General features: G+C 43.0%; 2 protein-coding genes across 6 annotated transcripts in view; both read left to right on the forward strand.

Moving 5' to 3' along the window:
* Nucleotides 1-16518: 16518 nt before the first annotated feature.
* On the forward strand, nt 16519-57273 carry TMC3 (transmembrane channel like 3). The gene is made up of 22 exons (XM_032175575.2): nt 16519-17154; nt 18402-18548; nt 22852-22927; nt 27616-27697; nt 30466-30572; nt 31445-31543; nt 31650-31792; nt 33255-33402; nt 34084-34127; nt 37994-38141; nt 40155-40264; nt 43266-43344; nt 44692-44937; nt 45659-45787; nt 46364-46431; nt 48212-48340; nt 50205-50315; nt 50929-51054; nt 51785-51863; nt 53058-53100; nt 54723-54978; nt 56430-57273. The coding sequence occupies exons 1-22, from the start codon at nt 17066-17068 to the stop codon at nt 57271-57273; spliced, it is 3303 nt and encodes a 1100-aa protein (XP_032031466.1). The 5' UTR covers nt 16519-17065.
* Nucleotides 57274-65826: 8553 nt separating this feature from the next.
* Nucleotides 65827-72089, forward strand: part of STARD5 (StAR related lipid transfer domain containing 5) — a 32090-nt gene continuing 25827 nt past the window's right edge. For all 5 annotated transcript variants that reach the window (XR_009209546.1, XR_009209547.1, XR_009209545.1 and 2 more), the window contains exons 1-5: nt 65827-65990; nt 66662-66711; nt 67065-67197; nt 70138-70255; nt 71089-71182. Coding sequence is in view for 1 of the 5 variants with exons in the window: in XM_032175586.2 (XP_032031477.1) it covers nt 65892-65990; nt 66662-66711; nt 67065-67197; nt 70138-70255; nt 71089-71182 (494 nt within the window). In the remaining 4 variants the exon portion in view is untranslated. The remainder of the gene's footprint in view (nt 65991-66661; nt 66712-67064; nt 67198-70137; nt 70256-71088; nt 71183-72089) is intronic.

A 72089-nucleotide genomic window follows, 5' to 3' on the forward strand; every position in this document is an offset into this window, starting at 1 on the left:
GAAAGAAAATCAGATCAGGGTATTAGGTGTGCTCACTGCTACTAAGGTGGTATTGCATCTAGGCCTTCCAGATGACAGAGCAAATATATGTGTGTATACTAATATAGACCCACACACATATATAATATCTTTAAATATGATATATAGATATGCATTATATTATATACGTGCCTCTGTGTATGTATATCGACTTTAAGCTAAACAGGAGTTCATACTGATGTCCCCAACTCTAATCCATTACCCACAGATTATTCCAGCCACCTCGCCTTGCTTGTCTGTAACCTCCCACTCCAACAGTGAGAAACCTGTTTCCCACTATCTATCATCCATTTACTTAATTGTTCAGTTCCAATATACACATACAGCGATTTCAGAATTGTTAACCCATACCCCCATGGGAAACAACTTTATCAATTAAAGGGTTTGGGGTTTTTTGCCTTTGGTCTTATAAAATCTACCCAATTCCAAAGTTACTTATGGCAGCACCTTTCTAGTTTCTTCGCTGAGGTTTTTTTCCATACATTTGTAAACATTGAAAAGCATACATGCAAATGCTTTTTTAGAAAATTTTGCACATATTAAGGCTTACTACTCGTGCTGAAAAGTTCTAGAGTTTTTGACAAATGCATATTCTTATATATCCACTGTTATAGTATTATACAGAATAGTTTCACTGCCCCCAAGAAACCCCAAAAAACAAAAAACCTATTCTCTATCTATTCAACCCTCCCTGGTAACCATTGATCTATTTGCCAACTCTTTGTTTTTGTCTTTTTTATAATGTCATATGGAATCATACAGTATGTAGCTTTTTTTTTTTTTTTTTTTTTTGAGACGAAGTCTCACTCTGTCCCCCAGGCTGGAGTGCAGTGGCGCCATCTCGGCTCACTGCAACCTCCGCCTCCTGGGTTTAAGCGATTCTCTCTGCCTCAGCCTCCCAAGTAGCTGGGATTACAGGCACCCACCACCACACCCAGCTAATTTTTGTATTTTTGGTAGAGATGGGGTTTCGCCATGTTGGCCAGGCTGGTCTCGAACTCCTGACCTCAAGTGACCCACCCGCCTCAGCCTCCCAAAGTGCTGCGATTACAGGCATGAGCCACCACGCCTGGCCCAGTATGTAGCTGTTTAAGACTGGCTTCTTTCACTTATGAGTGGAGATTTGGAATAAAAGCCTCTAAGATTTTTTTCTACCCAAAAGACTCTCTAAGCCTATTGGGATGTGGACAGGAAGCTAGGGTAGAAAAGAAGGGAGTTCCTGCTGAAGACATGAGACCACTTCCAGATGTCTGCATTCAGACAGGATGGTATTGATAATCAATGAAGGGGTGTTCATATATTTTAATAAGATCAAGGAAACTCAAGCTCTTCTAACTTCCTCATCCCAATGAGACTTTGGATCTGTGTCTTCTCTGTGTCCAATCCAAATGTATATACCCCATTACCTACAGCCACCTCTGTGGCAACTCTCTCCCTTGTGTCCTGCAGGTGAGGTTGGAAGGTAAGTTGATAGACTGTCACAGCTGCGGTTTAGGGCCTGAGTGACTGGAGGAGGGTGGAAGTTCCCGCCTGTCCCCACAGGCCATTGCAGCTTTCTGTCTTGAATGGTCTACCTGTGCCCCTCAACAGCATACTACTGTAGTTTCAGAACAGTAACTTATCTTTCAAGACCCAAACTAAGCAATACTCCTTCTCTCTCCTCTTCTACCCCTCCCTAGCTCTAAGCATTCACCCATCACAGCAGTCACCTCACTCTGTTTCAATTCTTGCTCTGTCTGTCATTCTACCAAGCATCAAATTGCTTTAAGGAGAAGATCATGTATTTTTTTTAATTCCATTCCCTAAGGAAGTGCATAGGGTCAGGCACAAACCAGACAGCCAGTAAATGCTTGATGGCCGAATAAATGAAAGAGTGTGCGAACTCATTCCTTACCAATTGGGAATATTCACACAAGCTCCCTGTTCCAGCCATGTCAGTTTTTCTCAGAATAGGCCAAGTTCGAGAATTCTAACTTGGTCTTGATTTTAGGATGAATTGGAGAACACAGAGTAGAAAGGCTCTGGGCAGTAGAGGAGGAATACAAATGTTAAAAATGAGGATGACAAAAGATTTGTGCAGAAAGCTGAGGGAAGGGAGAAAGAACGGAAGTGGGTCACACAGCTTGAAAATCAAATGAATCCTAGATTTTAGCAAACAAAACCTTGTTAATTTTTTTTTCTCCTGCATCTCTGCTGCCTGCATCTCTATTTTATGGCCATTTGGAGATCATTTGAAGTCTATCCCATAATTGTTTTCTTGCTAAGCTTCCTTTATGCAGAACAAAATGATAATGCAGTTAGCATGCTTTCAAAAGTCCCGGAGGAAATTAATTTGTTTACAGGATTGCATATCATATGGTTAAACCAACAAAGAGGAACAGACAGTCCTCTTTCTCAGCTGAGCTAAGCCACTGCTGTGTGAGGTCAATAGGCAGGGAATGTATGCAGGGTCCCAGTGAGCTCCAAGAGGGGCCATCTAGACCCAGGTCACGGTTCTCAAACCATCCCCACTGCGGAGCCATTCTCAGTTACGGCAGCTCAGCTCTCTGCTCCTGGATTTTGTTATTCTTTTGTGGGGCTGATGTGTGCAGCATAGACTGCCACTTTTTTGCAGTTCATCCCTGCTGCCTGCCCCTGTGGGTTCTTCAGAAACACAGCCCTCATGATCCTCCTCACACCATTTTGCGACCACCCAAGTGGTTTTGCTGGCACTTGGATATTATTCCTGCACTCTGAGCTTTACACTGGAAGTGAACCAGGACAACGCTCAAGCAGATGGCACCTAAGGGTTAAAAATAGATACACAGAATTGAAACAAAATAAACTTAAGTCAACAACCGGCCCTAGCATCTAGGGGTGCACCATAATGTAAAATTTCCAAGTGTCAGCATTTAATTGCACTTTTTTGTTCTGTATCATATATGCCAAGTCTGGATTATCACAGCTTCCAAATTAGTAGGGCAGAAATTTAATAAGACCCTATCATAACCAGTGACAGTTTGTCTTCCTTTTTTAATCTCATGAAAGATACCACTTAACAAATTTCATCCTTCCTGCAGTTGGGCTGGGAGCACATGTTCAATTACACAGTGAGGGTGCATTCACCAATCAGCCAGCTTCCCATGAGCTCTGGGAATTAAACCCTGCATCTCTGGGCCTTGGCAGGCTGCTTCTCCCATCCATGGGCAACTACAGTAAATTCAGACACCCCGAGTTAAATTCTATATATGTACTTGGCTACTGTTTGGGCTTGTTTCTTAGACAGGAGAGGGCATTTTTAAAGTTTTATTTGCATTTGGAGCTGGATTAAAGAGCACACATAGTGTGTATGTTATGTCGTTAATCAGTATATTGGCAAAATATTTTGTTTGCAGTTCTCTACATGAATCAGGTCAGTTTGCAAAAAATAATTCATCTCAAAGAATTCTCACCAAACTTTAATGCTGATTTTAAAATAATGTCAAGAATGATGATAATAATGGGTATCACATATTTCATAAGAAATTACTTAAACCATCTGGCCATGGTTTCATGGTGGGGTTTAAATGACGCTACTATTATAGACACAAGAATAAACATCCCTCTCAGTTTTTAGGTTCCTACTACGCCCTATGCACTGTGCTAGGCCTTTCCTATACAATTTTGCTAATCTTTATGACAACGTTGCAAAGTTATTTCTGTTTTACAAATAAGGAAATAATGACTCAGGGACAGTCAGTAAAAGCTCCCTAGCTTTCACCGTGAAAGTACTCTAGCTAGCAAGCAGTAGAACTGACATTTAATGCCTGGAGTATTTGACCCTCAAGCCTCTTAAGAATCTAATTTATCAACCAAAATAATCTACATGGGGTGATGCAATGTGTTTATGTGTGCAGCATAGTGTTCACTGCATCTCTCCAGGAAGATTCTTTTGGTTGATAAATTAGATTCTTAGGAGACACAGAACAAATGATAGGCTCAATTTTCATTTATTCACCCAAATAGAGTAAGTTATGTTTTTTTTAAAGAAATAATATGTAAACTGTCTTTTGTTTGTTTGTTTTTTACTTTCATGTAAAAGTACAGTACTGAACAGATAGACTAGCAAGGTGTAAATATGTATGTATTTAATACCCGGTGGGGATAAATGCTATAAAGAAGAATAAAGCGTGATAGGCAGCCAGTGAGGGCTGGTGGTTTGCTCTGGTATGTAGGGTGGCCAAAAATACCCTCTGATAGGGCAACATTTGAGAAGAGACTTGAAGGAGGAAAGGGAGCAGGTAACTGAGCATGCAGGGAAAAAGCATTCCAACCAGGGCAAAAGAAGCATGTAAAGACCCCAAGGCCACAGGCCTGGAGTATTTGGGCACGGCAGGGAGTCCAGTGTGGCCAGAGCAGGGTAGGCAAGACAGTCAAATTACAGGAGGAGAGCTCCAGGGTGCAGCACAGGGTCCCTCTTGTTGGGCGATGTAGCTCTGGGTAAGGATGTGGATTTTACTCTGACTGAGAAAAGGAGCCACTGGAGGTTTCTAGAAGAGAAGGCACCTGATTTGACTTACATTTTTTACAGAAAAAATTCTCTGGCTGCTGTGAGGAGAATGGGATGTAGCTGGGAGGGAAATAGTCTTTGGAAGTCATCAAAAGAAACAGGACAATGATGAGGAGGCCGCTACGACAATCCAGGCAATGGTGGCTTGGACTGGGCAGTAGTCACAGAGGCAGATGGAACACAAAGGCTCTGATGATTGCATTATTTTAGATAAAAGGTTGTATTTCATTAGCATTCTTGTTACTTCACTTTGATGTTGGAAATTTAGGTGGCCCAATGTTTGAAATAAACCTATCACAATCTAACATTTTGAACACTTATTACATCAAACACTATTCTGAGCCTTTTACAGGTATTTATTTTCGTTCTCACAGAAACATTTCAAAAAGTCCCAGTTTTTCTACCTATGGGTTGGACAGCCTTGGAGAGTCGTATCTCTTGAGGCCTCTGACCCGTCTTTTGTAGAATAGGGGATTGAGCCAGGTGACCAGAGCCTTTCTAGTGCTACAATTCTATGACTCTGTGCCTTTTTACAGAATGGAGTCTCATTTTCTCGGAGGCCATCTGTGGAGTTTCTATTTTAGATCATTTCAAAACCAATCACATTCTTATCCCCCTTCTCTCACAGGCCCCCAACAGCCGGGTTCATACAGTCCCACACTTCTGCCGGTGTCCCATATACAATGCCTTCTCCTCAGTACCTGGAGCACAAAAAGGAATTTAACCCCAGGGTATCAATCAAACTTGTTTATCTTGGCATTATATCTAAGGACTAGAAGGTGGACCATGCCCAACAGCTGGCTTCACACAGTCCCACACCTCTTCCAGTGTCCCATATACAATGCCTTCTCCTCAGTACCTGGAGCATAAAAAGGAATTTGACCCCAGGGTATCAATCAAACTTGTTTATCTTGGCATTATATCTAAGGACTAGAAGGTGGACCATGCCTTGTCTGTCACTGCTGTTTAGAACAGGCTTGCAGAGAAGGGGCTGAGACTTACTAGCCCCACCTCCCTTCAGGCCTGCAGAAATGAACAGTATAAGCTTTCACAAGAATACGGTTTGCGGCCAGGCGCGGTGGCTCACGCTTGTAATCCCAGCACTTTGGGAGTCCGAGGCGGGCGGATCACGAGGTCAGGAGATCGAGACCACGGTGAAATGCCGTCTCTACTAAAAATACAAAAAAATTAGCCAGGCGTGGTGGCGGGTGCCTGTAGTCCCAGCTACTCGGAGAGGCTGAGGCAGAATGGCATGAACCCGGGAGGTGGAGCTTGCAGTGAGCCGAGATTGCGCCACTGCACTCCAGCCTGGGTGACAGAGCGAGACTCCGTCTCAAAAAAAAAAAAAGAATATGGTTTGCTGGAGACGACTTAGTTAAAAAACAGAAGTTAATCATTTTCTGAAAGACAGTTGGAAAGTTGATCACTAGGTGCAAGGGTTGATTGGAATCTTAGGAAGCAAACCCACAGAGACATCAGGAAGGATGCAACATCTCTGGTAAGCTCAGAACAAGGCATGCACTTACAGGTTACCTATTATTAACCTCATTTTGGACGTAAAGTGGCTGGATTAATTTCCTGTGGCTGCTGTAACAAATCACTATAAATGTAGTAGTTTAAAATGACAGAAATTTATTTTCTGGAAGTTTCGAAGGCCAGAAGTCTGAAGTCTGATAGTATCAGTAGGCCCAAATAAAGGTGTTGGCGGGGTACTCCCTCTGTAGGTTCTATAGAAAAAGACATTCCTTGCCTCTTTCAGCTTCTGGTGAGAGCAGGCACTCCTTGGCTTGTGGCTGCATCCCTGCAGTCTTCAACGCCAGCATCTTCAGGTCTCTCTCTGCTCCATCTTCACATCACTTTCTCCTCTGTATGCAGTAAAATCTCCTCCTTCATCCCTCTTATAAGGTACATGTGATTACCTGTAGTACCTACCCAGATAATCTAGGATAATCTCCCTATCTCAGAATACTTAATCACATCTGCAAAGACCTCCCTCCCTTTTTGCTATATCAGGAAATGTGCACAGGTTTCAGGGGTTAAGATGTGGATAGATTTTGGGGGGTCATTTTTCTGCCTATCTTAATGACACATAATATTCTCTGAATTTAAACATTAGCATGCTAATGTTCAACTCTCATTAGTAAATGCTAATAAGATCTACTCAAGTGCATCACACCATAAATACTGACTCTCCAGGTCAGACCCATTTTCTCTAAATAGTAAGCCTGAACAAGCCTGCTTGGGATTCAGGGAAACTGCCTAGAGTTTTTCCAAAACCCATAGACCTTGTCTGGTGAAAATGTTGTAGCATGTGATTTAATGCTGTAACACAGCACAGCACAGGTACTTAGTAAGCATTTATGTAATGAATGAGTGAAAGAATAAACTCAGAGGCCCTCACAAGCAGAGAGCGGAAGGGGAAAGAAAGTGGTGTGGATATGGGAATTCCACCCACCAGAAATGGAGAATATTATATTTATTATTTTTAAATGATTAGGGGCAAATCTGCACCAATTCTAGAAACTAGAAAAAAAAAAATAAAGCCTGAACTTACTAAATGCTTTGTATTAGTCTGTTCTCATGCTGCTGATAAAGACATACCCAAGACTGGGTAATTTATAAAGAAAAAGGGCAGGGCGCAGTGGCTCACCCCTGAAATCATAGCACTTTGGGAGGCCGAGGCAGGCAGATCACCTGAGATCGGAGTTTGAGACCAGCCTGCCCAACATGGCCAAACCCTGCCCGTACTAAAAATACAAAAAATTATCTGGGTGTGGTGGCAGGTACCTGTAATCCCAGCTACTTGAGAGGCTGAAGCAGAAGAATAGCTTGAACCTGGGAGGCGGAGGTTGCAGTGAGCCAAGATCGCACCACTGCACTCCAGCCTGGGCGACAAAAGCCAAACTCCATCAAAAAAAAAAAAGAGAAAAAGAAAAGAAAGAGAAAAAGAAAAGAAAAAAAAAGAGGTTTAATGGACTGACAGTTCCACGTGACTGGGTAGGCCTCACAATCATGGTGGAAGGCAAAAGGCACATTTTACTTGGCGGCAGACGAGAGAATGAGAGCCAAGTGAAATGAGTTTCCCCTTATAAAACCATCAGATCTCATGAGACTTATTCACTACTACAAGAACAGTATGGGGAAAACTGCCCCCAGGATTCCATTATCTCCCAAAAGCTCCCTCCTACAACATGTGGGAATTATGGGAGCTACAATTCAAGATGAGATTTGGATGGGGACACAGCCAAACCATATCATGCTTCAAGAAGTTTCCAGGAGACTTGATAAAATGTAAGGAGATTAAAGAAAGTTCCCTAAGTCAGAACCCTCATCTACAGGGAATTTGTAGCCCATTTAATAGGAAGTATCTAGAGCCCTACCAACACTACTATTTCAGAGGTGCATGGGCTAGACATGAAGATGGGTTGTGGGAGAGATAGGGACTGTTTCTTGTTCCACGCCTTTTCTTGCTATAGCTTAAAAACATTTAAATGATAAACAAAATGTGGAATATGCCTATAGTGAGATATTATTCAGCCTTAAAAAAGAAGGAATTTCTGACACATGCCATAACATGCATGGACCTCGAAGACATTATGCTGAGTGAAATCAGCCAGTCACAAAAACAAATACTGTATGACTCCACCCTCATAGGTACCTAGAGTAATCAGCTTCCTAGAGACAGAAAGAAGAATGGCAGCTGTCAGGGGCTGGTGGGGCAGGGGAAAATGAAGGCTTGTTGTTTAGTGGGTATGCCGGGCTTCCGTTTAGGAAGATTGAATAAAGTCCTGAATACGAATACTGGTGATGATTGCCAAACAATGTGCATGTTCTTAATGCCACTGAACCGGACACTTAAAAACGGTAACATGTAAGTTTATGTTATGCATATTTTGCCACAATAAAGAAAAAAATCAGAATTAAATTAGAGGAGATGTGAAGGATCAAAACAAGAGTGGCCATTCTAAACAAGAAGTCTCCAGGCTTGGGTGTTTTTCACTGATTCTGATTCTCTCTGCTGTGGTGAGATCCTGTCCCTGTTGTGGAAAAGTTCTTGAGAGGGACACTAAGCCACATCGAAGACCTGAGGAAGAGGCCATGCTGAACAAAGGAATACAAGAAGTGGCCGGGCACAGTCACTCATGCCTGTAATCCCAGCACTTTGGGAGGCCGAGATGGGCACATCACTTAAGGCCAGGAGTTTGAGACCAGTCTGGCCGACATGGTGAAAATCCGGCTCTACTAAAAATACAAAATTAGCCAGGTGTTATGGTGCACACCTGTAATCCCAGCTACTCTGGAGGCTGAGGTGGGAGAATTGCTTGAACCCGGGAGGAGGTGTTTGCAGTGAGCCAAGATCGCACCACTGCACTCCAGCCTGGGCGACAGAGCAAGACTTTGTGTCAAAATAAACAAAAAACAAACACACAAACAACACACCAAAAACAAAGGAATACAAGAAGAGAACTGCCCTCCTGTATAAGAAGGAAGGAGTAAACAAAAGAAACACCACATTCTTCTTTTTGGAGTGCTCCCAGCCTCACCTTTTTCTCCACTCCCTCAGCCTACAAAGTCATCACACAGCAGCCTCCACCAGTAAGCATATGAAAGGTGAAGTCCCATAGCATTCCTGGGAACAGCGAAGGAAGCCGGAGAACACTCACCCACAGGATGGGGGTGCAAACACAGAAATTCTGCAGCATAAAAAAGGAAATGAATGCAGGATGCCAGAGGTAAAGGAAAACGCAGATTTTAGAAAGGAACTTTCTACAGAAAGCAAAATGTAAATTTTAGACGTTTGCTTCTCTCACTCAGTGAAATAAAATGAAATCATTGTCTCTGAAATAAGGGATGCAAATTAAAAGAATAAGAAGAGATAGTGACTTTATAAAGGAAACCAGCAGAGTTTAAAAAAATGTAAGTGGAGATTGACATGGTAAAATGAAAACCTGGATTAGCATAATCCCAAGAAATATGGCAACAGTAATCTAAGCCCCTCAGTAGCTTTAAATAAAAGGCTAAGGTCAAGGGCTATAAAAATAAGAGAACACTAAATAACACTGGAGAAAAGGAAGTATGTCATTATATAAGACATTTCAATGAGCTTCTCTAAGATGCAATTCAGACAGAACAAACTATCAACCTGCAGTAGGTCATCAATGATTTAATCACAATCCACACTTTACCATTTACGCTTTCTGTTCAGGAAGTCAAACCGTCCTGGCAGAGCAGTATAACCATCTACTAATTCAAGAGATAAAATTCGCAGGCAACAGTAGCCATGAAGAGCTTTTTCAGTCAGGGTTCAATTGGAGAAACAGAACCAATATATAGAATTTATAACAGGGATTAGGATCTGCACAGTGGTGAGACTGGTTGTGAAATCTCTGTAAAGGTAGTATCTGATACTGGGCTGAATTTGTTCTATGTCGCCTGGACTGGGAGTTAGGAAGGAGAGTTGGGTGTGAAATTGAGGAAACAGAGGACAAAAGGTATTTTCCCATTTCCCCTCAAAAGGATGAAATAGAGCCCACCTCTCTTTCTCACCACCTCCGATCCAAAAGATGCAGAAGACCTACTGGAAAAGTTGGTGGCTTTCACCATGGAGCTGTACACACATCTGGCCCAGGGCTCAGAGGAGCTGAAGGAAGAGATCCAGTGGGAGCTGAGGTCGTGCGAGGCTCAGGATACGGCCCCACCCGCAAGGCAAGGCTAGCAGATAACAGACCTGTGTGAGCTGCCACAGCGTCTGGTGCCGTTTACCCACCTCAGAGCACACAACATGGCAGCTCCTTCTCTTCCACCTTCCAAGACTTAGACACACAAGTCTCTTTGTGACCAGCACCACACAGAGAATGGAATACTGGAAAACACATTTCCAGCTTAGCTATGTTTGCTCAGTAAAAAGCACCCCCAGGAGACACGAAGACTGTTTATTTGCAATCTCTTTTACCACTCCACAGCCATAACATTCATTTATGTCTTCTCCAGGAGATTCAATGCAATGTTTCACTATGAAATAGCAAAAGGGTGGTTGGGGTTCTTTCTGATATACAGGGTTCAACCCCATCAGGGAAGCTCACCTCAACAAAGAAGCACTCAACCTACTCCCTCATGTTTGCAGTGGAAACCCCCAAATCCCCTCATTCCTCAAAGGCTGCCAGAGGTATCAATAGAAGGGAAGCCAGACGGCCACAGCCACACCCTAGAAGCTGCTGGAATGAAAGTGAGGCTAGAAACGAGGTGATGCAGAATGTTGGCAAAAGGAAGAAAAAATAAATAAAAAATTTACTTTCACCTGCTGTTTCTCTGAGTTCAGCTGTTCCTTCATCAGGCTTTTAAATCTCTAAACAAGCAATATAAAACTATGAGTAATATAAAATTATGAGTAATATAAAATCCCAGATGATTTGTAAAGACCATCATGGCATTTATATATACGATGAGATTTAAGGTGGAAATATAATTTATACATGAAGACTATTTGTGGGTATACACATGCCAAAACAGAACTCTCCTTCTTCAAAATCATCAAACGTAGAGGCAGAAATGTGGTGTTAATTAGACCTATGAAAATATTATTTAAAAAGAAGGTAAAGTACTAAAAGTGAAAAACGAGGGCAGGAGTAGTTTAATTTTTAAAAGGCCTTGCTTTGGGGAATTAAATTGGTTTGCACGTTAAGGAAAAGAATTTTGAAAGATCTTTATAAAACAAGAAATGAAAAGATACGTCAAAAATACATGTTAATTAATTTGATTGTGGTAATCTTTACAAAACATATACATATGTCAAATCATCACATTGTATACCTCAATCCCTATTTGACCATTAATTATTTTAAAATGAAAATATAAGATGAAAAGAGATGTGAGGAAAAGATGAATATAATTTTCTAAAAGAAGGGGTTTTAAAATATCACATCGAGACCAAAGCAAAACATGAAAAACTTCATATTTTGGTGGTAGATCAACATATCGTAAATACTGTTTTGTCTGGAATCTGCTCTGTTCTGTTGTCTCAGCTGATCCCAGATGCTATTTGGCTTCCATCTGCTGATGGAGACATAGCATTTCTGTAAGGACGTGAAGAAATGCTGGGAGCTCATCCCTCCTGAGACGTTGGCTGTGCTTTCTAATATTCCCCAAATACTTGGGAAAATACAAACAGTCTAAAAATCGTTCAAGAAAACTCTCAGCCAATTACTAAATAGTTGTTTGACAAGGAATTCAGCTGCTTTCTTTTACCCCCGTTTTTTAGAAACTTCAATTTTTTTCTGTCTCCTAGGACAGATTATGTGTTTAGATACACTCATAGATGAAAAGGAATCTCATTCCTTGAGGAAGCTTAACAGCTGATGGGACAGGGCAGCGTTACAATTATATCCCAACAACAACCTATCTGATGATTTGTTCCTCTTTTTAAAGGATTCTATTATGGTGATGAGAATCTATCTTCACTTAATGCAAGGGGCAATGTAGCAAAGGACACCACTTCCCATCCCCACCAATCCATCTATGAATCTCGGACTACTTTGTAAAGGTGTAACAGAGTTACAGAGTATCACAGGACCCCAAGGGAAATCTCAGAGGGTCTGCACAGTTTCAAACTTATTTGCCACCAATGATTTCATGTGGAATCCAAAAATAAAAATAAAAACTGTTCTCATGCCTCAACAAATTCAGCTGTTACTCAGATAATTGAAAACAATCTCTTCTTGAGAATCTTCCCTGAAAAATATTCTCCAAACCCAAAACATATTTCTAAACTTCAAGCAAAAGCTTTTGGGGTTGCTAAAACAACGTAACAGAGGTGTAAATATGTCCCAGAAATGGGAAAGGTTGTCTTGCAAAATCCAGAGCTGAAAATTTGATAACTCAGAAAAGAGGCCTTGGCTTTGCTGATGGAACACGCTGGACTCACATATAAATTTTAGGATGCGCCCAGGGATATTAATTTCTCAGAATAGAATTCACTTAGCAGGAAAACAACTCTTTAATTGATGACGTAGGAAATAAATGTTTTTGTCCCTGTAAGCTAAGCCTTCGGATCATTTCTGATGAAACCTTCTGGGATTTATAACTAAATTTTATTGTTGTTTTGTTTTGTTTTTAGAACTGAACAAGATTCATATGTTATACAATTAGGCCTTCACTTGCTATCTCGATCTCCCTCACTACCTTCTTTCTCTCACCCCATAGATCCTGTAAGCAGTGGGTCTAGGAAATAATAATTTTAGCCCATATTGACACTATTTGGAACCTTTTTGATTTTTGGATTTTTTTGTCATTTTATCTACATACAAATTCTGGCTTAACTTAAATGTATCCAGGGCATCTAAAACCTTTAATCAAATTGTCAGAGGAAGTCAATGCATGTGGAGTAATTAATCTCCTTGCATTCAGAAAGCAACATCCTCTCTATGTTCTCTTTCTGCCTGGCCCTTCAGCACCCAGAGGAGCAGCAGTCTAGAGAGGAAATGGGGAAGGGCATCCAAGTCCATCCCGCTGGAGAATGAGAGGCTGCAATCACAGCCTCGCCTCGAACACACTGCCCAAAATAATGCTGAGGAGTACTCAGAGGGAGTTTGTAAAAATCAGACCATGGAAACCTTAAACAGACCATAGAAAAAAGTGAACTTTTGATTAAAAACTCATTTTACCAATAATAATAAAAGCACATTAAGTCAATATAAATGTAAAGGCAGCAACATTCATTTGACAACACTGAATTTTCTTAAATAATATTCTTTTTGATCTAGTAATTTCACTCCTGAAAAACTAACTCTATAGAAATGATGCGAAAAGCAGAACATATCGATGGCCAAAAAAAAAAGGTGGGCGGAGGCTGGGCTCACGCCTGTAATCCCAGCACTTTGGGAGGCCGAGGTGGGTGGATCACCTGAGGTCAGGAGTTCGAGACCAGCCTGGCCAACATGGTGAAAACCCGTCTGTACTAAAACAATTAGCCGAGTGTGGTGGTGCACACCTGTAATCCCAGCGACTTGGGAGGCTGAGGCAGGATAATCACTTGAACCTGGGAGCCAGAGTTTGCAGTGAGCCAAAATGGTGCCACTGCACTCCAGCCTGGGTGACAGAGTGAGACTCTGTCTCAAAAACAAAAAAACAAAAGCAAAAACAAAAAAAAGGTACTAGGGAGAACAAAATGGATGTTTGAGAAATGGGGCAGAATTAAATGCTTCACATCCTAGACAGAATATATCACCACTCAATAGCCTATTGGTAAAATACGCCCACAGAAAATTTTTTAAAAACATGGAAATTGCTTTAAATACAAAAATCAATGGAAAAAGTAAGAGGAATACACATATACAGTACAGCCACAAAATATATAAATATAAAGAAAAATATGCACTTCTAAAAAGCTGAAAAGATTAATAGTTAATATCATTGAGCAATATTGTTCTAGGTGGTTTTTGCTATTTCTGATTTTCCTATTGTTTCCATTTTGTTTGATGATTATACATTAACTTCATAATAAAAATGTTTAGAAATCAACATTTCCTTAAAATTAGGCAAAAAACAAGGACAATTGATTCATATCAAAAGTTGCAATTCCTATTTAATTATCTCAGTTAATTTATGATTTAGATACTAAAAATAGAGTTAAATATCTTTTATTCAACCTATCTTCATTTAGTTTCAATAAATTACTTAATTTTATTTATTTTTATTTATCTATCTTTTTGAGATGGAGTCTCGCTCTGTTGCCAGGCTGGAGTGCTGTGGCACAATCTCAGCTCACTGCAACCTCCGACTCCCTGGTTCAAGTGATTCTCCTGCCTCAGCTTCCTGAGTAGCTGGGATTACAGGCACGCACCACCACGCCTGGGTAATTTTTGTATTTTTAGTAGAGATGGAGTTTCACCATGTTGGGCAGGATGGTCTCGATCTCTTGATCTTGTGATCCGCCCACCTCGGCCTCCCAAAGTGCTGGGATTACAGGTGTGAGCCACCGCGCCCGGCCAATAAATTACTTAATTATTAAAATTAATTTAAACTTAATGCTGTTGGAACTTGAAATTATTCTTAGCCTTGAGAAGAATGTGGCTTTGCAGCCTGAGTCATGTGGCATACAGCTGCAACTTCTGCCTTTTCTTCCGTGTAAATAATTAGAAAAGCCAAATGGCATCAGAGATGAGACCCCCCCACCCAGATCACTACCCCTTCTCACAGAGTAATTAAGTCATCTTCCTTAGAATGCAGCAATCTATAACCATAGGCACTGGTCTCATATAGAAAATCTAATCCGGCTAAAATTTCTGTCTCTGCCTATATAAGTAAAACTTTAACTTCTCCACTTTGGAATGCTGATCCCATTTATTTGGACTAGATGGTTCCTGGGTGGCTACCCTCAAGTTCTGTGTTCAAATAAACTCTATTCTTAATCTCTGAATTAATTTTCTGAATCTCATTATTTAAGGTTGACACTTGTCTCACCTATAGTGCCAGAGAGAATTACCTGAATGAATATGAAATTTTAAGAAGATGGATTTTGCTCTAATTTGTTTTAATAAATCCCTGTGTACTGCAAAATTTGCTACTACCTTTCCTTACCTCTCCTTGCAATATACATGTATATATAACATCAAAAGGAAACAAAAACGCTCAAAATACTTGAGTGAGATTAATATAAAATATTTTAAATTTTTGAGTAAATATTTCAAAATAAGGCAGGGGGGCTTTAGAAAAAGTAGGATGAAAAAAATCTTTGAAATGTTCAGGAATGATTGAGATAAGTAAAGATCTCTGAAAGAATGCAAAAAATCCCAGTGGGGCTAGCAGTAATTCTATTGTATAAGCCATTTGTCCATTTGATAAACACACATTTTATCTAATGTTACCAGAAAGAGCATCAGGCCAAATGGCCTCAAACAAATTGGCAGACAGATGACCTGGTCCCAGAGGCTCCGGATCCATCTCTGACCCAAGGCCAGCTCTGGCACTCAGCCTTCTACTTTGTTCCCATGTTTTCAGTCCTAGGTCTGAACACTTGCCTGATGGTCCCTGAACCCTTGGGCTAGGGCTCTTGCTTACATTTGCCAGTTCAGTGTGTGGTAAGAGCTTTCCAATTATTTGCTAATGAATTAGTGGAGGATTGAGTGGACAAATGAATGAAGTTTCTCTCAGAAGCCCCACATCTGAAAACTAGCTGGTGGATTTTCTTTCTGCTCTGTTGTCTGGTGTCCACTTCAGTTATTTATTCACCCATTTATTGAGTCTTTAGTGTGCAGTAGGTAATGTTCAATAGAAAGAGTCATGTCTATTCCAGTCCTGCACCTTCCCATTCTGTTACTACAAAGGTGCAATTAACCTCACTGCAGTCAAACCATTTCTTGTGTTAAGTAGCAAATAGAGGTTTACACTGTGAAACTGGGCAAGTCTTGGACTTAGGAATGAGGTTCTTGGCAGAGAATCCCAATGCATGGCTAACAGTGAGAGTCTGCAGGTGACAAAGGAACCAGGCTCCATTCTGCTGATGGCTGGGGAAGGGGAGGAGAAGCTGCTGACCTTTGCTGAAGGACTAGGATGACTACTCATCCCATTTTACAGCAGGCAACCTATTTTCAGAATATCAAGGTGAGAGTCTAATCTCTATCAAAGTCTTCCTTTCTTACCAAATGCTATAGGAAGTCTCTTTATTTCTTTTAGCCTCAGTCTCAGAGTCATCGTGCTGATTAATGTGACCATGTATGGTAAAGGTAAAATGTAATAAGACGTTAATTTGATTATTATTAATATCATGCTGAAAGTACTTGGGGTTGATGTGTCATTATTTCTGCAATCTACTTTCAAATGGTGTGTGGTGGGGGAAGGATACAGACAGAAATAAAGCAATTGTGGCAAAATGTGGCAATTGGTAAATGTAGGTTAAGAGTGTACAGATATTCCTGGTACTGTTCCATCAGCATTTCTAAGGATTCGACTTTTTTCAAAATAGAAACTAAGTTGAGAAAAAACTGAACAAGAAAAAATAAAATGTGATGGCTGTGCCTCTCCTCAACTCCACTGTATGAACACAAGCGAGGTCCTTACTGTCTCTAAGCCTCTTCGATGAGAGTAAAAAACTAGGGAAATTAAGCCTTGCCTTTTGTACTCCCTCAGTGTTTTGTGAACACCAGCCATGGTCACAGATGTAGTGTTTTGCAAACCATCCAGGACTGTCAGGGCATAAGGGGTTAACAGATGTGATCATTTGTACAGCACCAAGCGATCTGTAGATCACCGGGCCAAACCCTTGGCTGTCTAGACTCCAGCCAATCTGTGCGCCTCAGCCACCTTAACATTAAATATGCATGACTGGCCTCCTGGATTCTTCCCTGCTCAGAGCACCAGCTGCAAACACACAGTCTTGTTCCTAAGAACTAGCAGGCAGAGCAAACTCCGCTGCTTCCGTTCAGAAACCTCGGAACAGACCTTTGCCTGCCAACTTCCCAGCTCTCTGTCCAGCTTCTGATCGTTAGCAGTGGGTTGGCTCCTATGAAAACCTCGAAGGCATCCCAGCGCTATAGAGGCATCCGGAGAAATGCCAGCCAGTGCTACCTCTACCAGGAATCTCTGCTGCTCAGGTGAGCTGGCCCCCATTCATCAGCTGGGCAGAGGAGTCAGGTGTATGAGGAAGGAATGCATGGGTCACCAGAGCCAGGGACAAAGTCCCTGTCCTGCTCAGTTGTCCTTCAGAATGAACTCAGAAACTCACTTCTCCAGGTTGTGGTACAACTAGGATGGCAACCTCAGCAATGGGCATGGAGGGAAATGATTCTTCTGGCTGCTTTTTGACCAGGAGGTCAGAATCCAAAAGCTTGCATCCCAACCTGGCTTTATAGCTGGCCAAACCCACAGATATGTTTCCCTGTTTTCTCTATGTTCACTCAATCAGCAACATCGAGAGAGCAGATAATATGTCTATCATGATAAATAAAGTGTTCATTGGAAAAGCCTTCAGGTTAGTTAGAAGTGGATGAGAGTGCTATTCGAATTTGTTAAATATTTATAAAGGTCTAGTACAGCTGCCATTTAATTTGGTGAAATTGAAAAAAATTCTCTAAATGAGTAAAAACAACACGAATTAGAGAATAACAAAGGAAATCTTTTATTTCTAAAAGTCATAGATGAATACTCTTAACTCCTCTCAAAAAGTTGCATTAGGATAAGCATATTAAGTGTAACTGGGAGTAAATGTTACTACATGTTGGAAAATTGTTCCTCTTGAGAGCATCTACTTCCCTGAAATATCTCGCCCATGTAAATTTGCTTAGCTAATCTTTCGCTCGTAGAAATTGCTTTGCCTGGCTCTGCCTCGGTTATCTCAGGCTGAAAATGAATTGATGTGAAAGGGTGAAGAGGGATTTCTGAGTGGCAGAAGTTTTGATTTATGTTACCTTCAAGTAACATAAGGAGTCCTGCCTCTAAAATTAGCTGATTATTTCAATGAGCCTGAAAAAGAAATTATTTTGCCTACCCAAATTGCTGCTACTCAGGAATCCAAGAGTACCTAAGTACCCTCTTGTCTCATCTTGTGTTTTCTGATATCATGCACCCTGAGAAATCATTATCTTCTAATGACCCAGTGGAAGTAATTGAATCCAATAAATGTGTTTCAACAGGCTACTGACACTGCCAAATTATCTGTCTCTGAGGGTCCCTCCCTTTACACAAACACACACACACACAAACACACATGCACAAACACATACACATTTCATACAGATGACCCTAGGGCAGTGAGATGCTGAACTTGTGCCCAGGGCAAGATGATCTTTGCTGGAAGCAATTCTTCTAATCAGATTTCCTCCTTAATGCCCTGATCATTCAGCAACTTGGATGACAGCTTTAGTGCTGATGAAACAGGGGACAGCAATGATCCAGAACAAATCTTCCAGAATATACAGTTCCAGAAAGATCTCATGGCAAACATTCGCTGCAGACCCTGGACTATGGGACAGAAGCTGAGGGCATTGAGGTAAGGGCCTCAATGGCCATTATTTATCGTTACAAGCATGCTTTCTGATAAACCACCTTGCCTTGCCCATGGCAACGAGGATAAAGACTCATGTGAGAGTGGCTCAGTCACTCTTGACCTGAATTAGCAAAGTCACAAAGATATCTGAGAGGTCTAGCTGGTCCAGAAGCCAGTTCCTCTGTGTCTGTGTGTGTGTGTGTGTGTGTGTGTGTGTGTGTGTGTGTGTGTGTGTGTGTGTGTGTGTGTGTGTGTGTGTGTGTGTGTGTGTGTGTGTGTGTGACAGAGAAAGAGAGACAGACACAGAGAAAGAGAGTATAAAGAGTTGTGTGTCTGTGTTGGGTGTGTATGTGTTGGTGGAGAGTCTTTTATCTTCTACCTCCTTTCTAAACACTAGATTTTAATATTCTCTCCAAGCTTATCTCACTTACTAGAGACAGAGCAGTAAGCCAATATGAAAAGAGATACTCATTTTAGCTGCTTGGCTATTACCACCCTCTGGGTAAAAAAAAATTGAAAAAAAAGGCTTTATAGGAAGCCAGATTATTATGATACTTAGAGTCATATTAAATAGTCTGTCTATATAATAAAGTGCTAAAGATTTAAAAACAGATTCCCTGATTCAAATCTACCTTTACCAATTTCTATCTATGTGACATTAATTTTCTTATTTCTCTGAATACCAGTTCTTTTCTTTTTTAAAGTTGAAGCGATGGTTAGGAATAGCCCTTAACTTCCTGCAGCACGTTTCCAAAAATGTCAACCACTAAGCTCTCCGGGTATTGTTAAAAACTCAGAATCCCTGATTGCTCTCAGACCTACTGAATCAAACCAAGGGAGAGCTCGGGTCCTTGTATTTTTAACATGCATTCAGGTTGATACTTTTGCATATTCAAGTTTGAGATCCACTAATAGCAGTTTGTTGAAGGATCAAATGGGATGAACCCTGTGAGTGCTTAGCATTGTATCTGGTATTTAACAGTCACTCACTAAGAGTGAGTAAGGAATAGTGATTCTGATACCTGGGGTCACAGCAAAGGGAGTTAGCAGAGTTGCCTTCATGGCCTGTACCATTGAGCTACTGTGACCTGTGCTGTGGAGCTTCCTGGCAAAGCAGACACTATGCCTGATCATCAGGCACCTGCTGTGTGGACAGAACCACTGTCCTATCTTGATCTTCACTTCCCTTTTCTAGATGCCAAGCAGACATCTCTTTACCTCCACATCAACCATGTATTAGGCTTGCATTTCTTTCCCATCAAATCATTTCTTCCTTAGATTTGCATTCCAGGTGATGTTCTTCCAGTCTGACCAGCCTCTTCTGCAGGTGACTGTGAAAGATAGCTAAAGTCATCCATAGTTTTGATACTCAAAATGTTCCAAGTAATTATCCTTCATGGGCCTTTCATGTCTGTTACTAGCTGCTGTTGTTTCCATTTATTTGAGTAAGGATGGCATTATGTCCTTTTTTCAGACAAGAAGACTGATACTCAGAGATGCTAAGAGACTAACCCAAGCTACACAGTTTCTGAGTGCTAGAATTAAGCTTTAAATCAAGGATTTCTGATTCCAAGTCCAGTGTTCTCTTGTATTGAAACACAGGAATTTAACCAAAGTAATCATTGGAGCAATTACTCTTTAAAAAAAAAAAAGACATAGGTTCTTGGCTGGGTGCGGTGGCTCATGCCTGTAATCCCAGAACTTCGGGAGCCCAAGGCGGGCGGATCACAAGGTCAGGAGATCGAGACCCGCCTGGTCAATATGGTGAAACCCTGTCTCTACTAAAAATACAAAAATTAGTCGGGCATGGTGGCGGGCACCTGTAGTCCCAGCTACTCAGGAGGCTGAGGCAGGAGAATTGCTTGAAGCTGGGAGGAAGAAGTTGCAGTGAGCCGAGATTATGCCACTGCACTCCAGCCTGGGTGACAGACTCTGTCTCAAAAAAAAAAAAAAAAAAAAAGAAATAGGTTCTATTAGAATTTTGCTAAATCGTTCCGAAATGATGATGATCAATTGTTATCTGAATAATAGGTGGTTAAGTCTCTTTAACTTTGAGGGGACAGCAGAGCAAATGGTAACTTTTCTGTCAAGCCACTTCAGAAACCAAAGAATAAGCCAGGCCTTCTGCCATGTTGCTTGGCCCACGTAACACATCCAGAACCCCAAGATGGCTGACACCGGCCATGTGTTCAGCCAGCGGCCAGGGTCTCAGAGTGCAGCTGGCCCTCTGAGCACCTCCATCTGTCATCCCCTTGCCACACATATCTCCTCTCCATCACCTTGAGAAACTACTGGACCGACACTTCCCTCATTGGACTTGCTGAGGTTCATCACAGTGCTTCTATGGAAGGTGCAAAAAGCATGGAACCCTGACTGCTTGGGAATCAAGAGAGCGTAGCAGGATGCCGATGAAAGCAGAGTGAGCTAACCCTGAGTCTGGAGCAAGAGCCACCTGTCTAAGAGGATATAGGACATGCTTGATTCCCCTGTAGGAAGCAAGTGGTCAGTTCCTATAAAATCAGCATAGGTCTATGACTGGGCCTTGGTTTGGGCCACCCCTCCCTGCTACCTCCACACCCAATCACCCCTCTGCCATAGCTTTTGTCACACCCACTCTTTCTCAGTCATTGTCTTTAAAGGTCTCTGTCATCCCTATTAGGTAGTGATCTCTTCCAGGGCACAGACTCTGTTTTTGTTGTTGTTTGTTATGAAACAGGGTGTCACTCTCACCCAGGCTGGAGTGCAGTGGCTGGATCACAGCTCACCACAGCCTCAAACTCCTGGGCTCAAGTGATCTTCCCACCAGGGCCTTCCAAGTAGCTGGGACTGCAGGCATGTGCCACCACACCCAGCTAATTTTTTTTTTTAAATATTTTTGTAGAGATGGGATCTCACTGTGTTGCCCAGGATGGTCTTGAACTCCTGGGCTCAAGTAATCCTCCCACCTCAGCTTCCCAAAGTGCTGAGATTACAGGTGTGAGCCACCCCACCTGGTGGAAACTCTGTTTTAGGCAACTCTGTATTCCACTATGCTCGACCCAAAATAGGTGTGCATAAAATGTTTAAATATTTTCAGAAAAAAATAAAAAATAAATAAGGATATAAAATGAATTGTTATTTGACTTCGATAGGCTTTTACTTTTTAAATACTTGCAGCAGACAGTTCTGTTAAGATGGCCCCAACATGGTAGGCATGGTATGAGGTAGGATATCAACCTTGCTCCTGACCTACATTTTGGTTCTGGCCAGAATGAAGTCAATGCATTGGCTGGGCTATTAAGATGGAGATGTTGCAATGGTAGGAAGAGAGATCCAAAACCAGGAACTCTGGTTAGGTAATGTTTTGGAGAGATCATCCTGTCTGTGGATAAAGGAGTTGGCTTGTACCTTGTGTTTTCCAAGGAAGTACTCAGACCAGTGGGTGTTATTGGGGGTTGCTGTGATGCACAGACCAGAGCACCCTCCCAAGTAAACCTGTCAAACTAGCAAAGTGGCTAATTCAGAAAAACTAAGTTTTTCAACGCTGAACATAATCAAGCAGAGGGCGTCCAACCATCAGATAATGAGCATCTCTGCATGGGGTCGTATATGATTAGGTTACCTTGAAGGTGACATTCATCTCTCTAAGAGTCTTTGGCTTCAGTCTGTCCATGGCACTAACATTTATTTTCTAATCCTGTTGTTCATGTAAGGTGTGAATTTAACTGTCTATCCCAATGAATTTAGTCCATTTTCAGGACTGAACATTTAGGCAGAGATATCAGGTTAATCCAAAAGTGATCAATCAGTGTGTTAGAAGTTTGATTGGGGTGAATCAGATTGTTCATGTCTATGTAGACATGACTTTCTTGCTCCCATTCATCAGACACCAACCTTTACTTGAGGCAGATTCTCTGAAGCCAGGTCTGATTTGCACTTTCAAACAATTGACTGCAAGAGGAAAATTGCTAAGTGGAGAGGTCGAGATGCACATGTCTGCCACCAGGATTTCCAAAGCTCAGAATTCCCAGCCAAGCACCAGAATCAGGGAAGGCCTTTAAGAAATTCAGTTGTAGCTAATTTTGGTATAAATTCATCATTTTGGATTATGCATGCATTTAAATATTAAAGAAAAAAATTTTAAGGCATTTCTGATTACCAAAAATTAGACCATGAAGTATTTGTGCAACTCCATTCTCTCACAGCATCTTGTGCTTATCATTTTTCAGGACAAGATGGCAACCTATTCATGTTGCATTTTTACACATTTTGCAGAAATTGTAAGTGTGATAAAATTGTGTTCACCATCATGTCTTTTTTCTCTTAGACGAGCGAAGGACATTGTGCTGAAGTTTGAAGGGAGGCTGACCAGGACCCGAGGCTACCAAGCAGCAGGTGCAGAGGTAAAGAACACACATGTGGCTGGGCGCAGTGGCTCACACCTGTAATCCCAGCACTTTGGGAGGCTGAGGGGGGTGGATCATGAGGTCAGGGGATCGAGACCATCCTGGCTAACACAGTGAAACCCCGTCTCTACTAAAAATACAAAAATTAGCCGGGCTTGTTGGCAGGCGCCTGTAGTCCCAGCTACTCGGGAGGCTGACGCAGGAGAATGGCGTGAACCCGGGAGGCGAAGCTTGCAGTGAGCCGAGATCACGCCACTGCACTCCAGCCTGGGCGACAGAGTGAGACTCTGTCTCAAAAAACAAACAAACAAAAAAAAACCACACACATGAGCACTGTGGTCTCCAGAGCCAGGAGGTTGTGTTTGCCATCACACTTGCCATCATGCACAGGTTGCGAGTGCCAGTCTATAATACAGCTGTAGATCAGGATGATAGAGTTGAAAAGTATGAATTTCCCGACTTGAATTTTAGTCCTAGATGCCTTCCCTTCCCAATTGTGTGAAACTGGGTAAGCCTAATTCATCAGGAGAAAGGATGGGAAAAGTGATCTAGCACCTTTCCTGAGTTAATCCCACCCATATTGGTAGGTTTGATTCACTGTGTGCCTGTATACAGCCGTATTTCTTACAATGAGAAAGTTGCAGGTATACGCCAATGCTCATTTTATAATACAAAATGTTAAGGTTTTTGTTTGTTATTTTTCCCATTCAGTTACTTAAAGGAAAAGTATACATTAAAATTATCTGCTTATAAAGTCATTTCATAAATGTGTAGAAACAAAGAAAAATAACTTCCCCTTCTCTACCCCCTACTTCCCAATATAATATCATTTTAGAAATTTCACATCAGTCATTGCATAAATATATTATTTTATACCACAATTGTAGTGTATATACATTTTTGTCTTGCCTCTTTTTTCACATAACACCATTATATTATTTTTTTCCATGTTGCTATATAGTTTTTATATTTAATGGTTTTCAATGACTGTGTGGTATTCCATCAGATAAATGTATATTAATTTAATTAGTCATTTGGCCGCTAGTGGATATTTAAATTGCTTCTAATTTTTCATTATTATTAATAGCCCTACGAAGAACATCTTTGCACACATAGATTTTTCTATCTTTTTGAATTTTTTTCTTAGGGTGAATGCCAGAATTGCAATTACTATAGAAAAGACTGTGGTCCATTTATTGGCTTTTGATAAATATTTAAAGATTATTTTCTAAAAGCCTTGATGATTTATATCGCCATTATTAGTCTCATAATACCTGCACCAATGTTGATTATTATACTGTTTGTTTGTTATCTTAAGAGACGATAACTGACAGATACACTCTTTTTAGATTCTCTGAAACAAAAATATTCTTAAGACAGCTTAAATTAAAGCTGGTCATACATTTTACATGTCTGAAAAATTATAAAATATCAAAGAATCCCTAAGGACACATCTTGGCATTCTTTCTTCTTACTCTTCACAAAAATCTTCTTTAAAATTCTAATCTGTTTTTATGACCAAATCACCCATGACTCCTTATTCCTGCCACACTATGATGGAGTTTATGAAATAAATTATCTTTTTGTAGACATATGAACTACCAAGCTCTTTTGTTTTCTCTAAATAAGCTGAAATGCTACAGGAAATAAAGTATTTCACCTGAATTCAAATGACCTATAATATATATATAACAATGAAAAGCTATTGAGACTTTTAGCAATAGTAAACTCAGTATGTATTAAAGGTATAACTTGATAATGGGCTGAATTATTAGAAGCAGAGTTTTTACACCGAGTAAGGTAATCCAAATTTTTATCTCGCTCCTCTCTTCTCCATCCTGCTCTGTAAAACGCTCAGCTCGTGCTAACCCACAGTTTGTACTGGCTATTCTCCCCTTTTAGAAAGCTACTCTTCCCATTTACTTTTCATTTTCCTTTTCATTCAAGTCTCAGCTTAAGTATGACCTCCTCAGCTAGACCTTCCCTGATCTTGTTTAAAGGGCCTTCTCCCCCAGTCCTAATAGACTGTGTCCCATTGTGGCATGGACTTGCTTGTGGCTTCCTTGTCTCTACCTGAATGCAAACTCTACACCAGCTGACATCTTGCATGTCGTGTTCACTATCTGCATTCACAGGAAAACACAACCTAGGTGCTTAATACATACTATGAATAAATATACTTCTCATGAACTGTCATACATATTGTTAGATCTGTATGATACATACATGTATAATGATACATGTATACATACATATGTATGTATGATGATATGTGCATGTATCACATATCTAACAACAAGTATGATAGTTCATGTTGACATGTTGATAGGTCAACACAATCTAGGTGCTTATCACATACTATGAATAAATATACTTTTCATGAACTATCATATATGTTGTTAAATATCTTCTGGGTGGACATGTAAGTCTTTCCAAAGAAAGAACTTATTCTTAGTTACCAAAGCTCAATAACCCAAACCCACAATTAGGATCTATTTCTTCCAAGTTTAGTTTTTCTTTGTTTTGATTTTCCTTTGTTCTTAAATTTTGAATTATTCCTGTTTCAAGGCTTTTGCTGTGAAGATTTGGTATAAATCATCAGAGAAACATGAAACTATTCCCCCATGCCTTACTGAACATGTCACCAACAAATCACCTTTTTCAATCACATTTTCCTTTAAGAAGTTCCTTTAGGCCAACTTGCATAGACTCTCATTCCCACAATGAGCATCTTGGGCCATTCAGTCCAGTGCTCTCTAACCTGAGTCCAAGGGCCCTGGCTCCTCAAGCACTGCTGATGGGGTGGTGGGGGAGAATTTTTACCCCCACCTATAAGATTTGCCCTGCCTTAGCCTGTTGCATGTATGAAAATTCTGATACAACTTTAAATTTAAAAAGCACTCTGAATGCCACTAATCGAATCTTACTTCTTATACAGATGGAGAAATGGAATCCAAGGAAATAAAATAACTTCCCCAGGGAAACGTAGTGAGATAGATGTGAAATTAGAGCTAGAACTCAGGTCTCTGGCTTTCCGCCTTGTGCTTCTTAGACTTCAGGGCTTTAAAACAGGCCAGAGACTCAATGCTTTCCAACACCAAACCCTTGCCAAAGGATGATGGTGTACCCCTTCCTCTGGATACTAGGGGAATAAATGATCAGAGAGCCTCCATCTCCCTCTCTATGCTCTAGGAGACAAGCCAGGTGAACAAAATTAAGGTAATGTAAGGTAGGATATGATAAACATTATGAGAGAGACCAAAAATTATTGCTAGGGGAGTTTACGAATAGGAGAATTTCTTTTCTGGCTACAGAGATTCTGTGTTCATGGGAGTGGCTGTATTTGAGTTGGCTCTCAAATCATGAACAGAAGATGAACAACTTCTGATGAACTTCTGATAAAATTCAGATTTTCATTTACAAGCAGCCATTCTGGCCTCAGCAGACACGTCCAGAATGGCATTATCATACATGTCTATACCGGGACCATGTGTGGTCTTATAGTTCAGAATGTCATAATTACATTTGTAATCCCTCTTTCTGCAATGATATCATTTGCTTCCAGCACAAACCCAGATTGTTTGTGTGTTAAAATGCACAACCTGCCAACTTTGTTGGAAGCAGAACTAGTGTCAGGACATGTCTTGCTTTATTCGCTTTTGAGAAATGTTTTTTAAACTTTTGGCAAATGCATCTTAAAAACATAAGACAAAAATTTTTTTTTTTTTTGAGACGGAATCTCACTCTGTTCCCCAGGCTGCAGTGCAGTGGCACGATCTCGGCTCACTGCAACCTCTGCCTCCCGGGTTCAAGCGATTCTTCTGCCTCAGTCTCCTGAGTAGCTGAGTCTACAGGCGCACGCCACCACACCTGACTAATTTTTGTATTTTTAGTAGAGACTGGGTTTCACTTTATTGGCCAGGCTGGTCTCGAACTCCTGACCTCGTGATCTGCCTGTCTTGGCCTCCCAAAGTGTTGGGATTACAGGCGTGAGCCACCGCGCCCGGCCAAAAATACAAGACAAATTTTTAGACCTTATCCCCGACAGCTCTATCCAGGAAAGAGGCTGTAGCAGAAGGCGAGTCACACATTAGGGTGGGGATCATTTTCAGGGGAGGCTCTAGACTCTTGGTCCTTAAACAGGGATGCGCTTGTAATCACCTGGGGAGTTTGTTAGGCATCTGGATTCCTGGGGTGCACTCTCAGAACCCCCTTAGGTTTATGACAGGATCAAGTGGATTTATTTAGATATCATTCCTCGAGTAATTTGTACTGTGTCTTGTGGTTTTAAGATGTAATTGCCAAAAATTAAAAAAAAATTTTTTTCTCAAAGAGCAAGAGATATCCCTCATCAGGAATGGGATGGCTAATGCAAACTACAACCCTATAGAATATGCACTTCAATACAGGTACCACGGCTCGGGTGGTGTTTGTATTGAGGTGCATGTTCTATGGGGATGCAGCTTGGCATTATTCATCCAAAGCCGGTGTCCATTCACCTGCTTAGGAGCACAGAGAAGGGAGCTACTTTGGTTCTAGTGCAGCTTAAAGGACTATGAAGCCATAATCCATAATTAAAGGTACCAGAGGGAGTGTCTGGTATACTCCATTTAGGTGCCTAGTACTGCACAGCCATTGCCATCTTCATGAATGTGACCTCTCTAATCCTGACCCCTCTTGTCTAGCTCTGGCGGAAATTTGCTCGTCTTGCCTGTAACTTTGTGGTCATCTTCATTCCCTGGGAAATGAGGATAAAGAAAATTGAGAGTAAGTATTTACACTTGGAGAGTGGGGCAGGAATGCAATGCTAGTGGCCAGTCACAGCCTAAGGAGAGTCTGCTGTGTTCTGGTCCTTATGCTGTGCAGTTGAGGGCACTCTCATAGCAGAGTCACCAGGCTCCATATGGGACAACAGACCCAGAAGACAAGATACCTGTCCCCACCACCTACCAGAATGGGAACAGTCTCGACGTGGGCCTTTCCACATTCCGCTGCGGCTCTGCTGTTCTCTCCCAGTTCATTCCTTCAGTCAGATGTAATGCAAACCCCAAAAGGATCAAGTGAAAACCTATGAGGAAGAATAAGAGGGTAGCTCAAGGAATTGTAAAACACAAATACAAAAATCTGCATTTTCATAGAGATAATTGTGCCCATTTAGAAAATATATGCCAAAAAATAAATAAATCATGTCTTCGATCACACTGACACACACAATACCTGGAATAGACTTAACAATAAGTCCAAAATATCCTGTGGTAAAATTATACCACAGAATAGAAAAGTCTTGTTAAAACACATACAAAGATTTAATATTTGGAAGATGTTAATTTTCCAAAAATTAATTTACAAGTTTGATGCAATCAAATAAAAATCTTAATGTATTGTTTCTAAGTATTTAACAAAATGATCATAAAACTTATATGGAAGAAAAAATATCCAAGAGATTAATAAAAAATTATAAAGAAGAATGCAAATGAAGTTGCATGATCAAGATATTAAAGTATATCATAAAGCTACAACAATTGAAACAGCATAGCATAGTGTGGGAATTGACTGGCAAATCAAAGGAGTAAGCAAAAAATTCAGGAACAGATAGGAATACACTTAGACTTTTAGCATGCAATAATTATTGAAGTCAGTCTACTGCATAAATATCACTGGAACAATTGATTCAATTGTTTTAAAGAGTAAGTTTAATTCCTTCACTTAAAATTCTATTACATATTTGAATAGATAATAGATGGTATGATTGCAGAATGGAGACATATCTAATCATAAAAGTGAAGGAGGAAAAAGTACTGTTATATTTAATTACCTAAAAAAAGAAAATTTACATACATAAAAAATAAAGCTAAAAGATGACAAATTGGGAAAAACATATTGAATATTTAAATAGATTAAGCAATTTGATATGCTGGCAGAAATGTAAATTAGGACAGTATTTCTTTTTTAAAAAGCTTTAATATGTACCAAAAGTCTCCAAAATGTTGTCTACTTTGGTAATATGCTTCCATCTCCAAAAAAAAAAAAAAAAAAAAAAAAAAAAACAGAGAAAACCATAATAAACTAAACAAACAAGGCTGTAGTAGCTGCCATTAGTGCTGTACCCAGGTTGCCTTTCCTTGGCTAGTCTATCCCTTCCTCAGCTGCTGAGTATGGACTGCTTGTCACTCAGCTGCTCCCCTTCAGAGAATTGCCCCAGGACTACCTATTACCCCAATCCCTCACCTAGAGTCTAGAGGCAGTGGCCATTGACAGAGGGGCATTCAAGTCCGATCCCTTGCTCCAAGTGGGACCAACTCAGTGGTGCAATTCATGCTGCAGAGCTCCTGGTGGGATAGACTCAGCTAGGCTGCAGCTAAGATCGTGCCCTTCCCTGGCTCTTTCCCCTGACCTTCCCTGACTCCTTCACAACTACTCTATGGAGAGTGCTTCCTGAAGAAATCACCTGTAGCCAAATCCCTTTCGAAAGCTCTGCTTCTAGGAAACCTTACCGTAGACAGAAATTATTTATTATAGAACTATTCACCCTGGTGAACAGTTGGAAATGTCCTAAATGTCAGGTCGTGGGGAACAGTTTAAGTAAGTTATGGAAAATTTACTTAATGGAACAATAAAATTTATTTTATAGAACAGTATTTTTGGCAAGAGAAAATGCTTGTAATATATTGATAATTGAAGATGTATGCTGGAGAGAAATGCCAATCTTATACAAAAACATTATTTGTATAGAATAATTGTGGAGGGTTACACTAAAAGTTTAATAGAAACTAATTCTAATCGTGATTTTAATTTAGTGATCACAGAATAGGTAATTTTTCTTGTCCTTGTGATGTTTTGTGTTTTGCTACTCATTATGACAAACAAACTAGATTTGAAATAAACATTTAAGAGTTTTTTTTAATGACGTAAAACTACCTACTCCAGAATGCTGTCAAATTGTTGCCTACATCCTCATCTAAGTTCTTCTATGCTCTTGGATTTTCTCAATAGATATAAATTTGTTTCTACTATGCTTTTTATTTTAGAATAAGTTTAGATGTATAGAAAAGTTGGAAAGAGAGTTCCCGTGTACCCTTCACCCACTGTCCACTATTGTGAACATCTAGCAAATGGTGTTTTATCTTGAAATTAAGGCAAAAAGACCCTTAGCAAAATCCTTGAAATTCTCAAAATGATGCAAAATAGATAAGAAATATGCCAAATTCTTAAAAGATGCTGATACTTGTTAACATACATGAAATATTGTAAATTTGATAAGACCATTTTAGATAAATAAGTCATTAGGGAAGTGACTATCAAATAGCATTTTAGGCAAACTAGAGACTTTTCCTGCCTATAGAACTGATAGATATTCAGGGGCATCTTGATCTGTCTAAGTTAACACTTAGGAAGGCACACCCCGATTGGTACAATAATGGCATTCTTACTCTATATCCCGTGGATGTAAGAAAAATTATGGTGTTGTTTTTGTAGGATTTCTTGCACTATGAGGATTTTATTTAAACTGTTCTCATTATCTTCTCTTTCTTTAGGTCATTTTGGATCTGGCGTTGCCTCCTATTTCATATTCTTGAGATGGTTATTTGGAATTAATATTGTGCTCACCATTATGACAGGTGCTTTTATTGTCATTCCAGAGGTAAGATGTTTCAGGAAAGAAAAAAGTACCACTCATTGAAAAGAGGAGACATTACAGCAGTCGCATAAAATGGCTCCTCTGGTTATCATTGTGGGGAGGAAAATATATGTGTTTGTGTAAAGCAGGGCTTGGTAAACTTTTTCTGTAAAGGGCCACAGAATAAATACTTTAGGCTTCATGGGCTGTTTGGTGTCCATCACAATGACTCAAATCTGCCATGTAGCACAAAAGCACCCGCAGACAGTATATCAACCAGTGAATGTGGCTGTGTTTCAATAAAATTTTATTTATGAATACTGAAATTTGAATTTTATATAAATTATTTTGATTTTTTTCCCCAACCACTTAAAAATGCAAAACTGTTCTTAGCTCTTGGGCCATACAAAAAGGCCACGGGTTGGATTTGGCCAACCAGCCAGTTTGCCAGCCCAAAGTTGAAATAATACCCAGACCGTGTACATTATTCAGATGATGGGTACACTAAAGCCCAGACCTCACCATAGCATGATATATCCATGTAACAAAACCGCACTCTCGTGCCCCTTACATTTATATAAAGAAATAAAATCCATTTCTCAACTAAACTTCATTCTCAAAAAGTAAATGGGTCATTTCCCAACAGGGGCCTTAATAGTCCACCCATAGAAACCATGTCTAGCTCAGAGAGAGTACATCCAGGTGAGCTCTAATCAGGCAAAAAGAATATCTGGCCACCTGAGATTAATTTTTCATTAATGAAAATCAAGCAGAAATCCACCCCCGGAGATCTCTTACGTGTGGCATTTTCACAAGCACATGGAGATCAACCTCTCATTTTCTCCTGGTCCCCTCCCACCCAGAGGACCACATGACACGCTTTCCTCTCTCACCAGCTGATTGCAGGCCAGCCCTTTGGAAGCACAGCCAGGAAGACCATCCCCAAGGAGCAGGTTTCATCTGCCCAAGACCTGGACACCGTCTGGTCTCTGGGGGTGAGGTTGATGCTTGGCCACACTCTTGTCTTGAGGGAAGGGGTGAATGGGCCACAGTTCTGAGACCTGGGAACGGAAGGCAGAAATGACACTGTTTTCTTTGCAGGGCTACCTCCAGTACTCTGTCCTCTTCTACGGATATTACGGCAGGGAGAGGAAGATCGGGAGAGCTGGCTACCGGCTGCCCTTGGCGTATTTCCTAGTGGGGATGGCAGTGTTTGCTTACAGCTTCATCATTCTTTTAAAAAAGTATGACTGCTCGATTTCTCAAAATATATATCAAGTGTTATGATATGTGTAATGTCATCTAATCTTGTCAATAGCCCTGTAAAGTTAAGGCATAGCTGTATCCTTTTTACAGATGAGAAGAACGAAGGCTAAAAGAGGCATGGTCATTTTAACAAGTACTTATTGAACACTTACTGCTTTGTACTAGGTCCTATATTGGGCCTGGAAATACAAGAATCATATAGATTTACCAGTTCATGTAATTTTAGACAATGTGGTAGCTGCACTAATAGGGACATAAGCAATATGATCTAGGTGACCAGAGGTTGCAAAAAGCAAAACGTCCTCCTTTGGTTGTATGTTTGTTTGCCTGTGACCTAGCTACAAATTCTGCAAAGGCCAGGCTTGTCTGTGCTGTGATGCAGTTGGCACCTCTGGGTCATCGCTGGAGGAGGCAAAATGCAAAAGAAGCAATCTGGTGGGGGTTAGGAGCCCTGCACCACTCCCACAGTGAGACCTGCAGGAACTCACCTTCCTTCCCTGGGCCTCATCTGTAAAATGGGCAGGTTGGCTCAGAACATCACCAGGCCTTCTGTGTGGGAGCTAGAGAAATGCAGACTGATAGGGAGGCTCCAAACCCTGGGGAAAAGCTGGCCCCAGCCATGCTGGTTCATCTGCTGCTTCTGCTTGATTTGTGTAACCCCCCTCCATCACCCTACCCACTTGTGTCATGTTAGCAAAATGCAGATAGAAGCACTTGAGGTAAAAAAGACAATAAACAAATAAACAAAACTTGAGGAGGTGCATAATGACCTAGGGGCCTTCAGTGCCCCTGAAGCTTTCCAGCTTAGCTCCTGGTGGCTTCCAGGACTCACAAGGAAGACTCGGGCCCTTTACTAGACATACAATGTAAGAGACAGATTAGAGCAAACTTGGAAGCAAGAAATATGGATGGAAAGGAGAGCTTATTACAGGAGAAAGGCTCTAAAAAGTAGGGAGAGTTTCACCTAAGGAGGGTTCATGACTCCTGCCTTCAAATATCTAAAGAAATGTGGGAAAGAGGGACGCAGCACGTTATGTGGAGTCCCATGGGGTAGAGTTCCCATGGGAAGGAGCTCCAAGAAGACTGATACAAAGGAAACTTTTATTTCACAATCACAGCTGCAAAGAGATGAGAAAAGCTGGCTCCTGGGGCACACACGCCTGCAGTGACCTGCTGGGCACCACAGTGGTGGGAGTCCTTGTCAAATGAACTCATATAATAATGGGCAATTGCAGTTTTCACACTGTTCCAAAGTGTTGCTGAGGTCACACGCATGGGCAGAAATCCAGTCGGTGCTGTCATGTCCAAGCTGTGACCCAAGGAGCTGCATCCACCCAGAGGAGAGCAGCCTATGCTAATTCACACAAAGGCTCCGTGGGTGCTAGCTACAGCCCCCTATTCCTGAGACTCCTATAACCTGTTTGTGCTCCTCTTTTGCAGGATGGCTAAGAACTCCCGCACGAGCCTTGCCAGTGCTTCCAACGAAAACTACACCTTCTGCTGGCGGGTGTTCTGTGCCTGGGATTACCTCATTGGAAACCCAGAGGCTGCAGAGAGCAAAACAGCTGCCATAGTGAACAGCATCAGGGTGAGTGAATGAGCCTGTGCAGCCTGCGGGGGTGGGCAGCTCGGGGTCAGAGCTAGCCGCTGGCCCTCAGCTGGAAGCCAAAACCATCCTCCTCCCATTGATGTTCATTGTCTAGGGCAGTTGTTTCCAAAGCGAGGTGAACATGCTCCAGGAAATGTACCAAATGACTCAATGAAGGGAGGGAGAAACATTTTGAAACTCCTTTCTTTTTAAATTTTTCCATTTTATCCTTTTAAAATTTCAGTTTGTATATTTTAGATAATTTACATAATGGATTATTACCATGTTGCATGTATATAACCTGAAAATGAGCGAATACATATATGTGAGGGATATAGGCTTTTACTTTTAACTTAGAAAATAATGCAATCAAAAATATTCAGACACTTAGCTCTATTGAACTATACAGACAGCTAAATGGTACACTATTTTGAGAAAAGAAATCTACTTAGATAATTTAAATTACAGCCATACTATCTCCCAATCCCTCTTCCCAACCGCCAATATCTTTTTTCAATTGATTATTAGATCATTGATATCTAATTCATTTATATCAATTGAATCCTACAGAATAGTCTTAGACAATGAAGGTATGAGCTAAATTACTGGGTAAATTATTTCTAATGATTTATAATTAATGATGATGCTAAGCTTTTATTGCTGTATGTATTTTTCTTAAAGGAAGCTATACTGGAAGAACAGGAGAAAAAGAAAAGCAAAAACCTGTAGGTATTATTACTCCCCATGTTGAATTCATTGATAAGTTTTATTTTTAGTTTGGTACAAAAACTACCAGATCATCTATATCTTATTTTCATAATTGTCAGGCAGCTCTTCTTTCTTCCTCTCTCATAATGTGATCTGAGGGAACTGAATGGTTTTTCCTTAGCAATATTTAGGATGACTTCCTCCTTCCATAGATCCTGTAACAAGGGTGACAGGGTCTGAAATTGACCGGTTTCTTATTTCTTACTCTTTTAATTAGATAATAAAAGAGGTATTTTGAGTACCAACTTATGCTGTTAAGACTAGTTTTATTTAGAAACAAGTCATAAGACACAAATATTATCCAGCTGGTGTTCACAAGCCTTTCAAGATGATTTCCTAGGTTCAAGATTCTTCTCAAGATCTTGAGAGCTATGCTGGTGAGGGTGAAGCCCTTCAACCAGAGAAATAATGAAAGGGAAAGCCATTCCCAGGGAAGGGCAATGGCCCTGACCTCATGGAGACAGGTAGGTCTGTTCATCCCACATCCTTACTGGTTATTTAGCCCTGATGATTAATTTCCACAGTGCAGAAAGCCCATTCAGAGGACTTGTACAAAAGGACATGGGGAATTAAGGAAACACACCCAGCCTCTGGAATAATGAGGGAGCTTAGGGAGTGGGGGAGGAGTTGGAAAGGGCTGTCCATAGGGAGTCAGACGACATGGATTCTAGTCCTCTCTGTCATTAATGTCGATGACCTGGGAAATGCTCCTCAACTTCATGAACCTGAAGTTCCTCACCTATAAAAGTATGGGATTCTGCCATCTGATTCTTTCTCTGTAGCTCTCCTCCACCAGAGTTGATAATAACATACTGTGCCATGTTGTTATTTTTACCAAGCAAAGTGACATTTATCATCTCATTTGGGAATGTTTCCTCATTGTGCAAATCAAGGGCCAAAACACGTGTAGAGGGAAGAGTTGTGACCTGCCCAAGGTCCCCAGTGGGTAGAAATTTCATGGAGAAGATAGTATACCTTGGGTGCCCCTTCAAATCCTCTTGGCCATACTTTTCTCCAGCCCTTGCTACTGGGCAGGACTGTGCAGGCCACCACCAGCTGCACGCATGTACCCCTTGCTGGTACCCGCTGTTTTGTGCCCCAGGGATCTTCTGAGGCTGCTGCATAGGGCACCCACAAGATCCCAGTCAACACACATGCATGTGCAACCAAGAGGCTGGGTGCAATGCTGGGAGTGAATGCTCATGGAGCTACCCTGAACAGCTGGGAATAGAATAAATGCTTTCCTATTTCACACTGGGCAAACAGTTCTGTCAGGCATTTCATAAGCCCCTCAGAAGGCCCTGCATTTGCCTCTAGCTGCTGACAACCCCGTTGCATATTCTTGTACTGATGGCCCCTTTCTCCTGCTCCACTCCAGGACATCCACTCCTGCTTTCTGGGATCAACCTCCACTCCTGCTTTCTGGGATCCCTTCCCAAATAAACTACCTGCAAAAAGGCCTGGGATTCCAGGCTTTAGCCAGGCTAAGACAAGCTCCAAAGTTGGCAGAAGAAGGTGCCTTCAAAATAGGCCAATTGAAGTCAGACAGGGAGTTGTCCTCCAGTGTTAGAAAAAAACGGATGTGTTTCAGTTAAAACCAGAAACATGTATGTAAGTACTAGAATCATTACTGATTCACACACCTGCCCTCACTATCAGAGGCATATGAGAAGTGAGACCAAATTAGGAAAGAGATGAGCCCCATGTCTCCCATCTCATGGGCAATTAGTTGCTCCTTTATTTACTTATTCATCTAGCAAATATTTATGAAGCATCCATATATGCTAAGCCTGTTTTAAGGGCTGAAGATAACAGCATTGAAAACGGCTAAAAAGCTTAGAGCTTACTTCTAAAGGGAAAAGACAATTAAGAAACTACCAAAGGAACAGTCAGATGTTGCACAGTGACAGGATCACATTCCAAGAAATGTGTCTTTACACAGTGTTGTCCTTGTGTGAAGATCATAGCATGCACTTACACAGAGCTAGATGGTATAGCCTACTACACACCTAGGCTATATAGTATAGCCAATTGCTCCTAGGCTACAAACCTGAACAGCATGCTACTTGTACTAAATACTGTAGGCAATTGTAACACAATGGTATTTATGTATCTAAACATATCTAGACATAGAAAGGTACAATAAAAATGTGGTATAAAAGATTAAAAAATGGTACACCTATATAGGGCACTTACCATGAATTAGCTTACAGGACTGGAAGTTGCTCTGAGTGAGTCACTGAATGAGTGATGAGTGAATGTGAAGGCCCAGGACACAACTGCATACTAGCGTAGACTTTATAAACACTGTTCATTTAGGCCTCACTAAATGTATTTCTTAAAATTTCTTTCTTTAATAATAATCTTAGTTTACTGTCACTTGTTTATCAACTTTTAAATTTTAAAAATATGACTCTTTTGTAATACTTAAAACACAATCACATTGTACAGCTGTATAAAAACAGTTTTTCTTTATATGCTTATTCTATAAGCTGTTTTATTTTTAATTTTTTTTTAAACTTTTTACACTTTTTTTCTTAAAAACTAAGACCAGGCCGGACGTGGTGGCGCACACCTGTAATCCCAGCACTTTGGGAGGCCAAGGCGGGCAGATCACCTGAGGTCAGGAGTTTTGAGACAAGCCTGATCAACGTGGGAAAACCTCGTCTCTACTAAAAATACAAAAATTAGCCAGGCGTGGTGGCAAATGGCTGTAATCCCAGCTACTCAGGAGGCTGAGGCAGGAGAATCGCTTGAACCCAGGAGGCAGAGGTTGCAGGGAGCCGAGATTGTGCTATTGCACTCCAGCCTGGGCAACAAGAGCAAAATGCCATCACAAACAAACAAACAAACAAACAAACAACAAACAAACAAAAGACTAACACACACATTAGCCTAGGCCTGCACGGGGTCAGGATAATCACTATCACTGCCTTCCACCTCCACATCTTGTCCCACTGGAAGGTCTTCAGGGGCAATAACACGCACGGAGGTGTCATCTCTTATGGTAACAGTGCCTTACCCTGGATGCCTCCTGAAGGACCTGCCTGAGGCTGTTTTACAGTTAACATTTTGTTTTAAATAAGCAGAAGTATACCCTAAAATAATGATTTTAAAAATATAGTAAATACATAAGCCAGTAATAGTCATTTAATATCAATATCAAATATGTACTGTACATAATTGTATGTACTATACTTTTATACAATTGGCAGTGCAGTAGGCTTGTTTACACCAGCATCACTACAAACGTTGAGTGCAATGCATCATGCTACAATGTCCTAGGCCATAGGAATTTTTCAGCTCCAGTATAATCCTATGGAACCACTGTCATATAAGCAGTCCATCATTGACCAAAATGCCATTATGCGGCACATGACTGTACAATGTCAGATTCATCATATGGGATGACATGCAGAATCATGTGTACTCCCTTCCTCCCTGCCTTCCTTCCTCCCTCCCTCTGCTGAACACATTTACTTGAATTCCTATATCTTTAATGTGCATACTCCAATTTTAAGTAGTGAAGCTAGAACTGAAACTCAAATACCCTGACTCTAAAACCAGAGGCGTTTATTTGTTCTTCTGTTTGTTTTAAGCCCCACTGATGCAGGCTGGTTGAATTTATGACTGGTTGTTGATCTCTTAGGAAATGAGGAATTCTAGGGTGCTGGGTGGGGTGGGCTGGAAGAGCACTGATGCTTCAGGGCAGAGAATCCTCTTGGCAATGGATGTGTTCCAGTCCCCAAGTAGTGTTGTCTTTGCATCGTGGTGCTGTGAGCAGGACCCTGTGTACCGTTCTCATGCCTGCTTCTCTCCCCAGGGCAGTGACCATCTGCCTGAGGATTATTGCCAACATCCTGGTGCTTCTCTCACTGGCTGGGAGCATTTATCTCATCTACTTTGTGGTGGACCGGTCCCAGAAGCTGGAGCAGTCGAAGAAGGAGCTGACACTTTGGGAAAAGAATGAGGTACCCACTGCCATTTCCTGCAGCACCCTAGAAAAGAGACACAGCTGGGCACGGTGGCTCATGCCTGTAATCCCAGCACTTCGGGAGGCCAGGGCAGGTGCATCACTTGAGGTCAGGAGTTCCAGCCCAGCCTGGCCAACATGATGAAACCCCATCTCTACCAAAATCACAAAAATTAGCCGGGTGTGGTGGTGCACACCTGTCGTCCCAGCTACTCAGGAGGCTTGAGGCAGGAGAATCGCTTGAACCCAGGCGACGGAGGCTGCATTGAGGCAAGATCACGCCACTGCACCCCAGTGTGGGCAACAGAGCGAGACTCTGTCTCAAAAACAAAACAAAACAAAACAAAAAAACGAGAGAGAGAGAGAGACAGAAAACTAGCCTGCCTCTCTGTTCCTTATGTAAGTTAGGTGGGAATATCTCTAGGGAAAAACTTTAGTCCTCTTGTCCTAGAGCATTGACTATAAGGACTTTGAGCCAGAGAGGCAGCAATAAGACTTGGCAATTTTATTCGTCTCCTTTGGGAAAGAGTTTGATTCAAAAACACCTCCAAGCATTCACACCGTTCTCTACCTTTGAGCCTCACCGACTGTGTTTTGCCTTTTGCACATCTGTTTCTTCACATCCATGTTCCACATTCCTGCAGACTGGAATTAACAACTGCACTTCTTCCGTAGTATGGATTAAAGTTGACCAGGTGCCATTCGTGAATATTTAGGTAGTTTCTGAATATCTAAATGACAAATAATGCTTCCAGAACCAGCTCTACACAAATGGTTTGTTTTTTAAACAATCATTCTCCCCTCCAACCCCCATTGTGTTATTCCCATAAATAGAAAATCACCAAGTGAACGGTTAAGAACAATTTTGGAATTGTAAATATTCATTTTAAGACCATTGTCCTGAAAGGTTGGCCCAATTTATCTATACAGATTTGAAAGGCAGAAATAGCATAAAAAGCACCTCTCCAACCATTTCTATGAAAATTATTACCCCCGTGGGGATTTAAGAAGAAAGGTGTGTAAGATGGTCATCAATTTACTGTGTGCATATTTATCAATGTACAGTAATTTATCAAAATCTAAATCTACCCTAGATAATCTTTTCCCATACCTCTATTTTATGCCAATTGAGTTACTGTGAGCTTGTATGTTTACAGATAGAAATATGATTTTTTAAAGATATATTCAGAAATTATTTCTTATTTTATCTCAAACATCTTCTGTACCAGCTAAAACTCCTCTTTCTTCTGCTGTAAGTACAGAGAAGCAAAAGCCAGGCATAATTCTTTAGATAATTAATCTTCCATGTACAGAAAGAATATTACATTACCTCTCAGGCTTTCCTTTTCTATTGGTAATAGTTGCAGTTATTTCCGTCTTCCATCCAAGGTCAGGGGAGTATAAATACTGTGAGATGGTAATTGGGGAAAATGTGGCAGAAATGCTAGTGAATCCTTTTTGTTTTTTGAGTCAAGGTTTCACTCTGTTGCCCAGGCTGGAGTGCAGTGATCCAATCACAGGTCACAGCAGCCTCGAACTTCTGGGCTCAAGAAATTCTTCTGCCACAGTTTCTCAACAAGCTGGGACCATAGGCATGTGCCACTTTTTTTTTTTTTTTTGGTAGAGATGGGGTCTTGCTGTGTTGCCTAGGCTGGTCTTATATGCCTGGCCTCAAGCAATTCTCCTGCCTCGGCTTCACAAGCCTCCCAAAGTGTTGGGATTACAGGTGTGAGCCACCGCACCTGGCCTAGTGAATCCCAAATGGCATGTATGAGTGTCCTCAGAACATTTAAGGAGAGTTCAAAAAAAAAAAAAAAAAGGCCATGATAAAGTGGTGGCCGCCTTTTGAAAAAAGCTAATTAGCAGAGATTTGGGAGGATTTTCCATGGAGGATCCAAGGACCCTGTGGATACCCACTGATCCAATATTAGGGAAAGAGATCAAATGCCCATGGCGAGGCTTGGTAGGGGGTCCTGGGAATGCCTGGCTCTGGCATGTGCTCTCTCAGCAGGTCAGTGTGGTGGTCTCCCTCGTCACCATGATAGCACCATCAGCCTTTGACCTCATTGCTGCCTTAGAGATGTACCATCCCAGGACCACGCTGCGCTTCCAGCTTGCAAGGTACGATAGTCCTGCCCAGAAATGCCACCTGTGGCTCACCCATGTGCCCACCCACAGTGGAAATGTAAGTGCCTCAAGAGCCAGGGCTTGCTTCTTTTCTCTCAGACAATCAGCACAGAACTTTACCTATGGATGCAACTCAAGAAAAGCATAACCTGAGGATGGATAGGTGAGGAACCAGGGGAAGAGGAGGAGGAAGGGAGGAGGAGGACCAGGATGACAAGGGTAGGAGAAATGGATGAAAAGGAATGAAGAAGAGGAAGAGGAGGAGGAGGAGGAGAAGAGAAAGGAAAAAAGGAAGAACAGGCAGAAAAAGAGGACACAAAAGGGAACCAAGGGTCGTGCGTGGTGGCTCACGCCTGTAATCCCAGCACTTTGGGAGGCCGAGGCGGGTGGATCACCTGAGGTCAGGAGTTCAAGACCAGCCTGATCAACATGGAGAAACCCTGTCTCTACTAAAAAAAAAAAAAAAAAAAAATAGCTGGGCGTGGTGGCGCATGCCTATAATCCCAGCTACTCGGGAGGCTGAGGCAGGAGAATCGCTTGGCAGAGGTTGAGTCAAGGTTGCGGTGAGCCAAGATCACGCCACTGCACTCCAATCTGGGCAACAAAAGCGAAACTCCGTCTCAAACAATGAACAAAAGGGAACCAAGAAGAGGACTGGCAGTGTGTCTGGTTTTCCCCACTGTTCTGTTTTCTCCGTGGTTTAACTCTGAGTGGTGAGAGGGACCCATGTTGTTTTTCTAGATGCAAGAAGAACAGTCAATGCTTTGTGAACAGTTCCCCCAAAGTACAGACTCAAAGAGTTCCTTGTAGATATGCCTGGAAGCTTTGCTAGGACGGTCAGTGGCTGTGACAGCAGGTGGTTGAGGAAGACCTGAGCAAGAGTAGGCTGATGCACCTGAGGGGACGTCCTGGGACACCTTCTGTGGGAGTCAGAACAACCACACTCATTTTGAGCACTGGCTTTGTCAGTATTTTCCTGAAAAATTTGCCTGTCCTCCCTGGAGTATGGTCTCTTCATCTACAAATTTAGCTACTGTAGGGCTGGGTGAGGCATTGTTAAACTGAATGTGGCAAAGGGAGGCAGTGAGAGCCCTGCTTACCTGCTCCCACCTTCACCCTGGTCTACACTGGTTTCTCCCCGTTTCCTCTTGTAACACCTAATAACATTCTACAGAACTAATTTGCCACAGACCACTTTGGGAAGATTTGCTCTCATTCAGGAATTGGCAAACATCTCCCGAAGAGAACTAGATAGTAAATTTTGTGGTTTTGTGGGTCACACAGTCTCTATCACCACTACTCAACTCTAAGGTTCTAGCATGAAAGCAGCCACAGACCATATGGCGATGAACAGGTGTGGTCATGTTCCAATACAACTTTACTGACAAAAATAGGCAAGGGTACGGTTTGGTTTGAAGGCCATAATTTCCAACCCCTGAAATTCAACTGTCATTTCAAAGAGAGAAAACATGACTAGGAAGAGCATGGAGTTGGTCAAACCTTCATGGCCCAGGGTAGATCTGGGATGAGCCTCTCAGCCCCCTGGCTCCTGTTCCTGGTTCTTTCTGCTCCACCCAACACGTCTTTTGACCTGCAAGAGAGAAGCTCCTTCCTCACTAGCAAGTATTGGGTGGAATCAATTCCATTATTGCATTTGGTCTAAAGGCAATGCTATTATATAAATTGGCCTCATTATTCATGTGGAAAACTAGAGAAACAGAGGCATCAGAGACTTCCCCCAGACAAATTAGGGCTAATTCTGGTAATAAGCATAAGACATACTATTTCAGTTCCATAACTCACCAGCAGACTATGTTACCTTCTATCCAAGGCACAGAGTGATGGTAATGCCAAGACAGCAGGAGAGGAAATGCATTCAATCCTTCCTTTGGCCAACACTTACTGAACACACACTGAGAGGCTTGCCTTGTACTCAGTACCGTAAATGCACTGTGCCCACGGGAATCCCGCCTCAATTCGGAGGGAGAGTCCATGTGAGTTACAATGCTGTCCCCTGGAGATGCCACTTTCCTGTTTCTCTGCCCACTGCCTGCACACGGGTGGTCAACTTTATACTTGAGGAGATGCGGAAGGCCTGGGGGGATGGTTTCAACTTGGAGTCTTTCCTCAAGATAAAGATGCTTTCCCACCAACTTTCTCAATTGGTTTCACGATTCTCCCATCAATTGGCTTCATTTTTCTCCAAGGGCTAAGTGTTGTCTCATTGAAGTGTGTATAAACCTGTCGTTTCCTTTCTCACTTTATTTTCCCAGACAGGTTTCCAGTAAGACCCAAGGCTGCATCCTGGGAAATTCCATGATGTGTTTCCAAAACCTTCCAGCACTGGGGAAGCTGACATCAAGTCTTTGATCATTGGCTGATCCAGACTGTTGCTGGCAGGTTCCATTCACTCCCAGTGGCTAACAGGGTGTAGCTGTACCCACAGCTTTTCAGTGCTTCTGAGGGGTCCAGCCTGTATTTCAGAAGCAGAGCATTGAGGTCCTGAAATTGCATTTTGCTGCTTTTTAATTGTGTGAACTTGAGCTGGTGACTTAGCTCCCTCTGCGCTTCAATACACGTGTCCCTTAAGTGGGGATTATTACAGAGCTGTTGTGAGGATCAAATGAGATAATGCATGGGAAATCAATTCATAAACCAGAAAGCATGACTCATAAACCACACGTTAGGGCCCCACTTCCTAAACTCACACTTTCTGCTACACTAGTGTTTGTAAAGTACGGATCCAAGGATGGGCTATAGCAGAATCACCTGGAAAGGCTGTAAAACAATTTCCAGACCCCTTCCAGACCTACTAAGGGTAGATTCTGGAATTCTGTCTTTTTAAAAATGCCCTCAGGGTGATTCTACAGGAAACCAAGTGTGGAAGCCACTGCCTTAATATATCCATGACAGGCTCTAGAACCATGTGGGGGCTCTAGAACTATGGACTTGTGTGCCATGGTCTTGTTTCTCAAGGTGGGCTTGTGGCTTTCAGGGTCCTTGTGTTGTATCTGGGAAATCTCTACAGCCTGATCATTGCTCTCCTGGACAAAGTTAACAGCATGAGCATTGAGGTGAGTGCCCATCCCAGATAGCTGCCTGCCCCACCTCTGCCCTCCCTGCTACCTCCTCCCAACACCAGGGTCATCATCGTGGACAGGATCACTGGTTATACTTGTACTCCATAATCATGTGCAAAACTTGACTTTGCTGGAGTCTTCTCAAGGTAAGGAGAGAAAAATTATCCCCGTTTCTCAGATAAAGAAACTCAGGCCACAGTGCATGGCTAGTAAGTGATGGTGCTGGGATGAGAACTCCAGAATTTTTGACTCTTTGTATCATACTACCCCATTTCTTTGAATCCCATCAGGAAAAGGCTATCAACAGCTATTGCAAACAATCGCAGGAAGAGCAGCAGGCCATGAGACTCACTTACAAAGTAAGGACAGAATAATCATTTCATGGGGAACAGTTCAGAGTGGACTTACTATCCCAGCCCAGCAGGAGTATCTGCTCCCAACCTAGAGTAGCTTTGGTGTCCACCTTTTTTTTTTCTTTTTTGAGACAGGGTCTCACTTTGTTGCCCAGGCTGGAGTGCAGTGGCACAATCACTGCTCACTGCAGCCTCAACCTCCCTGGGCTCAAGTGATACTCCCATCTCAGCCTCCAGAGTAGCTGGGTCTAGAGCTGCATGCCACCGCATCTGGCTTTTTTGTTTTTGTTTTTGTTTTTATAGAGATGGGGTTTCACCATGTTGCTCAGGCTGGTCTCAAACTCCTGGGCTCAAGCGATTCCCCTGCCTCGACCTCCCAAAGTGCTGGGATTACAGGTGTGAGGCATTACGCCCAGCCTGATGTCCACTTTCAACCTTCCCCACCTATAAGGATATCCTGAATGGTGGAGGAAAGGGAGGAAGAGAGTGGGTGCTCTTTTAGAGTTGTTTGCCCAAGGCATATCACACTAACATCAAATTTCAAGGCTTACAGGCAGACGAGGCCACAGAGAGTCATTTTTCTGCATTGCGGCTTTGAGGTTACATAGACTTGGGTCTTTACCTGACACTTACTAGCAGCGTGACCTTGAGCATTAGGCTTCAACTCACTGAGTTTCAATCTCTTCATCTCAACATGGGGTAATAATCCTTATCTAAAGCTCTTGTGAGGATAAGTGGAGTTAACATGTGTTACCTAAAACAGTTTCTGACCCTTACTAGGGACGAATAAATACTATCCATTACACCTCTGTGTTCCCTTATTGGGGCCAACTCTAGTCAAGTGGTAGTCTAGAAAGAGAAAGAGGATGAATGATTACTCCCAAGCAATGCAATGACACCCTTGGGGTCCATGATGGATTCTCATTTACAAATATGTGGACGGCCATTTTTCTTTCTCCCTTCCTTCCCTCCCTCTCTCTCTCCCCAGGAAATGGCTACCAAAAATAATACAAGTCATTGGATAGATTCCACCACCTTCTTTGCAACCAGGACAGCCCCTGAAGAAGAGAAATGGTCCACATCTCGGCCTGGAATGGGGCTCAGGAGAAACAACACATGGGCCTTGGAAGAGACCAGCATTTCAGCTTACACCATGCCTCTCATAAAGGCCAACAAGACTAGCCTCTACACTCAGAGTCCACAAGACCAGTGCTGGGAGACATACGTTGGTCAGGTGGTTCTCTTTACCCTTACAAAGCTCTGTCATATCCATCTCATCACTTAACCCCAGCAACTCTCTGAGCTGTCACTGCCCCTATCTTATAGAAAAAAGAAAGAAAAGTTCGGTGAGGTTTATGATTTTCCAAGCCTCAAAATTAAAAAAGAAAAATAATCAGTACAAAGACTCAGGCAATATTGACCATGTGCTGGGTCCTGTTCTAAATGCTTGGTCCTCATAAGAGTCCTATTATTGTCACCCTTATAGGCACAGATGAGGCAACTGAGGCACAGTGGTTAAGTACTTGCCCAAGGACACAGATAGTAAAGAGCAGAATGAAGTCCTGAACCCAGTAATCTGCTCCAAAATCTGTACCCTTAACCATGTACAGAGAACCTCAACCCCAGGGTATTATCCCATGGAAATGAGTCACTGGCCTCGAGTCTCCTGCAGCTCAGAACCACAGACCTTAGATTCTTTCCTAGTTTCATGTGATGCTGGCCTCAGATATCAAAATTCGAATTCAAATTACCTAATATTTATTGAGCACCCATTATGTACCAGAAGCGCAGTCCTCTGCCCACTGCAACTTACAAAGATGAGAAATGAAGTTGCCATTGGAGGGGCCCACTGGCTGGGGCCCACAGGAATGAACAGAGATTAGGAGCACCCTGAAGGAAGAGTGACTGTGGGAAGTGTGGGGCATGGTGGCATCCAGGGACACCCTGTGTTTCAGGAGATGCTGAAGCTCTCCATCATTGACATGCTCTTCACCGTGGCGAGCATTCTGCTCATAGACTTCTTCCGAGGACTTTTCGTGCGGTACTTAAGTGACTACTGGTGTTGGGATCTGGAAAGCAAGTTTGTAAGTAAAATGCTGTGTCTGTTGGGAAAGTTTACATGGCCAAATCTATCCTCTCTCATGCTGTGGCTGGGAAACAGTCCAGCATAGTTGAGGGGGACACATGGAAAGAGAATACAAGTGGGAAGAGGAGACGGGTACAGAAAGCTGAGCTTCTACTTCCTTTTTTTTTTTTTTTGTCTGTTTTTTGTATTTTTTGAGACAGGGTCTTACTCAAGCGATCCTCCTGCCTCAGCCTCCTGAGTAGCTGGGACTATAGGCACATGCCACCATGCCCAGCTAGTTTTAAACATTTTTTGTAGAGATGAGGTCTCACTATGTTGCCCAGGCTGACCTTGAACTCCTGACTTCAAGTGATCCTCCTGCCTCAGCCTCCTGAAGTGCTGGGATTACAGGCATAAGCTACAATGCCCAGCCCCACCCCTTTCTTAACATTTACCATTTGCTGGGATGGCCCCACAAGCACTGATCTCTAAGTGCTCATAAGAGCAAAAAAGTCTATATAGGTGTCTGTAATTAATTGGTTCATGCAAAGAACTTTGGAACTTGTTTAATGCATAAGTTTATTTTCTCTTGTAGCCTGAATATGGAGAATTCAAAATAGCTGAGAATGTGCTACATTTAGTCTACAACCAAGGAATGATTTGGTAGGTATCAAAATTTCTTCTTGCCTTTGCTTACATCTCATCTGGGCTAAGATTTTAATTTACTTAGTCTGGATGGGACACGACCATAATAAACACAGTTATATAAGCATTAAGAAGGGATGTTTCCAAGAGAATTATTTCACATGTATATTACTTTATTAACGGTTTCCTAAGAATTTTGCAGGAAGAAATTAAAAAGAAAATAATCCATGTTTAAGCTACTATTGGTCACAGCCGAAAAAAATCTGCACAGAAACTGGTAGGATACACTCTTAGGGAGGACTGAGGGAAGGCTGGGAGGAGAGGCTACTTCTCCTTAGTGAGGACTTCAGGAGTGGCTGTGGGGCACCTTGGCCAGTCTGTCCTCGCTCGCCACCCTCCCTCCATTTCTTCCTAATTTTCACGTAGACACTGGGCCCAGGAGCACAGCCATTCCCTAGACTGCAGACCCACCCTTGGGGAGGCAGGAAGTAGGGAAGTCTGTTCACCCATGGCACCTCCCAGGCCATGGCAATCCTGTCCTTGGAGACACTGAGGAGCTGATTTTACCTGCTGGACCAGAATAGTGCTATTTGTTAAAACACAAGCAAACAAACAAACAAACAAACAAACAAAAAAGAAGAACTTGGGACATTCCATACATCCAGAAAACACTCTCTTCATAATCATTCAGTAAAATACATGGCAACTGAGAGGTACAAAGTAATATGCCTCCTGTCAAATTCTTAGAGTCCACTGTATTTTGCAAAATATCTTTACAAATACAGTATTGAAAATAGTATGTGACATTTATTTAATAGTGCTAGATATCAAGTACTTTTCTACTTGATACACTGTATCAGTAGTAACTGATTTAATCCTTATAGTAAACCCATGAAGTAACTACTTTTATTTTCCCCTTTTTAAAGATGAGAATACTGAAGTGCAGAGAAGCTAAGTGTCTTACCTAACATCCAACAGATAATGACAACTGAACATTTCTTGTTAGAAACATTTTACGTATGAAACATATTCTTATGTCTATGTTTATTTTCATACCACTAAATCCAAATTCCACAAGTATTAGATTGAATCCGTATTCAATATAAACTGATTTAGACTTAAGTCTGAAGACATGGGTTTTGTCACCTAGTTGACATTTCTTTTCAGGGTGACCATAAATCCCAGCTTCCCTGGGATGATCTGGTTCTTGCCTTTGGGCTCAGTTCTTTCATTCCCCAAATCTCCCAGGTTTGGATGATATAGGGTCAGCCTTAGCAACATGTCTTTGCTTTCCCCATATCTGCCCTTGTTGTCTATCAACTGGATATTTACCTCTCCTCTCACTATTGCAGAAGAGTAAACAAACTGAAATGTGTGAGGATGCTTAATGCTATATCCAGCAAAACTAGGTGCTCAACACATGTTGATTAAACCTGAAAGGCAGTAATTTATTAACACAGTCCTCATCATAGACAAGCAAAAACAGGAGCTGGGCCTAAACAGTAGTTATCCATTATTTGCCTCCTTTTTCCTTTGCTCAGCTGTGAAAAGAGAGACAAACAGTTGTCCTTTGCAAATGTAATATTTTAAAATAGGATCAATACCCACCTTCAGTGACTTGTCTTATCTTTAGAAGGTGGAGGGTTGTGGTCTCGGGACTTCAGGGGCTTTTCCAGTTCTTTAAGCATAGGGTGTAACCCCCAAAGTCTCAGAACCATGTTCCTGCATGGGGCTTCCACAGTCCTGGGAGACAGGCTGGAAGAGAACACATGCAAACTGGCCTTCCTCCTGGTTCCAGGATGGGGGCCTTCTTCTCCCCATGTCTCCCAGCATTCAACGTTCTCAAACTCATTGGGCTCATGTACCTGAGGAGCTGGGCTGTGCTGACCTGCAATGTGCCCCACCAGCAAGTATTTCGAGCCTCAAGGTAAGAATAAGATCTGATCATGCAGATAACTGATCAGATATATATATATGTATATATAATCCATGCCTGCCTTACACAGGGGTCCTCTAGCAAGGGGTCCCCCCAACTCTCTTCCTGTCAAAATCTTGCCTGTCCTCCAATTTTATCTCCTCCAAGAGCCATTTTCAATGTCTTACTCTTTAAATGAATCGTTACTCCTCTTGAACTCATGACACTTTTAAAATGTTTTGCCGAAGTTTAATAATCCTTTAGAAAAAAGTACACAAATCATAAATGTTTAGCTTGATGAGTTTTCAAAAACTGAACACAAGGCACTCAGATCAAAAAGCAAAACACAAATGGCACCCAGAGCATGCCGACTTGCATGTCATTCCAATCACTGCCAACTTCTAATGGCATAATTAGGCTTGCCTGGCTTTTACTTGATGTAAACGTAATCACACACACACGGTATGTGCTCCTTTGTGCTCAACTGCTTACACTCAACATTGTGTCTGTGAGATTCACCTCGCTGAGAAAATATATCCCAATTTCTTTATCCTGGCTCCTGTTGACAGGCATGTAGATTGCTTCCAGCTGTTACCCATAATGAGTAATGCTGCCTTGAACATCCTAAGTATCTTTGTTGCATATATACCTTGGAATGCAATTGCTGGGACACAGGGCATGCATATGTTCACCTTTAGCAAATAGCACAAAAAAGTTTTCTAAAATGAACACCCCATTTTACATGTCTAGCAGCATTCTATGAGAGTTCCAGTTGTTCTATAACCTTGCCAACATTTATTCTCTTATCTGTTTTAATTTTAGTCATTTTGGTGAATTCATAACACATTCTACATACTTTGATTCAGTTATTTTACTTTGACATAATGGTTATGTGTGTCTATATCAGTGGCTTTCAAACTTTTTGCTCATGACCTACTTGACAATGCATTTACATTTTATCTGATGATAGTACACATATATTAATACATTGAGATATGTTTTGATATATTTATATATGTTGTATATATGTATATGTATATTATTATAGGTATGTATGTGTGTCTGTGGATAGAGAAAGAAGTTTCACAACTTATCACTCTCTTACTACATTCTGTGGTCTCTGAAATTTTCTATTCTCTTTTAGTCAAGTTTTTTTCATGAGAGAGAGAGAGACAGAGAAACAGACCAACAGAGAGTACTAGTTGAAAGTAACTAGATTGACCCCTCATTCTCTTTTCTGAACTGTGTACAGGGCCTTGCACACCAAACAGGTCTAAGCTGCCCTCAGGGGAGCCCTGGGCATCCAAACTCCCTGACACTAGCTTAGGGCTCAGGGACCAGGGCTTAATCAGGCAGAACACATACCCTGGGCAGCCACATGCAGAGTGGATAAGAGGTTGAGTGCAAATCACACCCAAGTGAGAGAGTCAGGAATCATAAACAAAAGCACCAAACCATCCCGAGACGTAAGAGACAAGTTCAAGCCTGGGAATAGGAGAGGGAACCATTAGGTAAGGACCCAGATGGATGGGCAATGCTTCTAAGATTTTTCCATAAATTGAGTTTATTGTGTGGAACTCCTGGGTGCCAGGGGAGTTCACCAACCTCATGGTTTAAGGTGAACAGGTGCTCAGCAAATGTTTATTAGATGAACAGGTTGGGTGGGAGATCTCTGAAGTTCCTTTGAATGCTGATTTCTAGGTTTCTAAGCTGCATGTGACCCTATGACAGATCCATTCATAGGTAACCCTGAGAGGAGGATTTTTAGTTTGCAAAGAGTCAGGGCAACCGTTTCTGTGGCAGCTCTTTGGGCATATGCAACCCTGGCAACTGGCTATGGAGTGAACTTAATGCATGACATCTGATTTATCTGCAGATCCAACAACTTCTACTTGGCAATGCTCCTGTTTATGCTGTTTCTGTGCATGCTGCCAACCATTTTTGCTATTGTCCGATACAAGCCATCTCTAAACTGTGGGCCATTCAGGTAAGTTTCGTTCCCACCTCTGCCTGGAGCGACTGACAGCTGTAAGGGAATTAAATCACATTGAACTGAATTACCCTCCAAGCTCACAGAGCAGGTAAACAGGATAGAAAGATTGCAAACCCACATGTTTTAAATCCAAGACCAGTGCTCTTTCCTTAATAGAAGGCTGCCCTTAGTATAATCATCTCTGTGCTCATGTTAAAAAAACATAATCCTTTTAAAGTGAAAAAGAGAAACAGCATTGCTCTGTGCTAGAGGACATTCTACCTGGTCAAAACACAGAAAGCTTTTATTAAAACACAGTGCACAGCACTTTTTTTCCTATATTATCCAGCTGTATTCAAGCAAAACCCTCTAGTATCTTCATCTAGCATTCAAGTCAGCTTTGATACAACATGTAATATTTAGTCTACCTTAGTGTACACGATTAGAACACACACATACATGCAATGTGATTCATGACCCCATCTTCCATCCTCCATATTAATTAGATATGAAATCATTTGAGGAATGTTATGAATTGGCCTCCAGGCATCCAGCCATTTTCTGATGTCTTGCAGCATCTTTCTGCCAAGAGCAATAAAATCTGGAGTTATGTTTTTCTTTCTCACAGTGGACAAGAGAAAATTTACGACATTGTGTCAGAAACGATTGAGAAAGACTTTCCCGTGTGGTTTGGCTCCGTGGTTGGGCACATCAGTAGCCCTGTGGTCATCCTGCCCGCGGTACTCCTGCTTTTGTGAGTACCACACCTGCCAGCTTTGGAGGGACTTCTGTGTGTTTGGCCAACAAGAAAACGCTGCTTTCCAATAATTATATAAAATTTATTAGTTCATTCAAAAATCACTTAGGCTTAGAGCCTGATGATCTCAACAGGGACTCTGAGTCACACACCAGAGGCACATGAGGCACTGTGCCATGGAGACACAGCCACTGGGTCTCAGCAAGGGGCGGTGAGGGAGCACTCCATTGCCATTGAGGTGGTTATTGATCCATCAACACCATTTGGTCAATTACTGTGATCACTAGAATGGGGCTGAATGCCATTATCATTTTCTAGAAACTTAAATAATCTTGAAAAGGAATTTCACAACTCAGCTGAGTAGCTTTGGCTTGTTTTGGTTTAAAGGAAAAAAAAAAAAAAGTGAATGGATCCTGTACTCATAGCTTGGTAGACTGCAAAATTTCTCCCCCATTTTCAGGTCTTCCTCATTGCTAACACCAGTGCAGAATTCCAGGTCAACGAGGGTGCTGTGGAAAGCCAGGAAAAGAAAACAAAAGCAGCCCCTTCCCAGTGCTCACTGGCTTGAGAATTTGCTGATACATTTTGTCCTTAGTGGAGGGTCAGTGGGTAGCCCGCATCTGGCCTGGGAGCCTCTCATTCCTGCCAACTATCTGCAGGGAATGTGGTCTGAAAAGCAGAAAAGCGAGTTGCAGTCCAATCATTGTCCTGTGTTGTTCTGTCCTAGCATGCTCATCTATTATCTCCAGAGCATCGCACGGTCTCTAAAGCTCAGCAACCACCAGCTCAAAATGCAGATCCAAAACGTAAGTATTTCATGAACTTTGCTATTACGAATATGTGTCAACCACATGACTGAGATCTCGCCAGCGTGGGAATACAAGTGAGGTCACATCTTCAAGGTTCTGTGACTCTTGGTCACCCACTATGGTGCAAGGCTACCAATCCCCAGATGTCCAAGAGTTATTTCTAAGGATACCCAGGGATGGTTCACCTTTGCTAGGAAGAAGCCTGCTCCTGTTTTTCTTCCTCCTCAAGGGGCCTTGCTGCTGCCTCGAGCCTTTCAGTGCCCCTCCTGTGACCACACCAAGCCCTCAGTGTGCCGGGTACTTCTGTGAGCTCTGGTAGATTGGTAAGGGAAAGGGCCCCTTCCCAATCCTTGTCAACTTGGGCATCTGAGCCCAGCAGCACTGTTTGTCCCTAAAGCGTCACCTCTTTCATATCCTTTAGATGTGGCTGTCATTACCTTCTCTCTGTGGGGCTCAAACTCTATCTCTCAGAGCAGTCCCAGGGAGACACACACTCCCAAAACTTCCACAATTTCTCCTCCTCCGCATAACCCAGGTGTTCCCTTAGTGCCCTGGGTCCTCCAGACCCCGAGGAAGGATCCCAGGACTCGGATGAGGCCAGTGAGGCTCCCAAAGCACCACATTTAAGGAGGCTCTGTAAGCGTAATGCTGACTCTGTCCTTTCACAGCCCTGAAAATAAGTGCCTCCTTAAATTTGGCACCCCAGATGCCTCACTGACCTCCCCCATGCAAAAAAACTCCTTCCATTTCTATCAGAAAAAAAAAAAAAAAAAACTTCCCATGAACATCAATTCATGCAAAGAAACACAAATTAGCTTCTAATTCGAAATTCATCTGGAGTTACAAAGGCCATTTTGGTGGAAACATACATCTCCAGTGTTGCTGATCTATATTTTTTTCTTTGTCATTCAGGTAAACTATTATGGGCAGAATCTAAACATGGTCTATTAATTAGCTGTCCCTAAATAAAACTGGCTAGGCATAAAACTTCAGCTCTCAGGTATCTGCATTTATTCACTCAAATAACAGGCCCGAGCCCAGAGCATACCGTCCATAGGGGGCAATAGTAGTCCAGTCATGGTCCAAGGTAAGAACTATGGCATGTCAATCTTTTTCTCTTCCCCCAGGAATAATATTTGTTACTGCTTCCTGCTAAAGCCAAAACAAACATGCATATCATTTGCATTTTAGGCAAGATCAGAGGATAAGAAAAAGGTTGCCCAGATGGTAGAAGGTGAGTATTTCCACTTTTTTTGTTGTTGTTGTTTTGTTTTGTTTTGTTTTGAGGCAGAGTCTTGCTCTGTCGCCCAGCCTGGAGTGCAGTGGCGTGATCTCGGCTCACTGCAACCTCCACCTTCCGGGTTCAAGTGATTCTCCTGCCTCAGCCTCCTGAGTAGCTGGGATTACAGGTGCATGCCATCACGCCTGGCTAATTTTTGTATGTTCACCATGTTGGTCAGGCTGGTCTCAAACTCCTGACCTCATGATCCAACCACCTTGGCCTCCCAAAGTGCTGGGGTTACAGGTGTGAGCCACTGCGCCTGTCCTAATATTTTTTTTTTAATGCAGAGATCTGCTGTCTCAGTTAGTGGGCATTTAAAAATACAGCCATTCAAAGTAGTTTGCAGTATACTACCAATAAAAATTCCTGATAACCTGTGTTTTTTCATCAGTAACTACGCACAATAAAATAAAATCCAGGAGTGTAAATGTTGTTTTAAATCTTCAATTTTTATATCATATCCAGGCCCATGAATAATCCCAAAACATGTGTAAAATCAGAAGGAAGTATCGAAGTAGGAGAGGAAAAGCAGCACATTCATGTGGATGAAAGCCCGAAGAATCTCTTTGTCTGGGTCACTTTTGCATACTTCCTCTCCGTGGCCCATCTCTTCCTTGCAATGTTCCCTCCCAGGTCCCTTCCCTGAGCCTCCTTAGGTTCTGTCCTGTCCCTGCAGAGCAGGGAGAATGGAAGCATGTGGCGTGGAAGTCTGCTGTGGCCTGAAGGGAAGAAAGTGGGCAAGGGCAGCTCGAAGGAGATGGATCTGTTTCTCAGGACCACTAACACAGTGCTGTGAGCCAGAAGGCTCATCAGGCACCATTAACATGGCACAGCCTACATGAATGAGAATGGGACCCAGAAGGGCTCTAGGGGCTAGCTCTCACAGCTGTTGCAATACTTCACTAATTGGAAGGGACCTATTCCTCTCCAGAAAAATGCCTGAGCAAGAGCTCTAAGGCCTAAGGATTATGCTTGCTTGCTCCATCAGCTTTTCAGAGAGAAGCCTACAATTGATAATGATCACTGAAAGTGGCTGTGGCTCACGCCATAAAATGCCTCTGTAATTGTCATCGCTTATTTGCCAATTAAGCATAATTAAATTTAGTTCAGGTCACTTTCAAAAGCCAGAATCCACATAGACTGTTTCAGGATAACAATAGCATTGTCCAATGTTCATTTTCCAGCTCAAGACCACATCTTTTTTCAGAATGCATGTGAACTGTTTCCAAAGAATCATAATTGTTGTGTAAGCTTTATTATCTCCATTGAATAGATAAGGAACTGGAGGCCCAAAGCTGTTAAGTACTTGCTTTGCCTCATGGGAGCATCAGATGGAGCACTGTAAAGCCTTGTGTTCGCTTGATTCCTCCTACACTCCCAGCTCCAACTTTCAGGGATAAAATCATTTGAAATACAGAATGTTTGTTGCCCACTGGTTAGGTGTATTTGTAAGTGCACTCAATTGTTTGTGGACCAACTCTTGGATGTCATAAAACTCTTGCAACTCAACTCATCTGAAGGTGTCACCTGCTCAGTGACACTTGTCTTCTCACAACACCTCCCTCTCCTTGCAGCCCGAATCCAGACCCAGGAAGAAAGCACCAAGAAGCTTCCAAACGACAGTGATCTTACCAGCCAGCTGTCCTCAGCGCACTCGGGCACACCCCAAAACAACGGCAACGTGGCCCATTTTGACTCAGGGAGCAGCAAGAGTGGCAGGATAGAGACAGTCGCACAGTCCATGCCCCAGAGCCCCAGGCCAGGGGACAGGGCTCCTAGCTCACCTCTCCCTGGAGTCTCCAAATCCAGGCAAGAGCATGAAACTAACAGGTGAGGCTCCACTGCAGCACAGATTAAAACCTGGAATGTGAGAGATTTGAAGGCCTCAGCAGCTTCAGGAGACCAAGGCCATTAAATTCTAATTCTCCCAGAAGGCATGGGTCAGGAGACTGTGACAGCTGGTACTGAGAAGAAATGGAGGCGGGGTGGGGGTGTCAAAGTTTATCAAACAGGACAAATTTTTCCTTCTAGGTTATCTGCCATTTAACTTGTAAGCAAACCTTCCAGCCAACCTAGGATAAACATTTGTCTAGGCTAAGAAAATAACTTTATTTTTTAGTTCCACACTGGCCATATTATTGGCAAGATCTTCCAAATTTTAGCCCTAGTCTGGTCAAGTTATTGGCAAGACCATTTATGCATTACATGTGGTCAAAGAAAGCAGTAGATCCCTTCTTTAATGGAGGTAGGACCCCGGGAAAGATGAAGGGGATAGAACTGCAGTGGCCCAAACTCATATGCAGAATTATATTTGATCTCAATGTAGCACAGCAAAAGCAATATAGATAAAATACAGGCGCTCTCTTTTTTAAAGATAATGACTAAGTTAGCAAAGAACTTGAAGTCTTGTTATATAAGGAGCTGTCTGCATGTCTCTGTGGGGTCTTGACAAGGAGAAAGGGTTCAAACACTCCTTGGGAGGCCACTAGGGGTCAAACTACAGCCACCATACAGATTCAAGCCTTTATCAGGAAAAACTTTTTTTTTTTTTTTGAGACAAGAGTTTCGCTCTTGTCACCCAGGCTAGAGTGCAGTGGTGCAATCTCGTCCCCCTGCAACCTCCACCTCCCAGGTTCAAGCAATTATCCTGCCTCAGCCTCCCGAGTAGCTGGGATTACAGGCACCTGCCATCACACCTGGCTTTTTTTTGTATTTTCAATAGAGACCGGGTTTCACCATGTTGGCCAGGCTGGTTTCAAACTCCTGACCTTAAGTGATCCACCTGCCTTGGCCTCCCAAAGTTCTGGGATTACAAGTGTGAACCACTGTACCTGGCCAGGGAAGAACTATTTAATATGTACAACTCCCCTCCACCCACCAGTGGAAATTCAGAGAAGTGCTTGAGAAGTCAGACAGCTGCTTAGCAGAAAGGATGAGAAACTGTGTTCCTAACATGTGCTTCACAGACACTAGTCCCACTATGTGCCTCTTGACACAAAGAGGGCTCTGTGATGAAATACACTAGCACAACACCCCTTGCTCTGCACTCTTCATGGAGACTCACGTGTACATCACTGATTTAGGGTTCTGAAAATTCCAGCAGTAAACTGTTTAGCCCAGTCCCCCAAATGTCTCTGTGCACACAATCCACAGAACACCCATTAAACAGTTGGAACCAGCCTCAGTGAAAATGCTCCGAGAACTGCTCACAGCTCAGTCCTCAGGTGTGGGGGCTCTGAGACCACCAAGGCCACAGCTACTTAACTGCCCCTGTCTTACAGGTATCTGCATGGTCTGTGTGCAAGCACCAGTGACCTTCACAGGAACAGATCGCGCACACCTATGACATTTACAACGCACATCGAAGATGTACACTCAGAACCTCTTTTCCGAAAAGACTTTCAGCAAATCAACCCTTCTCACCGTGGACCACAGGCCTCGACTTTGCTGGCACAGGGTCCCAGGCCCCACACCCCCAGATACTATGTCATTAATGAACGTGACTCTTACAAGAAAAAACATCTAAATGTCTGGCCAGAAAGACATTTCAAGATAGATGCTTCAGGTGACATTGTGGAGCTGTACCCCAGGAACGTGCGACAATATGCATCCCGCGTCCCCCGCCAGCCTCCCTCCCCACAGCTGAGTGAAGAAGAGGAGGAGACGCCAAGGAGAGATTGGATCAAACGGTCTCTTCCCCCACGCTCCCTGATAGACCTCCGTCGGGCTCCTCATTTTTATATTGGGGAGAGGTCTGAAAGTCAGACCCTGGCTCCCGAGCCCCAGGGGAGGGTGCACTACAAGTCATGGAATGAAGATTTTGAGGGTCACCTTGAGAGGCCAGCCTGTGTGCCCAAAAAGCCACGATCCCGGAATTTCCGATACCCACAGCCCCCTCTGAAGCCCAGAGGGAAGCCCAGGTTCGAGCCATCCCTCACGGAATCTGACTCCGTGTCGGCAGCATCCAGCAGTGACCAGCAGAACAGCAGCACTGACCAGTACCTGCAGGTCACCCAGAGCCAGGGCAGGTTCCCGAGGTCCGTGGACCAGCCCAGCAGGAGGAAGGCCAAGTCAGGGCAGGAGCTGACCGTGGATCTGGATGACTTGATTTGTTCAAATGTCTAGGCTTCCTCCAGTATCCCGTTCCTAGAGGTCAGGCCCCTGTTGGAGTGCTAGGCCAGCACATGGCATCTCCCTTTCTGGAAAAAGAGGTGAACACGTGTGTTAGAGACCTGAGGGGCATGGCCAGCGGCTGCTAGCTGAGGCCCTGAGGCTGACAGGGCTACAGATACCTATTTTACAGCTACTGTTAGCCAAATGTATCCGAGTTAGGTGGCACCAAAGTATGTCACCAGCAGTGAATCATCACGGGTCTGCAGCAACCTCAATACTTGCCTCCTCAGAAGAAAGAATTTGGCAGAGGGGCTCAAGACAGAAGGAGAGACTGAGGCAAGTTTAGAGCAGGCATGAAAGTTTACTGAAAAGCTTTAGAGCAGGAATGAAAGAACGTAAAATATACTTAGTAGAGGACCAAGCAGGCGACTTGAGAGATCGAGTGCACTGTTTGACCTTTGACTTGGGGTTTTACACGTTGGCATGCTTCCGGGGTCTTGCGCTACTTCTCCCCACGATTCTTCCCATTCTTCCCTTGGGGTGGGCTGTCCGCATGCGCAGTAGTGGCCTGCTAGCGCTTGGGAGGGGAGCATGCGCAGTGTGTTTACTAGCGTTGTGCACATGCTCACTCGAGGTTCTTCCCTTACCAGCGGAATGCTCCAGTTTGTCTCTTAGTGCGCATGTTTGAGCCCACTCGCCCAACTCCTGACCTTTTATGGGGAAGCTGCTGATCACCAGTTTCAGATTTTTTCTATCTATTGGTGAGACTGTCGTTCCCTGGTGCCAGCTGTGACCAATTATTATTTTAGAGAGACAATTAACAGCCACCTGACCATCACCTGATGGTCGCCTGACATTCCTGGGGGTTGTGTTGAAGAAGGAATGCATGAATTTTACAAGTATAATCAAAGACAACCAAAAATTTTTACTTTTTCCTTCAAAAACTAAGTGTAGTGTAGCTCCCCCGTAGTCTAAGTTAAAGAAGAATACTAACTGCCTGTTTTTCCTTCTGTGCTCAACGAGCCTTATCTGTACTTGCTAGTTACACATTCCTTGACGCTCAGCGAGTTCCTGCTTCACCAGCCTAGCGCAGCTGCAAAGTTACAAGGTTGATGCAGAAACATGGTTTCCCAGGGATGTGGAACATGTAGTATAGATAAATGTAAAAGACTGATCAACTGCCTTTGCTCTCGCTTCTGTAAGTACGCTTCCTGCCTCACGTAACTCCTGGCCACTGACTGCTTAAAAGGTGGCTGCCTTCTTTGTCCAGGGTTCAGACTTTCCTGGACGCTAGTCCTACTGAGCCAGGTGATCACCTTTTAATAAAGACCTTTCCCGAACTCACTCTGTTCAGTGTCTCCCATCTTTGATTGTCCCACAACATTTCGTTTGCAGGAGCCCCCACTGTCTGCTCATGTCTGACTGGCTACTCACTGTAACACTACCACACATGAGCGGATTGTTTCCGTGGGGCTCTTTGGATCCAGAAGAACATCAGGCCATCATTTCAATGAAACTCAGTGCTTTGCCTCCTTTTGGGTTGACCACAAATCATAAGCAAGCCAGAGATATCTATCTCATCCTGCCTGCTGAAGCCTCACCTGAGATATTGGAATGATACAAGCGAACTGTTTGTATTGCAATGCTGTCTTTCAACAGACAAAAGTCATCTTCTCTAATAAGAACCGCAAATCAGATGGCCATCCTTAAAGATAACACAATGCTTAGTTTGTATGAATGATCAGTTTAGTAATGACAAGAGTAACTAACATTTATTGAGAACTTATTTTACTCTGCTAACTGGGCAGTATATCTGTATTAATGAGTCAGGACACTTAGATTGGAAGTAATCCATGATTTATCCCTAAGGTTTGCTGGTTTGCTTAACTGGGAAGGATGGGAATCAAGCTAGCCTCAGGCCCAACTGGAAACAGGGCATTAAAGCATCCTCAGGAATCTCTTTTCACCTCTCTGCTCTATTTCTATGTTTGTTGACCTCATTTTCTCCTACTGGCAACAGGCTTCCTCCCTGTAGTCAATGGAGAAGGAAATCACAGCCACAGAAAATGCCAGGTTTACACCATCCAGCCAATGAGCCCAGAGGGAAGAACAGCGCTGTTCCCCCCACCCCCCAACACCCCCTGCCCCCTGTCGCCTTCACATTATCTTCACCTTTATGGGCTGATGTCCTTGGATCCTTCTACGGGCATTCTGCAGGGTTTGGGCAGCAGTGTGTTCAATCTGCCATGGTTAACCAGGAGCACAACCTGATTCAAATTACCGTAACTCTTTTCACTCTAAATTGTGTCTTTTAAACATTTGTCTCCTCCACCAGATTGTGTCTTTGGAGCAAGAATGGTGTTGTATTCATTCTGCATCTTCAGTCACTGACACTTATATATTGTATTCGTTTTCTATTACTGCATAACAAATTTAGTAGGCTTAAAAGAATGCAGACTTATCATCTCAGTTTCCATGGATCAGGAGTCCAGGCCCAGCTTAGGTGGATCCTGAGCTCAGGGTCTCATCAGGCTATAATCCAGGTGTCTGCCAGAGCTGGCATCCCATTTGAGGTTCAAGGTCCTCTTCCAAGCTCAGGTGATTGTTGGCAGAATTCATTTCTTTGAGGTCCTAAGACCGAGGTCCTCCACTCCTAGAGGCTGCCTGCAATTCCCTGCCACAAGGCCCTCTCCACAACATGGCTGTTTACATCTTCAAAGCCAGAGAGTGTTTCTTCAGCTTTGAATCTCCTTCCTTCCAGGGAAGGCCTGAACCCACTTTTTAAAAGGGCTCATCTGATTAGGTCAGGCCCACCCAGATACTCTCTTTTGATTAACTCAGAGTTAACTGAGTGGAGATCTCATTACATCTTCAAAATCACTTCACTTTTACTATATCTGGGAGTAAAATCTCATCATATACACAAGTGCCAGCATACTCAAGGGAAGAAGATTATATAGGGCATGTATACTGGGGAGCAGCAATCTTGGAGGCCAACCATAGATACTGAACATCTGTTGAATGTGAATGGGTGAACAAATAAATGAAAGAATTGTCTTAATGAATGAATCACAAATGGCCTGGTCACAGGGTTATAGTCTAAGATTTATTACCAATTCTAAACTGAAAGAAAAGTCTGTATAAATACCACCATTTAAAAAGTACACACAGATTAACACCTCTCCTGAAATTTAGGAAAAGGAGTGGACATATTTTCTTTTTTTTTTCTTTTTTTTTTTGAGACGGAGTCTCGCTCTGTCGCGCAGGCTGGAGTGCAGTGGCGCAATCTCGGCTCACTGCAAGCTCCGCCTCCCGGGTTCGCGCCATTCTCCTGCCTCAGCCTCTCCAAGTAGCTGGGACTACGGGCGCCCGCCACCACACCCGGCTAATTTTTTTTTGTATTTTTAGTAGAGACAGGGTTTCACCGTGGTCTCGATCTCCTGACCTCGTGATCCGCCCGCCTCGGCCTCCCAAAGTGCTGGGATTACAAGCGTGAGCCACTGCGCCCGGCCTAAGTGGACATATTTTCAAATATCTTGCCATGACAAATCCAAGAGGTTGCAGTCTGCTTAAGCTTCAATATTCTACAATGCCATGGAAATGGGTCTGCTTAAGACTCAATGTTCTACGATGTCATGGAAATGTGCTTTTGAGATAGAGGTGCTCATGGGAGGTTCATGATGATGGTCCTCTCTTCCAGGTGCTTGGTCTGGGATTGTGGCCTCAAGCTCCCTGGGACGTTAAAACATATTTTGGAAAAGGCTGGCCTTTGCTCCAGACACCCGTGGGAGCACTGTTGTCTGTGTGGGAGTGGGGAGGTACTTCTTTAGGACTTGAGGGCAAGCAGGTCCTAAGACATTCCTAAGAAAATTTGAGAGTGGCCAAATACACGCAGGGTTGAAAGTATGAGTATCACTTTCCAGTTCACAACACAGCTCACATGCACTCTAGCACTTACTGTTGTGTTAGGTCTTTAATTTAAATAAATTTAAAAGACATAGAACAGTGTAAAGTCTACTGTGACAAGCACCAATATTCCTACTGTGAGGGTCAACAACTGCCAAAATTGGAATTTTATTTCCATTTAGCCATTTACTATTAATAATACAAAAAAATTACAGATACAGTCAAAGCCTACTCTAATCCCTACACAAAATCTCATTCCCTTCACACTAGCAAGAGTTTGGAGTACATCAATTGGTCAATTGTTTATAGTTTTATATGTTGTATGTGTGAGTATATATATATATATATAAGCATCCATAAACAATACGTAAGCACATCTTAAGTAAACAGTATTATACTGCATGTATTAATGCACATACTTATATTTTTAGCTCTAGCAAAAAGTAGATCAAACTCATAACTATAGCAAAGTATTTCATCATATGAATAAACTACATAATATTGATCCTTTTTTTTACTGACAGACATTGTAATCATTTCTACTTCTTTGCTGCTGAAAATAATGTTGCACTAAACATCTTTTATATGTCTGTCTTGATGTATCTTCTTGGCACACACATGTGCCAGTGTTTACTTAGAAGTGAATATCGGTCCTCCTAAAAGAGAAATCCCTAGCTCATAAGAGACGAGCATGTTCATTTTCACTAGCAGCTCCTTTATTAGTCCTCACGAGTCCAGATGTCTGTGCACACTTCCTCTAGAGCATGAGAGGGCCGTTTCCTTATAGCCTCACCAATGCCTGATACTGTCACACTATACCATTTTTGCCAATCTGATGAAAAAATTATACCAACTTATTTAATTTATTTGCATTTTTTGTTATCATCTCTCCCTAAGTCAACTGGCCATTTGCATTTCCTCTTCTGTGAACCAATTGCCTATTCAACAACTTTGTTCATTTTTCTGTAGACATCAACCATCATCGCTGTGAAAAGGAGCTCATAAAGCTCCTGACAAAAGCACCACATGCTAATCAATTATCCCTTTCCCTTCCCTGAACTCTAGCCCTTGTCTAAGTTGCAGCTACAGAAGGCTAAACACCTACTCTGTCAAAATGCCTTTGCATAACTGTGGTTTCACAACATTGCTTTGTATTTTAGTAACAGTCCATGGGGGTGTACATTTCTGCCTTTGGTCAAACTATTATTGAGGACATGATCCACGGCATTATTAAAATCTCTCCTAAAACACTTACATAACAAACTCCTCTCAAGTCTCAAAGATCAGACTGTTACATCCATTAAAGAGTGAATTCCTTTTGCTAAGAGTAGTTCAGTAAGTATCTTAGTAACCTCAGAATGCTTCCTTTAGTGGCTCCTTTTGTCTCAGAATTCATGAGTGCCAGGAAACTTAGAGCAAAGTTTTCTGCACATCTCTAAAAGACTAACTTCCCTAGCCTGAGGTAGTATTTTCCAGCTACTCCGTGTGTGTGTTTTCCTTCTTTTTAGGGTTTGCAGGTTGTTGTTTTCTTTTATCTTTGCACATTTCACACTTAACACTACATATGCTCATAGGACGTAGTAGACAGCAAAGCATATGAGTAAACATGTGGCCTCTGGAAATAGAAATGAGATGTTTGCCACAGCTGTGCCACTTCCCGGCTATGTGGCCTTGGATACCCTACATGATTGTCATTTTCTTAACTTGCAAAATGGGAGTAGTAGTCTCTATCTCATGGTGCTGCAGTTTTGTTGTGAAGTTAAATGGCCCAATACAGGTAAAGTGCTTAGGATAGTGGCTAGCAAGAAGTAAGTGCTGAGTAACGATTAGCTATTGCTGAGTAAACAATAAACATACAGACATGCTTACATTTGTAGATTCACATAGCACCTGCCCAAGCTAACTTAGTAAATATGCATGCAATTCTTCATCAGTGTCTAAGTGGAAAGCAGATACTGCATTCTATTCAGGGCCTTGTAAGATTGGAGCATGTGGACACTTGGGCCCATCCCCTCTATAGTCTGTCTGGTGGTGGCGTGAGTTAGAAGCTACTGGGCTACCTGCCCCCATATACACCTATTAAAAATTCAACTGGGACTTTGATGAAGTCTGCTGGACAACTGGGTGACTCAGAGGCCTCTCAGGACCTTGTGGGAAGGGCTCTGATCAATGGAATCTCCAGAGCTCAGTCATTCCTCCATCCCCTTTAGCTCCAAACTCCAGCCTCACACACACTACAAAATAGATTTCTGTCCCAGGCCCCTGGGAACCACTGTGTGGGCAGCTCTCACCTTCCCTCTGTTCCAACCATCTGCTCACTCTGCCCTGTGCCAGCGTCCAGTGATAAAATAGATGAGTGGTCTGCTTGAAGGCTGCCCTGACCTCACCAATCTCCCACTTCCAGTTTGTCACAGGCCTCGGTGACAGTTTGCTTCTCCAAATATTTTGTATATCCAGACGTTCCCATTTCCTAGGAGCAAAATAGTGCTACTATAGTCCTACAGGGGGTCTGCTCCATCCCCACGTTCCACCATCTGTCCTAGGTTATTTTGATGGCTATATAATATTCCACTAAATGGATGTTCTGTAATTTTGGTTAATATACTGGTAAATAGGTTGCTTCCAGTTGCAAGATTAATTTTATAAATCTTTGTGCAGGAAGAGTCACTGGATCAAAGAACAAGTAGAGTAAAATTTTAATATATATTGTTATTCTGTTCCCAGGAGGTGCATACATTTATACTCTCATCCACAGTGTATAACAACTATTTCTCCATACCCTCACCAACACAGGGTATAAACAAACTTCATGTTTGTCCATCAGTAGGTTTAAAAAAAAAGCCTCTCCTTGCTTTAATTTTTAATTCCCTAACAATGAGTGAGGTTCCGCATCTTTTTATAGCTTTGTTAGCCATGTCAATTAATCTTTCCACAAAGTATCTTTCCATGTCTAATGCATTCTTTTTGTCTATGGGGTTGTCTGAAAATTGCTTAATGATTTGTATAAGCCCTTGGTTCGATAAGAAAACTTATGTTTTAAAGTGTGTCCCGATTTTTTCTCATATTATCTAACTTTTTATGAAATTTTGATGTGCTTAATTTTTTAATGGGGTTAATTTACTAGTCTTTTCTTTTATGGGTCCTAAGAGTATTCACATGCATTACTTCCCTTGCTCTTCACAAACGCATAGGGAACATTTATTTGTTTGTTTGTTTTTATTAATTTTTGAGACAGGGTCTTGCTCTGTAGCCCAGGCTGGAGTGCAGTGTTGCGATCACGGTTCACTGCACCCTCTGCCTCCAGGGTTCAAGCGATCCTCCCACCTCAGCCCCCCAAGTAGGTGGGATTACAGCGCCGTGCCACCATGCCCGGCTAATTTTTGTATTTTTAGTAGAGACGGAGTCTCGCCGTGCTGCTCAGGCTGGTCTCGAACTCCTAGGTTCAAGTGATCTCCTGCCTCGGCCTCCCAGAGTGCTGGGATTACAGGCGTGAGCCACCAGACCCCGCCAGGAACATTTATGATGTATCCCATTTCACCTTGGAGCAAACAGAAGCTCAAAGAATAATGAGTGAAACTGGGTTTAGATATTGAGCTCCCTCATTCCCCATCCAGGTCTTCTTCACAGCCTGGCTGCCCTTCATCTCTTCCAAAAAGGTCTTTCAGTTGTCATTTTGTTTACACTACTCTTCCAAACATTTATATCGAAAGTTTAAAGGAAACAATAAGTACACAAAAAAGAAAGATAAGAAACAGACCTCAGTATTGACCTTTTCAAGTATTTAGTTGGGGATAGTGCAGAAGAGGGGAAATCGAGGCTGTCCCTGCCATTCACACTGGAAGACGCGACCCTGGCTCACTCCCCGCAGCTCCAGGGCGGCTGGAAGCAGAGAACTCCTATATCTCTAATAAAGCCGGGCCTCTCGCAGATGTCAGCGCATTGCATTGACTCCTGGACACCTGCACTAAAGGCCTCTCAGGCACCTCCAACTAAATATGCCCAGAACTGAACTCACCCTATCTCTTCTCCATCTCAGGTAAGCTGCCAGGTGGCCAACGCTGGGAGTCATGAGGCTTTCTCCTTCTGAACATCCACAATCGGGAGCAGAGACCTTCACCTTCCATCTCCTAAACACTCTACGATGGGTCCTCTTCTCTTCACCCCCACTCCCCGCACCCCTGCCCCACACCTCTCCCACCATTGCACGCGCCCAGTCTCCACGCGCATTTCCTCTCCCACCCTGCAGCAGCCGCCCTAGAATATTACCTCTAATGCAAATCGCACCACCGTCCTGCAGGCTGAAAGCCTCGGTGTACTCAGGACAAGAGTCCACGCTTCTTAAACAAACAGTCGACGTTGTCCGCGACCTGGCCCGGCCCAACGGGTCTCCGTCATTGGCCATCTCAGAGTCCGGGCGCTCCAGAGCCCCTCCCACAGTGGGACAAGAAGGAGGCGGATACGGCTGGACTTTACCCGGCGCGTCCAAGGCGTCCGGGACCCGCCCAGGCGCTGACGCCGACTGGAGAGCCTGGCCCCGCGGTCTCCGGGCTGCCAATCTCCGGGAGGCGGGATCCGTCTGAGGGCCTGGACCAATTCGGGAGCGGGGGCGGGGAAAGAGGCGGGGCCACGAGCTCCTCCCAGAGCTCCAGCTTCCAGGCACCCTGGATCCAGCGCCGCCGCTCATAACACCCGTGACCCCGCAGCTGAGCGCAGCTCCCAGCGCAATGGACCCGGCGCTGGCAGCCCAGATGAGCGAGGCTGTGGCCGAAAAGATGCTCCAGTACCGGCGGGACATAGCAGGCTGGAAGATTTGCCGGGAAGGCGTGAGTGAGGAGCTGGGCGGGAAGGGGTCGCGGAGACGGCTTCGTGGAGCCCGGGTCCCCAGAAGCCCCCAAGCCCCTCCTCTCCCCGTTGTTTTCTGCACCCCAATCCCCTGGACCCGATTGAGAGGGATTCCAATGGGGATTGTTTTCTTTAAAAAAAAAGATTGGGCCTATTATGCTCACAATGACTTCAGGTGGTAAGTATCTGTTCCTTTCACTCATTGACTTGCCCAAGGTCACCTGGCTGTTGAATGCTATTTAGGACTGGAACCCGAACACCAGCCTCTAAAGCCTTTACTCTGTTCATTACAGCATGACCCCTCTCTTTGTCGTTGCCAGAGGGTAGCATGGGAGTAGTTTTGCTTGACACTTCTGACTTAACAAGTAGCCCTGGGTTGCTCAAGGAAACAAAATGCCTGGTGGCTTTTAAGATAATTTGAAAACCACCCACGGCTCTTGGAGTCAGCCAGTTAAGATCTTTTTCTTCATCACATTCTGCTGTGGGGACAGCTTTGCCCAAGACTAGTCCCAGCTTTTCCACGTATGGGTTGCACAGCCTTGGAGAGTCGTATCTTTTGAGGCCTCTTACCACTCTTCTGTAGAACGGGATTAAGCCAGGTGACCAGAGCCCTTCTAGCTCTAAAATTCTGTGGTTCTGTGCCTTTTGACAGAATGGAGTTTCAGTTTCCTGGAGGCCATCTGTGGAGTTTCCAGGGAACCTGTAAGTGCATGCCTCGTTCAAAGCTTACTAGAGGTGCCGCACCCTTCCTGGTATCTTTATGGGTTTGCCTCCTAAAATATTCAAATCAACCCTATAACCTGTGATCAGTTGTCCTCCAGAAAAGCCTTACTGTTTTTAATGAAATCATTTCCAGCAAACTGTATTCTTGTGAAAGCTTACTGTCCATTTCTGCAGGCCTGAAGGGAGGTGGGGCTAGTAAGTTTCAGCCCCTTCTCTGCAAGCCTGTCCTAAAGAGTAGTGACAGACATGGCATGGTCCGCCTTCTAGTCCTTAGATACAATCTCACACAAGTTTGATTGATGCATTGGGGTCAAATTCCTTTTTGTGCTCAGGTACCGAGGAGAAGGCATTGTATATGGGACACCAGAGGAGGTGTGGGACTGTGTGAAGCCAGCTGTTGGAGGCCTACGAGTGAAGTGGGATGAGAATGTGACGGGTTTTGAAATTATCCAAAGCATCACTGACGTAAGTCTTTCCAAGCATGTTATCTCTAGATAGTGTCTGGGCCCTGCTATAGTAACCCCCTCCCATTTCTTCTGGAAGGGGTCCATGATGCCTTTTGTCAAGGGGGTATGTCCTGCAAGCACAGGCTGCCCACTGCTTGCAGCATTGGAGGCCTGCCTCAGCCCAGTTTCCCAGTGGGAAACCTCATGACTCAGAGAGGCAGAGAAGCCCCAAACAGAGTCTCTGCAGGGAGCAAACTTGTTCCTTGTGTGGGGCTGCTGCACTAGGCAACACAGGACTCTCAGCCCCTGGCACCCACTTCCCTGAAGCCTGGGCCAGTACCAGCCCCATGGACCTGCATTACCCCAGTTACCCTCTGGTACGAGGGTCTTCACGCTTTTTGCTTACGTGCTTCCAACAGATTTTTGAGAAATTATGCATCATCCTCACACATCCAGTTGATGTCTATTAATAACATTTAGTTGACAACTAAATTTTCAGAAGTTTCAAAGCATGTCATTTTTGACAGTAAATCTCAGTTTTGAACAAAGCAATGACATCATTCTTTTAGATGTATCTAAATAATATATAAATTTTTATTTAAAATACATGAACAAAGTTTTTTAAATAGTCAGAAATTGTATATAACTGTTTTCCTGGAACTCAAATTTCCATTCCACGTAGCCCCCTGAATTTTATCCTAGTATGATACATGTTTATTCTTGGAAGTCATCATCTTGCATCATAAATATGCATAGAAATGGACATTTTTTTAATCATATATTTCCTTTAATCATGAGACTCTTTTTTTTTTTTTTTTTTGAGACGGAGTCTCGCTCTGTCGCTAGGCTGGAGTACAGTGGCGTGATCTCAGCTCACTGCAGCCTCTGCCTCCTGGGTTCAAGCGATTCTCCTGCGTCAGCCTCCTGAGTAGCTGGGACTACAGGGGCACGCCACCATGCCCAGCTAATTTTTGTATTTTTGGTAGAGACAGGGTTTCACCATGTTGGCCAGGATGGTCTCGATCTCTTGACCTCGTGATCCCCCCACCTCAGCCCCCCAAAGTGCTGAGATTACAGGTGTAAGCCACCACGCCTGGCCAAGACTAATTGTTTTTTAAAAAATTGGATTGAGGTACGAGTGTAATTCATTAAAATAACATGATATTATAAATTCTGATAAAGAAATATTAAACGTGACAAGTAAAACATTTTGTATCTTTAGATGAGATGAATGGGAGCTCTTTTTTCTAATTAACTCATAAGTCCATGAAAAGATACAAACTTTTCAATAGACAACTGCAAAGTAGAGGGGAAGCACAGGCTACTGGTGAGCTCAGGTTTACAAAAAAGTGGAGAATTGCCAAGTGGTAGCTCTTTATCATTTAGTGAAAATGAAAATGTGGAGAAAGGGCTCTTCCTTGCAGACTGACATTTCTCAGCATGCTTTTGGCAACTGTCAAATATCCTAATTCTAAAATAGATAGATGATGGATAGATAGGTGGATGGATGGATAGGATACAGGGCCATGCCATGAGTTTGTCGCATTTATGACATGTGCTGCTGCTGTCTTCAAAATTTCTTTCCAAAGTCCTCCTCATCTTGGTTTCCAGACACTGTACCTCAGGAATGATGCACTTGGAGGCAGTCATCAGGGGTGGGAGCAGTATAATTTTTTTTTCAAATTTTTCATCACTTCTGCCATTACTGTTACAAAATACCAGAATTTAGAAATGGCAAAATTGCCTTGTTTTTAACACCAAGTTTTGGAATATGCATAAGAAAGGGAAAAACATGAAATTCTAACACCAGTGTGTACTGCCTTGATTACATATTGCCGCCTGCACTCCTAATTGTCCCTTTGCCACCCTGGAGGATTTTACACACTGGGACAATTCATGATAGGATGATTCTAGATGAATGGGCATATGCTGTGCTTTTCTTCAAGTGGGAAAGGAGACCCTGTGTGCAGGTGCAGCCTGTTCCCAGGCAGGTCATTAGGGGATGAAGGAAACACGGAGTAGTTTCCTGGAAATTTATTCTCATTGCACCCATTGCAAAGTGCTCAAGTGCCCCCACTCATCTCATGCCCATTCGAAGATTAATTTCCTGAGGCCAAAAGTGTCCCTGATTAAAAGTTTTGCAGCAACACATGGTGCCCCAACTCTTAATACTTGAGGGGAAAGACAAAGAGATGGAGATCTTTACCAGCCCCTCTCACCTGCCTCGAGACTTCTCTCCAGGACTGTTCCATTCCAGGCCTGGCCTGTACTTCTCCATTGTGACCTTGAGAGAGCCTGGGCCCCACTCTCTTGCAGGACGGGATGAATGGGAGAAAGCCCAGCATCCTTGGTTTATAAAATGAGAGTGTGGACTACTGGGATATGCTGAGATTGAGTGAGGTTCAATGTACTCCCTCCTGGGGCTGGGACTAGGGTAAACCAAAGAGTTGCCACAGGCACAACATAGGAGGCTGAGCAAGTGCAGGGTCAGCCCTAAAAAAGAGTGGCCTCTCTTCCCTCTCCCTAGCTCTGGCCCTGTTCAAATCCCATCTCCACCATGAGCTTCGTGCTGAGTTCCTTAGTCTCTTTAAGTGTCAGTTTCCTCACCTGTAGGAGGGATTAATGATTCCTATTTCTAAAGGTAAGGGACAACTGAGAGCTTTGTCCAGCCGGGCTCTTACTAGGTGCTCAATAAATGGTACCTCTTATGGTCACTTGAGACATGACCTCAGCATGGCACTGGTCTGCAGCTAGACAGCTGTGGGCAGCCTGTGTCACAGCCCTCGTCTTACAAACTAGGTGTATTTCCATGACACCCAGTTCCTGGGAAGACTCGCTGTGGATCTTACGCCACCCTACTTTCAGTTCTGGTACCTTTCCCAGACCTTGAGGGATGGGTGGGAGTTGGGAGAAGATGTCTGGCCAGCAGTCACAGCTGCGTGCTTCTTTGGTTTGGCAGACCCTGTGTGTAAGCAGAACCTCCACCCCCTCTGCTGCCATGAAGCTCATTTCTCCCAGAGATTTTGTGGACTTGGTGCTAGTCAAGAGATACGAGGATGGGACCATCAGTTCCAACGGTGAGTGATGCCCGGAGGAGCTGCCACGCCTTCCTGCGATGCTGAGCTTTCTCTTCTGCACCCCACAGTTCCTTAAGGAAAGCCAAGCAACCAGAAATCACCAGAAACTCACACTCTGAGTCACCTACCTCATCTGGTTGGGTTTGGGGGATTCAGGGCCATCGGGGTCTGAGGCAAGACAGTCCACATGCCAGTAATTCTATGTTCAAGTCACGGTTTTGCCAGTGCCCCCCCGCTTTTTTTTTTCTGCCAAAGCTCATGGTCTGCTGTAGACGTGGGTTAGTTGGGTGGCAAAAAACTTATGTGCAAAATTTATGGCCGTGTCTTCTTGAGGGTTTGGATGCTGTCCACTCCCTTAATGCCCAGTGAGGAGCAGGGCTCCTGCCTCTGCACAGCCCCTGCCATTCCTCCAATTCTTCTACGTGGGAGAGTTAGAGGCCTCCATGCCTCTCCTGGCTGAGATTTGAGAGAGGCACCTGCCTCCTCCCACTCCCAAACCTTGTGTTCTAGAATGTTCTTTTCTCTGATATTCTTGACAAGCTTGGGAAAGCTATGTGCATGTTTGTGCATGAATGTGGATGAGTGAGTGTGTGTGAGTGCAAGTGTGTGTGTGCATGTGTGTGAGTTTGTGTACATGCATGTGAGAGTGTATTTATATGTGTGAGTGTAAGGGGCAGTAGGGTGGGAGTAGGGGGAACTCGCGCCAAGAGGCAGTAGTCCCTCATGGACTCCAGGGCTGCAGGTAGTCCGGTCTGTGTGCTCTATGGCACGCCAGTGGCAGTGGCCTGACCATCTGAAGTTGTAACTCACTGACATTCTGCACTGTCTTCCAGCCACCCACGTGGAACATCCGTTATGTCCCCCGAAGCTAGGTTTTGTGAGAGGATTTAACCATCCTTGTGGTTGCTTCTGTGAACCTCTTCCAGGGTAAGGATAATTTCCTGCATTGAGGTACATGGCTCAGACCTAACTGTGACTTCTCTGTGGACCTTCTGTGAGAAGGGGCACTTTGACTATGATTCAAAAGAAGAAAAATGCCTTACAGCTCTTTAGATTGTGATGATACAAAATACTTTCACACACATCTGCGTAAGCAGAACCTCCTGAGAGTACCTGGCACATGGGAAAGAATTGAGGGGAGGCGTTACTCTTATTTTTGATGGAGGAAATTTTCCCTGCAGCCTCCAGGTTAAGCAAATGTCATGGTCCATTTAGCAAATGAGGAAACTGAGGTTTGGGGAGGTTCAGTGATGTGTCCTGACTCAAAGGCTAGGAGGTTGGCAGGGCAGGGTCTGTGCTCCGAGTCCTCCCTGAATACCCTCCGCCAGGCAGGAGCAGCTTTGAGGATAGCAGTCCCCACCCCACATTTCACTCAGTGATCATTTCTCCTCGGCAAGGAATGTGGCGGAACTCAGGCCTAAAGGGCAGTTCTGAGACCACACTGTAAGTCAGCCTCAGAATTGACCCCGGGGACTCTCTGTTCCCATTTTGCCGCAGGTCATGGCCGGGCTCTTGCCAGGAAATTTCTGTGTAATGAATTACCTGAAGGTCCCTTGTTTATCCCGGGAATCATGCAAGTTGACAGCGAAAGAAACTGCGCCTTGCAGGTGTGTCCCGGTGTTCCCTTCAGTCTCCATACAGACACCTGGAGGGAAGGGGTCTGTGCTTCTACCACATTGTCCCAGGAGGTGGGCCTCGGTGTCATGGGATTATACCAAGCCCAGACCTAGCACCTTTATGTTACCCTCTTTGCTAAGCTGGCTTTTCAGACATCGTGTGAAGACTTTTCTTAGATGTAACAAAATTTTGAGTTTGAAAATAGCACAGCTGTGCT

The sequence above is a fragment of the Hylobates moloch genome, unplaced genomic scaffold, assembly GCF_009828535.3.
Source record: "Hylobates moloch isolate HMO894 unplaced genomic scaffold, HMol_V3 SCAFFOLD_14, whole genome shotgun sequence".
Classification (NCBI taxonomy): domain Eukaryota; kingdom Metazoa; phylum Chordata; class Mammalia; order Primates; family Hylobatidae; genus Hylobates; species Hylobates moloch.

What these genes read in the sequence shown, in the direction of transcription:
- TMC3 (XM_032175575.2), top strand. Translation starts at nt 17,066, where the DNA reads ATGAAAACCTCGAAGGCATCCCAGCGCTATAGAGGCATCCGGAGAAAT. An exon ending in CTTTTATTGTCATTCCAGAG is followed by an intron (nt 30,573 to 31,444) that starts GTAAGATGTTTC and finishes CTCTCTCACCAG; the next exon opens with CTGATTGCAGGCCAGCCCTT. An exon ending in CCCGCGGTACTCCTGCTTTT is followed by an intron (nt 51,055 to 51,784) that starts GTGAGTACCACA and finishes GTTCTGTCCTAG; the next exon opens with CATGCTCATCTATTATCTCC.